The sequence below is a fragment of the Mauremys mutica genome, chromosome 2 (assembly GCF_020497125.1).
Source record: "Mauremys mutica isolate MM-2020 ecotype Southern chromosome 2, ASM2049712v1, whole genome shotgun sequence".
In the NCBI taxonomy this organism is placed as follows: Eukaryota; Metazoa; Chordata; order Testudines; family Geoemydidae; genus Mauremys; species Mauremys mutica.
The window spans coordinates 248,523,488-248,595,576 of NC_059073.1; the positions used below are offsets into that span (position 1 = coordinate 248,523,488).

The 72,089-nt window shown below is 41.3% G+C and overlaps 1 protein-coding gene across 1 annotated transcript; it reads right to left on the reverse strand.

Moving 5' to 3' along the window:
- Nucleotides 1–7,281: 7,281 nt before the first annotated feature.
- COL1A2 (collagen type I alpha 2 chain) lies at nucleotides 7,282–58,004 on the reverse strand. The gene is made up of 52 exons (XM_045004740.1): nucleotides 57,788–58,004; nucleotides 54,909–54,916; nucleotides 54,228–54,245; nucleotides 53,501–53,536; nucleotides 51,596–51,679; nucleotides 49,889–49,945; nucleotides 46,248–46,292; nucleotides 46,088–46,141; nucleotides 45,722–45,775; nucleotides 45,286–45,339; nucleotides 44,623–44,676; nucleotides 44,269–44,322; nucleotides 42,476–42,520; nucleotides 42,126–42,179; nucleotides 41,965–42,009; nucleotides 39,689–39,742; nucleotides 37,383–37,481; nucleotides 37,236–37,280; nucleotides 37,032–37,130; nucleotides 36,402–36,455; nucleotides 36,196–36,303; nucleotides 35,193–35,246; nucleotides 34,951–35,049; nucleotides 33,740–33,793; nucleotides 33,390–33,488; nucleotides 32,529–32,582; nucleotides 31,756–31,809; nucleotides 31,562–31,615; nucleotides 31,020–31,073; nucleotides 30,060–30,104; nucleotides 28,601–28,699; nucleotides 27,446–27,553; nucleotides 25,602–25,655; nucleotides 23,586–23,639; nucleotides 22,858–22,911; nucleotides 22,694–22,747; nucleotides 22,479–22,586; nucleotides 20,955–21,008; nucleotides 20,790–20,843; nucleotides 19,487–19,648; nucleotides 16,908–17,015; nucleotides 15,632–15,739; nucleotides 13,560–13,613; nucleotides 13,346–13,453; nucleotides 13,117–13,170; nucleotides 12,642–12,749; nucleotides 11,888–11,941; nucleotides 11,634–11,741; nucleotides 10,450–10,696; nucleotides 9,622–9,812; nucleotides 8,492–8,734; nucleotides 7,282–7,697 (listed from the first exon to the last, which is right to left on the reverse strand). The coding sequence occupies exons 1-52, from the start codon at nucleotides 57,855–57,857 to the stop codon at nucleotides 7,551–7,553; spliced, it is 4,089 nt and encodes a 1,362-aa protein (XP_044860675.1). The 5' UTR covers nucleotides 57,858–58,004; the 3' UTR covers nucleotides 7,282–7,550.
- Between the last annotated feature and the right edge of the window lie 14,085 nt (nucleotides 58,005–72,089).

Below are 72,089 nucleotides of genomic sequence, written 5' to 3' on the forward strand. Positions count from 1 at the left end.
CACCCATGAGAACCAGGGCCTGTGATCTAGCAACTTCTGTTAGTTGCTGGAAGAAAGCCTCGTCCACCTCATCCCCCTGGTCTGGTGATCTGTAGCAGACTCCCACCACGACATTACCCTTGTTGTTCATACTTCTAAATTTAATCCAGAGAGACTCAGGTTTTTCTGCAGTTTCATACCGGAGCTCTGAGCAGTCATACTGCTCTCTTACATACAACGCAACTCCCCCACCTTTTCTGCCCTGCCTGTCCTTCCTGAACAGTTTATATCCATCCATGACAGTACTCCAATCATGTGAGTTATCCCACCAAGTCTCTGTTATTCCAATTACATCATAATTCCCTGACTGTGCCAGGACTTCTAGTTCTCCTTGCTTGTTCCCCAGGCTTCTTGCATTTCTGTATAGGCACTTAAGATAACTCGCTGATTGTCCCGCTTTCTCGGTCTGAGACAGGAGTCCTCCCCTCTTGCAGTCTCCTGCTTGTGCTTCCTCCCGGTATCCCACTTCCCCACTTACCTCGGGGCTTTGATCTCCTTCCCCTGGTGAACCTAGTTTAAAGCCCTCCTCACTAGGTTAGCCAGCCTGCTTGCAAAGATGCTCTTCCCTCTCTTTGTGAGGTGGAGCCCGTCTCTGCCTAGCAATCCTTCTTCTTGGAAGACCATCCCATTGTCAAAGAATCCAAACCCTTCTCTCCGACACCATCTGCGTAGCCATTTGTTGATGGCTTCTGGGTAACATGTTGCGTAAGCTACCATCACTAAAAATATTGATGACCTGCTGAACTCTTTTCCACGGGGCCGACTAGACCAATCTTGTCCTCTCAAAAGGGGGTTCTACTAGGAATAGTGGAATGAGAAGTGTCTATGTAATTCCTGAGACCTGGAAATCTGGCCAAGAAACACAGTAATCTGTGACATCTTGGAACACCCCATGCCAGTAAAAGTGGGCTGCAAGAAGATCAAAGGTTTTCTCCCTCCCTAGATGCCCTGCACAGGGGATCTCATGGGCCAAGTGGAGTATCTCCTGCATATACATTTTGGGAACTAGCAGCTGGGCCCCAGTTTCCCCAGTCTGTCTTACTCGTTCTATGTGATAAAGTCGTTCTCCCTATAATTCAAAGTGGGGCTATTGTTTCTCTCTTTGGGGGTTTACAATTTCCCTGTCTACTACAGCTAATTGTTCATATTTGTGGGAGAGTGTGGGCTCTTCCAGTTGTTCCCTCACAAAATTGGTGTCTCGAGCGAGGATATCTGCATGGGCATTATAGGGCTCTACTTTGAGTTGAGAGTTTGGTAAGGTCTCTAGGGATGTGGGTTGAGCCTTATGGCTAGATGGTCCCTCACCAGGATCATCGACTTTGCTCACCCCAACCCATTCCATGGAGGAGGGACTTAGGTCCCAAGGTTGAGGTTTCACTTGCCCTGTCAGAACCTCACTGAGTCATTCCCAGTCCCTGCCCAGTATAACCAGGTAGGCCAACCCAGCTGCTAAATCCACCCACATACTTGCTGAATGCTCCCCCACCCTCAGCCATACTTGCATCTGTCCCCAGGGGTAAATTTGTGGGTTTTATATCTCCAGGGACACACTGGAGGAATATCATTCCCTCTGTGTCCTTCCTCAGATCTACAAGCTGCCGGTGGATCAGGGTCTGATTACATCTCAAGTCCACCAGCCCTATTATTTTCTTTCCCTTCACCCACACTGGGACTATTAGCTTGGCAGGGCTTTTCTTATGGGCCCAAGACTCTGCAAAGTCATATTCCTTATAGGGACAGTCCCTACAGAAGTGGCCCTCCTGTCCACAGGAGAAGCATTTCCTGCTGGATGGTACAGATGTCAGGGTGTGGCATGGCAAGCTGTTGCCCTATTGGTCTGACTTCTCTGAGGCTTCACCATAGGTTCTACCATGTGGGATTGCAGACCCTTTAAAAGCAGCAGAGGGCTCTGCCAAGCTGCTGTCCTTCCTCACTGCCCTGGAGTGGGGACCTGGCTTCTTCTCTGCCTTAAGGGTCCTTGTGGGACCAAGTCGGGCCTTGTATCCCATGACACTGCTCTTGGCCTGTCTCCCTGTCTCTCAGTGACTGCCCCCCATGCCAGGCATCTTGGGGTGTTGCAGGAGGCTAGGTAGGGCTCCATAAGACTCATGGCATTCTTCAGGGTCTCAGGCTGATGCCTTAACACCAGGCCTGTCCTCCCACCAGTAGAAGCTGGGTGACTTGTTTTGTAAGTTCGAGCTCTGCCACCTGTACATCCATCTGGGACTCTGGCTTCAACCACAGCCAGCAGTGATCTTTCAACTTCTGGGCTACCATCCATGGACATGCACCTGAAGGCACACCTCCTGGAACTGCCACCAGTGCGTCTCCTCAGTGATGTCTAAATAATTGAGGATTGACTCTTTTACCTTCACATAGCCAAGTCAAGTTCCCGGTAGGCCATTTGAGCTGGTCCCAACAAATGGAGTGCCACTTGCACAGCCCAGTTTTCCAGGGCTCATCCCGCGGCAGATGCCGCCTACTCAAAAGTAGTGAGGAACACCTCAGGGTCATCGTCTGGGCCCATCTTGGCCAGTTTCACTGAGATGGGCATCATGCTGGTGGGGTGGGGTTAGTGTTTGCCGCCACCCTGGTTGCTCCTTGAAGGTGGAGCGCAGCCAGCATCTGCTATATCAGGTTCTGTTGCTATTCCTGTTGGTGCTTGACTAATTCCCTTCAGCTGCTGCTGCTGTTGTTGCGGTAGGGTGGCTTACTGCTGCTGATTTTCAGTGACCCTTTTTAACAGCCATTCTAGAGCCATCTCTCTTGAGGTTTCTTATGTTTGTTTTAAATCTGCTGCCTATTTAATTTCACTTATCTTAAAAAGTGTAACTCAGAGGAAAGTTACTTTCTTCTGCAATGTATGTGGTGAATACCTGATGATGGAGAAAGGTTTTATCAGCACTCATTTGGGATGACCTGTATAATGCCCATGTGTGGCTGTCAATTGTGAATAGTGTGGCTATACCTCATAGAGTCTGTTTTGTAAATATTTTCCCTAATGCTATTTCCATGTGTAATGCACATGATCTCAAAATAAGTTTTTATTTTTTTAGAGGTTACCATTGGTGCATCACAGGATTGGTTAAATGAAAATGTTATGTGTTCTAGCATACAAGCAGCAGAGGGTGCAATGTGATAGGTTACTTGGAATAGGCGAGAAGCCAGAAGGCAGCTGAGTGGGAAGCAGCTGTCTTTTGTAGTTTCCCTCCTACTCTTAAGTGTCTACAAGTTATGTGAGCTATTTCAACCAGAAGTAAAGGGGAAAAGGGCCTTCTTTTTCTCTTCTTCTGTCAGCTGCATGAAATGTTTGGGTTCGCCAAGCCTGGAATGAAGAAGGGCTTTAAATTCTCTTTTGAGGAGGAGGGGAGGAAGTTGAGGTCTCCACCTAATCAACATAAAAGTACTGGGTTACCACAAGCCAGAAAAGCCAGATGAAGAAAACTAAACATATCTTCCCTTTCCAGCTTTATCCTACGGAGCACTGAGCTCCATGGGAGGAGAAGAGGAGTATCCAGTCGCTCTAACCATTAGCTCTCTCAGCCTCTGGTAGTATCTTCAGCTCCTTAACTTAAACAGGGCTAAGCACTGCCTTCTTATGACCCCATTGTCCTGCCTCTCCTTTACCCTGGATTGCACACCACCTAAGATTCCCTCCCATGATCTCTAATCATCTCTTACCAACCTCATGGCACCAACTCATGCAAACCTTCCCCAATCCGCCCAGGGCCTGAGACTTTCCTTTACCCTCCCTCTTTCCAGCCTACGCCTAGTCACAACACTTCCTCAACCCAGTATAACCCAGATTCCCTACCAACCCTCTTCAGCCCACCCTCATCCTGATTCTTGCCTCAACCCTGTCCAACCCCCCACTATAGGACTACTCCCTCACTCATGGCCCCAGTGTGGAGTCTAAAATATATAGGGGTCACCATTTCCTTCTTCTCTTAGTTTTCTAATTTTTTTTGTCTGAGGCAGAATCCCCTGCCAATGTCACATTTCATGTCTGCAAAAGTCTGTGATAGGGAGAAGTGCAAAGGTGCTAAAGGGTTGCATTATGGGTGCATTCAAGGTTTTAGTTTAAAAGACTATAGGAACATGGATGTGGGTGAGGAGCTCTCACTCACACTACAGGCACATAACTGTCTGAGTAGCTAAGAAATAACTAGATTAGGTTTTAGAAACACCACTTTAGGGAGTCTGCAAGGAAGCCTGGTGGGGTTAGGCACTAATGCGATCCAGCTCCTTAATATCTGGGGAATAGCAAGAAACTAATCCCATCCTGAACCAGCTCAACAATTATATGCCTAGAATATAATTTATGAATTGGGTCCCCAACTCTCTTATGCCACTTTCAAAATCCAAGCCTTAAATCACTTTATTTTAAACACATAAATGATTGCTGAGCTAGTGTTTGTCTCTTCCCCAAAACACTAATTCGATGAATAGGGCCAGTGCCTAATTCTACCAGACACCTAAGCCATCCTAAGGTCTGCAGATATGCTGGAGGTACTTAGGTGCACCTAAGGGCACTCAAACATGGGAAAAATTTTATACCCTATTGAGATCATTTCACTTCTATCTTTCTAGAAGCTAATTGGCCTCTCTCTGATCCAGGTGAGCACCAAAATATTTGCAGTTTTAAACACTGTATTTCATACATCAGTGGGGAAATATTTTTTAAAATAGGAAAATATGATTGTAGAACTAAAATAAGACAATGGTTGGTGGGTTGTGGGGCAGGATTAGTACGTGAAACTACTTCTCACCTATTTTTAAAACTGAGTAGAGTTTAAACTGGCAGTGACCCTTCAGTCAGTTTACTCAGATCCTTAGACTCAAAGGGCCATAATTTCAGCAGCCTGAACTTGGGCTCCATTTGTTGACATGTAAAAGGTCCATGTGGACAAATAAAGAACGCATTTTGAAATTGGGCCTTTAATCTTATTCAGCTGTCCAGAAACAAGGCTGGAAAGGGGTACCTTTTTTTGGTATCAGATTGTGGGGTTACACCCCTCCGCCCTTCCCCCTCATCACCCCTTTCTAGTTTGATCTCTCTCTTTGGATTCCACATTGTTCAGAGAGGCGTGTCACCTCTCCAATGGTACTTCCACTCTGGTTACAAAGAGCTTTGTTCTGTAAACTTTCTGCAAATCTACCTTCACACAATGTCTGTTAGCAAAGCCCATCTCACCACTTGCTTTGTCTCCTCTGGTTGTCCTTATGTGTTCTATGCTGCTGTCTGTCTCTGAAATGCTGTCCTAATCTCAGACACCCAGAATTCCTAATCCAGTCAGAATTTCAGTCCAGCTATGTAAAGACAAAGACAGTAAATTCCTTGGGGTAGGGACTAGGGTGACCCGATGTCCTGATTTTATAGGGACAGTCCAGCTGTTTGGGTCTTTTTCTTATATAGGCTCCTATTACCCCCCCCCCCCACCCTGTCCCGATTTTTCACATTTGCTGTTTGGTCATCCTAGTAGGGACTGTAGCATCTCCTGTGTCTTGTATGGTGCTGAAGGTACTGTTAGTGCTTACCAAAACATCCTCCTTAGCAAAACATCCTCTAATAATATAGAGAACAATTTTTAAATAGTTCCCTGGTTTGACTTCTGCATATGTATTCAAGAAAGTCAAAGCTCCTACCAATAGCAGATTCAACAGATTGTCACCAGCCAGGAAACAATGGCCATTTGGAACCAGGGAAACTGGGTCCTCTGTCTTTTTCCTTCATCAGTGCTAAGCAAGAATCCTATCTTGCTGCTGCTGTCGGATACAGAGAGTGGGTGGGATGCAGATCCCCGTGCTCCCTCCGTACTTTTTGCACCCACTCCACCCCAGGTGGCATTTGGCCATGAAACTCTTTAATATTTTAAGAAAGGCAACAATCCATTATTGCTTATTATCAAGTGTCACACCAGGATGCCTAGTGCTGCCAAATTGTCTGTAGACTTTACAAAACAGAGATGTTGAACTGAAGAGCTGAGTAGACAAACATATCAATAAGCTATTTCCATATGGTCTTGAAATACAGCAAATAAATATCTCATTGCAACAAACAGGCAAAGACAGACAAATAAAACTATGCAAATGTATTGCATGCTTAGTTCAGAAAGAGAAAAACAACTTCCTCACTGCTTAGACTAAATGCCAGAAAGAGCAGAAAAGACTGTGTGTGTGTGTGCATGCGTGCGTGCAGAGATAAAATAAGATAATTTAAAATGCCATTTCATTTCATAGTTGGGCGGGGTATGCATGATCAAACAATTACGTATTTTGCTATCTGGAGTAAAGAAAATATTTTTTCCCTAGCTCTAATGTTGGATCTGATTGCATATTCCCACTCTTGTCTAACTAATTTAATCAAAGAATTAGCAAAGAAGGACAGACCCTGGGTTATATCACATTTATAGTTTATAGAAAAAAGGTGAGCATTAATTGGCGCTTAATGCAATACATTGTGTTATCGCTACACTATTAACTGTACTCAAGCAGGCTTTCAATGAATGCTTTAGTGTATTTAGCAAACAAATAATTCAGAACAACCAAATATGGGCCTGGATGTAGCCAGATATTTTAGCAGAAGTGCTGTATCTTGCTTTTTTTTTTTAATTTTTATTTTTTTGCTTTAAGAAGCCAGGTAATTAACAATGCATATACTGGGTACAAATATCTATTGATGCACTTAAGCAAGGAACTTTACTCATTCAATGTTTTCTTTTGGAACACTGGACATGCTTTATTTCAATTTTTTCACAATTTATTTAAACATCTCACATATACAAAATAGGTACAATTTTTTTTTGAGAAATGATGCTTTCTTTTTACCCATCGTAGAGGATGAATATGAGATTTAAAAGCACGAGCACCTGAATTTGGAGGAGAGGATGAAGATGGGGCGGGGGGAGAGAAATGATCCACATGCTTAATCTGGGGGTGAGATGGGACATTCTGACTAAAATTTTGAGACAGATTTCAAAGAAACAATACAACTTAATACAGAAAAGTGGTATTTCAAATGCTGCTAGCACCATCAAAGTTCAAGTATTGGAAAGATCCTCTATCATACTGAAATTAGCACCTTTGTATTACGAATGGGACTAAAAGCACCTCAGATCATATGGAGAAGTACCTACTCTGAATGTGGATCACACTTGGCTTTAAGTGTATGAGGTAGTTTAAACCTTTGGAAGTTGTGGTTTTAAACTTCCTCTGTGGAAGATATTCAAAGGCCACAAGTGGTGCAAACTTTCATGATTTTTTATTTTGTTTTTTTACAAAGGCTGACATTTCCCAAAACAAGGTGTTAAAATCTTGAAAGACTTCTGAGTCCTTTTGGGGCTGTATTAAATTGCATTGCACAACGCTCCAATCAATCCTTCTCCTTCTCTTTTGCCCAGAGTTTAAGCAAGTAGATGAACAGAAGAAATGGAAGGAGTCAGCTTTCAGTATAAAAAAAGAAATGGCAAAGAGAGATTTTTTTTTTTGGTTTTAAGTTAGTTTGAGTTCATTCATTTGAAACAGACTGGGCCAATGTCCAAACCGAATTCTTGGTCAGCGCCACCAATGTCCAAAGGTGCAATGTCAAGGATGGGCAAGCGAGATGGCTTATTCGTTCTGTATTCAATGATTGTTTTGCCCCATTCATTGGTCTTTCTCTGTAAGATAATAATAGTGATAGTTAGAAGAATTATTGTGCTGTTTATGGTACCAACATTTCTTCCAGCGAATTTAATATCTTCTGAAATCTGTTACAACCAATTTTACTAGCACAGGTCATCAGTTAGATGCTGAACTACAGATCTTTCATAAAAAGAAACATTTATTTTAATCTTTTAACTTAATGTATCTGCTATCTGATCACCCAGAGTAGCAGATTCTGTGTTCTGTCTTTAATATAGTAATATATGCACTAGAGATCAAATCCTCAGAGAGAGGACACTGCCACAGTCATTGGTCATTAAGCTCCAAGAACTGAATGAAGGGTTGAAGAACAGGATTCTCAGCTTCTGCCTGAAGCAGATAGTATGGAGATGCTTTCCAGTGGCTAGGCAGGATATGGAGGAGTAGCAAGTGTAGGATTTTGGACTACTGGGTATGCTGCATGTGTGGACTTTTGCCACTTCTCCCATTTGCACATCATTCCCTCTGTGTTCTGGGTTAGACAGCTGCATGCAGCTTTCTCTTTGGCATGTAGAGTGGTGAAATGCCTATAATGTGCTCTCTACCTTGCGGCTCCCCTGTACAGTGAAAGTGGGATATTTTGGTGTTTTGGCCTGTGCACACCTATTGAGAGGGTGGTAGGATTCAACAGTAGAGACTAACTATCTTTGACACAATATGAACTTTAATGACTAATGTCCTGCAGAGGAGATTGGTAATCTAGCTCTATATCAATATCCAACTCTACCACTACAGTAAACAGGGAAACCATGCTTCCAGTAGTACTTACAGAGCAGCCATCCTTAAGAACACTGAAAGTGAACCTGCTGTTGCCTTCAGCTCGTAGTTCAACATCATTGGATCCCTGCAGTATAACAGCCTTCTTAAGGTTGCCAGTTTCCTCATCCATGTATGCAATGCTGTTCTTGCAGTGGTAGGTGATGTTCTGGGAGGCATGGTTGGCCAGCAGACGCATGAAGGCAAGTTGGGTGGCCATGTCCTTGGAGGTCACACCTTCCTCGTTGTATTCAAACTAAAAACAGGAGGGAAGAACTCTAAATGAAATATTTGTTGAACTGTAATGGGATATAATATGCTCACAGGATGTGTGTGTGTGTGTGTGTGTCTGAAGTGAACAGGGATGCTACAGGAATGTGAAAACCATGGAATTCAGGGGTTTGTGATCTTGAGCACTTTGAGATTTCACCACAAGACCAAAACTACTCAGTTAAAAAATAACCTAATTAGATCTATGTAACTGAACAAACGGAAGTATTTACAGTTGGGGGTTGTGTGTCTGTTTTTTTCATTATATTACTGGAAATTACAAATGTAAACATCCACACGCTGGTGGGCATCTCTCTTCTTTTAATTATGGCAGTGCGAAGAGTTACGATGTCATAACTTTAGGAAGAATCCACTGATGTGTTTATATTGTAAAGGTCTTCCCAAGCGTGTCCAATATAAGTCAGAGCAACATGTTAAAGATAAATTGACTGCAAATTATAAAGTTTGCAAAAATGTAAGAAAAGTCCCGCATGGATTTTTGATACATATTCCTATTCAGCGCCTATATCCCCATACTGACTTGGAACATGCCTGATATACCAATTCCAGGCTTCCATTGAGCACTGACTAGTAAACATGTTTAGTCTATTGTGATAAACTGTGTTGTGAGTCTATAATGTTCTCAAAGGGAAACTAAGATGATTCCAACAAACCCATTTTGCAATTGTGACCAAAACCAAACTTTGAATTCTGCTCTCCAAAGATGAAAGGCTAGTGCATTCCCTCCTGTCCCTCCACTAGGAGAGTGTTTTCATTAGTCTGTGCTTTTGCAAAGGGTTACTGTGCAGGCAACTCTTTAGACAGCACTGTAGGAAACAAATTCACTCGAGTTTGCACTGTTTGGGCACTCACCTGTGTACCACCATTGATAGTTTCGCCAAACCACACATGCTTCTTGTCCCTGGGGTTCTTGTTGACATACCAGTTCTTAGTGGGGATGGTTTCTGGATTAGCATTGATGCAAGTCTCACCAGTGGAGAAGTCACAGTACACCCTGATGGCATCCATGATGCACCCCTGGTTGGGATCAATCCAGTAGAAACCTGTCATAAAAAAACCCCAAACAACCTGGTCACTAATAATGCATTCAGCCTCATGCAGGCACTCAGCTACTATGGTAATAGACACGGCATAAATACCCAGAGGGATAACATAGATACTACAGTTGTGTACAATATTACAGTGGCAACCTGCAAATCGCAAGAAATCTGTATTTGAATATTGCTAATGTGTGACACTGCATTACTTTCGAATGCTGAGCATACATCATTATCATACTGATTTTGTGGTGGGGATTGCACCACAGTGAAAATGAAGGGAAACTCTTCAGGGTGAGCTTGTGTAATTGTGCTGTCAGTACAGGTAGGAGTTATTGTTTCATTGATGATTTATTAGTTTAATAATATCCACTGCCTGTCCAGAGTATTAAGAGTTAAATTTACCCTCTGGCCAATGGCCAGCCCAAGTACTATACACCACTTTAATACTACTAATTGGGCTTAAGAAGACTTAAAGTGTATATGCCTTGTGCTGGTTCTCAGCACAGGGGTACATTTCACCCATAAAGAATAAAACTGCTGACATCAGGCCATAGTCTATTAGGAAACCACACTGAAAGAATGCTACTAAGCTGAACACAACCAGCGAACCAGAAGAGGCATCCATCTAGCATTAACGTACCACTGGTCCATTCTGGGTGGCTGAGTCTTAAGTCACGACAGGTGCGGGCTGGGTTCTTCCTGGAGCCTTCTGGGGTCAGGAGGGTCTCAATTTGGTTGTTCAATGATTTCAGAGTGGCATCAACTTCATAGTCCTTAGGTCTGAGAGATGGCTGATCAGCTCGGTAGTATTCAGCTTCATAGCCAATTTCATATCCACCACCATTGGGGCCAGGGGGGCCAGGGTGACCAGGTGGACCGGGTGGACCCTAAAGAGGTTCAATGTCAGAAGACAAAGAGTATCTCATTATATAAGTCTGGGCACTGCACTGATATGCACACTACACCCAATACTTACTTGCATGAATAGCCCTACTCTAAGGCACAGGATCCTCAGCTCTAGTCTCAAATAGCTGGTAGGGAGCTGCTTTGTGATGGGTATTGCTGGGTAAAAGGGTAACAGATGCAAGATTTAGGGCCACTGCATCATCTTTGTGTATGTTCTCACAAGCAGTAAGCGGTCATCAACTTGGATAAGGACTCTGCAATTAGATCTAAGGTTGGTATTCTCGTATAAAGAGTGAGAACTTAAATGAACAGCTGGTTCAGTCTTCTCATCTTAGGCCCATATTTAATTTACGTGACTATTTACTTTAAATGTTTGAATGGCACACCAGAAATGTGAGGGCCAGGATCAGACATATAGTCAGTCTATGGAATAGGAATAATAATAATAATAATCATATCATCACTTTTCATGTATACAGTGCTCTTAATCTGAGGGTTTCAAAGGGCTTTCCAAATTAAGATCAATATAATTATCCCTATTTTACAGCTGGAGAAACCAAGGCACAAAAAGATTAAGTGACTTGCCCAACGTCACAAAACATGTCAATGGCAGAACCAAGACTAGGACTCAGCTCTCCAGAATCCTAGTTCTGTGCTTTCATCTGTAGGCCCCCATAAGTAGTTGTACTGTAGCTGTCTTTAATGCTATCCTGTAACAAATCTTAATTTTGTAGGGAAACATGTTAGAATGTGAAATAAAAAGTCTGCTCCTGTTTGAGAAAAAAGTAACATAGAAATCTCTTCCATTTTCTCTTCTTAACTCCTACTCCCCTGCCCCCGCCAACCACTGAGGCTATTAAGTGATGGTTTCAGCTTGTGCCCTTAATTTATCACCAAAAAAAAAGAAATCAAACTTACACTAGGACCTTGGCTACCCTGAGAACCACGCACTCCAGCAGGTCCAATAGGACCAGGATGTCCACTGCGACCATCTTTACCATGAGGACCAGTAGGACCAGCAGGACCCTACAACAGAACAACAACTTCTTAATGAACGTAAACAATACAAGAGAATTAGGAATATATTTTTAAAACGTCAGAGGCATTGGAGAGGGTTATTTGCTCTTTCCATATTCCAAATGAATAGAGAGTATTCACTTAAATTCCCATACCCTTGGACCAGCAGGGCCAGTGGAACCAGGAGCACCTTGATCTCCGTGGTGGCCCTATTGGAAAAAAGAAAAATCACACCAGGATTAAAAACACTGATACACAGTTATATTAATATGATACTGGTCAGCCATGCCCCAAGGCTTGGAGCTCTGAGAATGGGAAGCTGGTGTTGATCCTGCCTCCTTAGTGAAGTACAGTAAGAGTTAAAGTAGCTATTCTTGGGGGCATGGGGAGGGAAAGGCACCATACAATCAACTGGAATCTAAGGAAGATGTTTTAAGACAGTAACATTCCTCTATATAAATAAAATAGCTTTTTATTTAAAGGTCAAAATTCTTAAAAGGAATGTCACATTTTTAAAGAGAATACAATCTATACGAGGATCTTGCATTTTTCTGTGCTAAAGTATTACAACATTATAACAGAAACGGGTAAACATTGTATTATAATAAATGAATATGGTTTTAAATATAATGTTGGTCACATTTCAAAACCAATCTCTAAAATTGTGTCTCTATGTTTCAAGTGTGCCGTATGACATTCATAGGAAAAGTTTTAGAGGCCTTTTAAAAATTGATATTTTATGTGGACGGCAACAAACACTAAACTATCTAGGCATATTTCACAGCCTTTGAAAGATTTATGGGGTGGTGTCAGCCTACAGAGTTGCACATATGAATCTTTATACATTGTGGTAATTTTATTTATTTCCATTGTGCTCCCCATTCTAAATTATTACAAATGTTTACTCACAGCAAGACCGGGCAGACCCTGCAATCCATTGTGTCCCTTAAAACCAGGCATGCCTCTAGGTCCTTTATCACCTGGTACACCTTTTTCACCACGTGGGCCTTGTGGGCCCTGGAGAAGAAAAACACAACAAAAGAAAACAAACAAACATAAAATGGAATGTTTTGAAACGTTTTCTAGACATAGCCAACATGAAATGAATTATGAGTAGTCTACAGTATGTCATATTCTTGTTGTGAAACTTGAACATAGATTCTATTAACACATGTGGAATCTGCTCAAGGGAGTGTGGATCAGTCCCAGGGGCGGGAGATACAGATCTAGATTTGAACAATTCTAGGTATATAAATATTTTCAAATCCATAATGCTCCTCTCAGGACTCTATCGCTAAAGATTGGGTCCTTAATGAGCAATGAAGCATACATTTTCACTTCCTACTTAAACTTTTTTGCTGAGAGATTAAAAAAAATTACATACAGCAAGACCTCTTGCACCGGCAAGACCAACAGGACCAGTAACACCAACGGGACCCTGAAACGCACAAAAAATACATGTAAGCTATAACATCATATTAATGGAAAAGCTCAGTGCCCCGTGTATCTACTTGTTGCCAGGACAAGTGAGCAGTAAGCGTTCCATGGTTAAGATCTGTTTTATGGACTAGCAAGTGTTTTAAGTAATATGAGAAATTAAAGTCTTATCTTACAGGTTCACCACGATTTCCAGCCTTTCCAGAAGGACCAACTGAACCATGAGGACCAGGAGCACCAGCGGCACCAGCGGGACCATTGCTGCCAGGATAACCACGCTCACCCTAAAGACAAGGGAAGGTGAGAGGAAGCAGACAGTGTATCAATACTGGCTTCTTATAAGGATCGACACATATCTGCCACAAGTATGAAACAAAGGAGAAAGCTTACCTTGAAACCAGGAGCGCCATCACGGCCTGGAGGACCATCATTACCGGGATTGCCCTGTTAAAACAGCATAAGAAACCAGTCACCCTATCATCAACAGAGAGCTGTGCATCCCATTGCAGTTTCTTGTGAATATGAAACTCATCAGACATAAAAAAAAAAGAGCACAAATCTTGACAAACAAAAACAACCAATCAACCAACCAAAGCCAAACTTCACATATTATATTTGCTACCTACTTTCTGGATGGATACTGACAGGTTGTACAATTTTACGTGCCGTATAAAAGCCATTCTCAGACATTTCAAATCTGTTCAAGTCGTATAAATGACCGGATGGAATTCAAATATTTTAGAAGGCAGGGGCCAGATTCAGTAGAAGAAGAAAATTGTTTTTCACCTCCAGCCTTTCAAATGATCTTCATATCAATACAGCAGTAGCCTTCACTTAACAGGCACCCTAGCAAAGGGCACTCTGCTTACTTGAAAAAAGTGCCAGTGGTGGGGGCTGGCAAGGGAGTGGTGAAATCAATGTAATGCATTACAGAGACTTCAAACAGTAGAATCATGGCCCAATTACTCTATTTGTGGTACTTCATTAGTGCCAACTCGTGTTAGCAAGCATACATTTCTTCCTCTGTGACCTTTTGGTTGATTTCAGCTGCTTCCCTGATGTTATGGACGTTTAACTTTTGATGTGAACATCACAGAGTTATTTATGTTTTAAGAAATTCATGAAATAAAGTGAATGTTCTCTAATCACACTGTGATCCTGTGAGCATCTAATAACCTGAGTCATCGCTTAAATTTATCAATTAAGTTAAGCAATATGTACCAATCGAGGGGATTATTCTACAATTATAGGAGGCAGAATAACTTATTTAATACTTTTTTTTTTACGCCCCAGAGGATTAGATTATGCATGGCTGCTGTATGGCCGGGCAAGATGCCTTCCTCACAGCATGGCTGGGCAAAGGGTTTCCTCTCTCAAGGATTTGTTTCCCCCCCAGGGAAGGGGAAGAGGGCAGAGAGGAGGTGGAACAATAGCCCTCCCTTCCAGCTTGCAGAGCAAGGCCAGTACATCAGTGGGAGCAGATGGCTCCCCCCACACTCTCTCTAGTCCACAAGAAGCAGCTTCAGCACTGATTGTGCCTCTCTGGTGCTCCTCCTGGACAGATGGCTTCATGTTATCCACTGCATAGAAGTGAGGCTTAAAAGCCATAGTCTGCTCCTTAACGTTTTTAGACGGCATATGTGATTTTGAAACCCTTACCTTTTCTGGGCTCTTTCCCGTCAATTCAAGCACACAGGGAGATATTATGCAGTTAACTCTCACTGTTTCTCTGGTAGTGCTTAAAACATGCAAGGTGTTGTGCAATCATTAACAGCTTACATTCTGAAGGCTCGAGGTATGAGCTTAATTTCTGTCCCTTAACATTGGCTTTGAATTCAAAGGTAAAACTTTGTTTTTAGGATTATGTGTATTGCATTCCTCATTCAATGTTATTTTTACATTTCACTAACTCACTACAAGAGATACAAATGCTGCAGGGGTGAATTATGTCTAAATGATGTTTGGTTTTGAGTATTTTAAAAATTATAGGATAACCAGCCTCCCAGATAAATTCTTCCTTCTAGCCCAGTCATCTACCCCAGGATAGATTATCTTTCTCAGCTTCTCTATCTGATAGCTATCTCTATCTATAAGAGGAAGACTCTTATCTTCCTCCCACTCCTGAGTCCTTGATTTGGCTCATATTGCCATAGTGCCCAGGAGCCCCAATCATGTTCGAGGCCCTATTCTGACATGATCCCTGCCCGAAAGAGCTTGCCGCATAGGAGGTGAGGGAAGCTGACTGCCTTCCCACTATGATTTGGACTCACTGCTCCATCTAGGACCCCGCTGATGTGGGGCCTGGATTTCCAAGGATCCTGCTTTAATCTGCTCCTAAAACTGTGTAGGATGTAATTTTGCTAGCAGAACTTTCTCCAGCAATGTCCTGTTTTTGCACATATGTTTCCCATTATTTTGAACTACCACCCCTCTTCCCTAAAATGATATAAAATGTAGCTTACATCACGGCCAGCTTCACCAGGGGGACCGTTCAGACCAGAAGCACCCGAGGGGCCAGAGGGACCACGTGAACCAGAAGGACCGGAGATACCAGAAGGTCCTGGCTCACCCTACGAAGGGAAAAAGAGTAGGACACTGTATTGCATTTCACATACTGGCTTTATCGAGCAACACTTTTCTGAATATTTATTTCTGCCCATGAACTGCACCCATAGAAGAAATATCTCTTTGAGGAGTTCCAGAAGTAAAGCAGAATTTGGAGAAACTAATATATGCATCTGATTACAAAAAAGCAATCTTCTTTCCTTCGTGCTTTGTGCCTTCTCCCTCCCCCAGGCAATGCGGGAAAGAAAAGCTTTATAGTGAAAGATTAATATTACACATCCTGGAACAGGTTTTCAAAAGGGGAAATGCCGAGGGTTAGCTATAAATGCATGCCTAATCGATGTCCTCACTTCCAGACACAAATAAGGTGGTTACAGTTGAAAATGACTGTTGAAATGTACAATATCCGTGTGTGTGTGTGTGTGTGTGTGTGTGTGTGTGTGTGTGTGTGTGAGAGAGAGAGAGAGAGATTGTGGTAATCTGACATGCGAGTTAGACACAAAGTTGGAACTGGATTTTTGCATGCGGTCCTAGACTGCTGCCATTTGGAAAATCTTGGCATATGCTTGAAAACCTGTCTCTCCCCCAAACAGAAGCTGGTCCAATAAACGATATTACCTCACCCACCTTGTCTCTCTAAGATCTTGATGAAGGTGGATTTGTGACATGAGCATCTGTGTGTCATCTAAAGAACATTTTAATTCATAAGTGTATAACTGACTTGATTTAGCCCATGGGATACAAAGTAAAAGAGAACCTCATTAATTGACATTAATGATGGAGAGATCCATTACCAATTACTGTGCCTTGCAATTAGTGGGAAAGTAAACACACAAAATTAAAAAGAACAGGGGATAAGGCATTCCAAAATGTAAGAAGGGATTTTTTTTGGGTGCAAATTAAGTGATGGGATGTACAGATTAGCATATTAGTCAGAATTAGTGAGGTTCTACTATACTTTAAATCCCAAATCTCAAAATCAGTCTTACTGTGTCTTTGAAGCAAGCATTAAATATAATGAGCCACTCTTTGATCTCACACCAATTTTACATTGTTCTGGCTCCATTGATCAGAATCTGGTTCTATATGTCCTAGATTAAATGTTAAAGAAAATGTCAATTTTATCTCTGGAGCTGTCTGATAAAAGCAATATAATGGATGTCCTGGACTCACATTTCCTCCAGAAATGCCAGGAAGACCACGTTCTCCCCGAGAGCCAGGCAGACCAAGGATACCAGGAGCACCAAGAATACCCTGAGGTCCTGAGGTACCAGGAGGACCCTGAGGAAGGAAGAAGAGAACATTGAATGTTATGGTCCTTGTCTATTGAAAAGGGAGCTTTGCAGTGGCATTGCAAATCTGAATGGATTTTTTACCAACACTAAATTTTTGCAATTTGATTTGATCCCATAACTGAACCAAGTACTTTCAGAGGAATCTCACTACATAGTTCTCAGCAATAATTCCCATACAAGAGACGTTAGACATTCTGTATTTTGCATTACATTTCAAAGTTAAAGTCTCTAATATATATAGTTGCTCAAAACTCTTCCAACAAAAATATTTTCCAATGAAAAGTTTTGTTGGTGAAAAATTTATTTTTCTCCATGTTCTGCTGAGCCCTTGTAATATCCCATGCCTTTGGCATGCCATAGAGGGAGGGCTGTGCATAAAGAATGTGGTATTTTTCAGTACAGTGATAGGATAAATCTATTCAATGAGATGCTATAGTACAAAAACTGATCCTCTAGTCTTTGGAAGGATTTAAAGATACCAATGTGAACATACACTCTGCTGTTGAGGGTCCTTTGCTGTACTCGTCTATTTTGCTGAAATTGTGAAGAGGTGAGCTAGTTTGGTCCAAGAATAGCCAGCTAGGGTCCATATTCATTAAGTCAGGTGCAAATGACTATGCTAGGTGTAAAGTAGTGGGGAATCAGGCCTATAGCTCCATTATCCAATATTTCCAATACAGAATTAGATTTTCTTGTTCAGAAATGTTCTACAAAGATTTACACTGGATATAAGGGGGAATTTTTTAAGTGTGATGCATAAAGATTTAACTACACAGCTTTCATTAGCATTATTGTCAGTTGCATGCACAAATCATATGTGTGGCACAACAGAATTAACTGTTTGCTGAAAATAAAATAGATCATGGAAAGAATAACTGATAGAGAAGTAGACAGTGATAACCCAAGGTAGCCTATACTCTAAGACCTCAAAATATCATTTTGGCCTTAGCAGGGCTAGTAATTCTGTGAGTGCAAGTTGAAGAGCGCTGATCAATTTTGTTGTTGTACAATTTTAAACCTACAGTTTAGATCACTTAGACCTCCATCCACTTATTAGGGATTCTGATGCATAAGTGACCTGAAATTGTCTAAAACATGCAATTACAAATGCCTTCCTTAGCATCATATTTGGTCTTTTATTGTGTGGAAAAGCAGCATGCTTGCCCCATAGTTTAATGGCAGAAGCCAAATTCTGTCACCCTTACTCAGACCGAATAGTATGTTCCTCTGCAAATAGCCCCATTGGTCTCAGAAGGGTGTTCTCAGACTAAGGGTATGGCTACACTTACAAATCTGCAGCGCTGGTAGTTGCAGCGCTGGTCGTCCAGCTGTGCAGGGCCAACGCTGGTGTGTGGCCACACTCACAGCTACCAGCGCTGCAGTGTGGCCATATTTGCAGCATTTGCAGTGCTGTTGGGAGTGATGAATTATGGGCAGCTATCCCAGCATTCAAGTGGCAGCAACGTGGTTTTCAAAAGAGGGGGGGGGGTGTGGGGCAGTGTGATAGGGACCGGGGGGGGAAAGAGAGAGTGGATTTTTGGAACTGACACTGTGCAAAATCAGAAAATTTTCCCACCCCCTTACTGTTAACTGCAAACAGCCTGCATCCAACATACTCTCTTTCCCCCCTCTGCCCCCTCCCCCTGTTTCTCTCAAGCAAAGCAAACACTCAACCCCTGTGAATGACTCCTTTTCTTGCTGCTGGTCAAGCAAAACGCAAACACTCAACCCCTGTGTGAATCACGCAGGGAGGAGGAGGATCTCATTTGATTGTTCACAGATTGATCACAGCAAACAGGAGCTGATAAGCAGCTCAGGTAGAGCAGCTCCGGTAGCAACAGAGCTCCAGAGGTTCACAACAAAACAAAGAGAGGCTGCATAACAAAACAAAGGGAGTAATTTAGTTAAAAGCATTCTGGGATACACCCTTATACCCTGGAGGCCAATAACAGCGCTGGTGTGTGGCCACACTTGATGACCAGCGCTGCAGCACCAGCGCTGCAATCCTTATTCCCCATGCTGAGTGAGGTGTATGGCCAGCACTGCAGCCAGGGAGTTGCAGCGCTGGAAGTACCCTGCAGGTGTGGCCACTTACTAATTGCAGCGCTGGAAAGCCTCCACCAGCGCTGCAACTCGCAAGTGTAGCCATACCCTAATATGCTCCTCAGCAGGAGTAAAGGCAGCAGAAGCTGACTCAGAGAACTTACAACACATTTTGCCTTTCACAGCCCCGATTCAACTGAGCACTTAAGCATATACTTCACTTCAAGCATGTGCTTAAGTCTCATCGACTTCAGCGGGATTTAGGGACATACTCAGAGGGAAGCATGAGTTTACACACTTCGCCAGATAGGAGCTAAAAGAGAAAACTGCCGAAGCACAAGACCTGTACTGGGATTTGTAATATTTACATTAAAAGCAACATTTAGGAATGAGAAGAGATGTTGTGTGACTTACAACTGCACCAGGCTCTCCAGATGGACCTTTCTCACCAGCGAAACCAACTGGGCCACCGGGACCTTGTTCACCAGGACGACCAACTGGACCAGTATCACCACGTGGGCCTCTAGGACCGTCTTTGCCAGATTGGCCAGGAGGACCAGGGGGACCAGTGATACCCTAGGATTAAATATAAACATTAGTTCACTATCCTGAAGAGACAGAGATTATTCATCATTTCTCAATGAAACAAAAAAGGCACTCAGCAATAGTTTATTAGGGATTTAGGCCCAGATCCTCAAAGGTATTTAGGGGGGTTTAACTTTCATTAGAAAGTTAGAAGTTCCAACCTCTCCCTCCCTTACTCACCATGTATGTCTGAAATCAATGGAACTGCCCAAGGAGCAGTGTGAAATAAGAGTGGTACAATTTGCCCCAGAATAAACTATAGTCTTGGTTCTGTGCCTACTGGCTGTGATTATTCACATTATTGTAATCAATTTTATAACAGGGTATTTTCTTCTTCCAGTCTGGCTGGACCCTTTATAGCAGCTTTTAGCTCTGTCAGACATGCAGTGATATCCAACATAATTAAATACAGGAATGTCAGACAAGGGAAAAAAAGAGGTCTTTTTCAAATGAATGGAAGCACCTTCATGATGAATGTGCCAGCCTTTGCATGTGTTATTAGATTACATACTAGATCTTAAAGAAAAAAAATTCCCACCCAAAGTTTAAGGGTCCAAATTTTCAAAAGGAACTAGTGATTTTGGGTCCCTTCATTTTTGGGTGCTCAACTTAGGGCACTTTAAAGAGGGCAGAATTTCAGTTTTGAAAATGTGGGCAAAAAGTGATTTTCTGCCACACTCTTTCCCAAGCTGAGGACTGCCTTACCCTAGGAACACTCCCACTGAAGTTAATGGAACTGCTCCCAGAGTAAGTTGCTACTCAGTGTGAATACAGGTAGCAGAAACTAGCACAAAAGACACAATTTACAAAGGTATTTAGGCACCTAGAAATGCAGACAGATGCCTAGTGGGATTTTCAAAAGTGCCTAGGCACCTACTCCCAATTGGGGAGGGGGGGAAGAGGTTTGAAATTCCCTCTAAGTACCCATCTGCAACTCTATGAACCTAAGCATGTTTAAACACCTGGTGCTAAGTAATTAAGGGCCTGTCTCTGATCTCAGTTACACCTGTGTAATTCAGGATTAACTCCTCTCATGTCAATGATTTATATAGATGGAACTGAGATTGGGATTTGTCCATAATGGGGTTCAGCCTGTCTGTCATCTGATAAACTACTTTCACCAATTACTTACAGCAGGGCCGGGAGGACCAGTTCTGCCAGCTGCTCCAGGGAAACCGGTGATACCCTACAAATAAAAATCAAGGGGAAGGTGAGGACTGAATCATTGGAAGGTGAATCATTGAACGATGATTCAAAGTCAAGAGAAAATGGAGGTGTAAGAAGCTTAAAGACTTACAGGAGGACCACCATCACCGCGACCACCAGCGGGACCTGCAGCACCAACGGGACCCTGTATGCGAGGAGGAGAAAGGGAAAACGATGAACCAAACAAAAAAACCTCCAAAGTTCCAGATACAGAAAAAGGTCCCAATCCTACTCTGCCTAAAGTTAATGGGATTTTTGCCATCAACTTTAATGGAAGCAGGATTGCTCTACCTGCTCCAATATCAGAGTACATATTTGAATACTGGGGACAAATCCTGAGTTCCTTTGCTTAGCTTTCACTCAAACCTTATGCAGGTGAACTCATGGAAGTCAGCATACCAAGGACTTGGTACAAACTGAGCAAGGGCTTCAGGCTTTAAGTGAAAGATTTTTCAATTTAAATTGGCTTCCAAATCTTAGATGCACACCCACAAACTCAGAAACAAAACAAAATAGCAATGGCTTAGTTGGCAAAGGGCATGAAGAAACCACTTATATATGTGTTGTATGGATATTACAACAACTCTATATAGATTGAATAAAGCCAAGACAGGATACTGCTCTAGCTGGAAGCATATGGAGAAGGGTAAAGCCCTAAACAATCCCGTAAAGAAATTTCCTCTTGTAAAGTCTCAAAATGGGAATAGTTAAGGATCTAGGTCCTGACTTTCAGCATCTTTTCAACATAGTTCCCACGTCTTACATTACATCACTTGGATGTGACAACGGTTCCATCAAAACTACATGTGCAGGGGCACATGTACAAGAGGAGTATGGGTCTGAAAGTCCAGCCCCTAAGGAACATATTTATCTTTGATAGGATGCCTTTAGTGAGGGATCCTCAACTTTGGAATTTACCTACAGACATCTCTTTGTTTGGCCTAACACAGCCTCAATATATTGACCTTCATAGCATGTTGCAAAACTTATTTTCCTAACCTCTGTCTGAAGGAGTCAGTTGAGTGGACATGAACAAAGTGAAGGGGATTTTTGGTACTTGTGTTAGGAGGAATTTAATATTGATCCTGGCTGAACCTGAATTTGTTCTATGTACTTCTAAAAAATTAAATTGTACACTTGAGCCTACAGTCTTGGCTAGGTGCATTTTTATAAACGGGAAATAGACTGTGTAAATTATAACAGCTTTTGTTAAGAGAAATGAGTAAAAACCTTTATGACAACTATTAAAATTTGTTAACAAGGAACTTGACTGCAGGTGTATTGATGATCTCAGGTCTTCTTAGTAACCTGGACACATTTATGGTTTTGCTTTTAACTCAAAGTTTCAGTGTTTTGAATCAAGATCAGAGTCATTGGAGGTAAGGGAATTCATTTGAGTTTCCCAAATAAACTGATGACAAAGTTCTCACAAACTCTTGCAAACCAAAATCACCACCTTTCTCGCAGCTTAAAACTTTAGTTTTGAAAGTGTGAAACTTGGAGAGAAACAAACAAAACAAAACTGTTTAAAGTTCAACGCCCACTTGCCAGCTGTCCTGGTTGCATAGTTTCATCAAGGATCAGTGTATTTTAATAGTAAATTCAGTTTACTTACTGCTGGTCCACTATTGCCAGCTGGGCCAATAGCACCCTGTGGACCAAGTTCACCCTTAGGTCCTTTCTGACCCCGCTCGCCTTTAGCACCAGTTTGGCCAGCGGCACCCTAAAAACACAGAGAGGAATAAAAAAAAATGTTTAAAATATATTTTGAAGGAACACAACAACAGAAGGTTGCAGCGTTTGACAGTGAATTGTACACTTGGTACTTACAGGAGGTCCAGCAAATCCGTTAGGGCCAGCAGGACCACTTTCACCACGTTCACCCTAGAGTGAGAGAAGAAATACCCAGGAATAAAGCTGTCAGCACTCAAGAGTAGTTGTTTTCTGAATGTAGCATTTTTGCATCTGGAAATGTTCTCTAAGTCGCTACTTACGGGAGTACCACGAGCACCAGCAGGGCCAGCAGGGCCAGCAGGACCAGATTCACCCTAAAATATACCAAAGAACATTTTCATTATGATGTGCCATTGGCAATCACCCTGACTGTAAGCAGAATGGGGACGTCCTCTAGATAATATGGCCTTATCTTTGATTCATGGGGGAATTATGTACTCATCTCCCCTATGCTTGCAAATGAGAAGAGATCACCGCTACATATTACTCTTCATCAGAAATACGCCAGTTTTCACCTATTTAATGCTACCGAGTTGCATTTTTTGCATGGTTTTTGGACATTTCCTGAAATTGTCACCAAGGATTAAATGCCGGTGTATTTCAAAACAATGATGAGCTGATATGTGTTCCTCCATCACCCCTGCCTGCTCCCCTCCCCACCAGAATGCTAAGTGTGTAATCAGAAAGGCAGGACCCAATCCAGAACCTTCTCTATGTTTCACTCCTACAACTCTTCCCACCCCGACCCATTTGCCTAGGACAGAGCAGCGCGGTGGCAATCCTTCTTCACTTGCCAAGAAGGTTTTATAGCCTCAGGTAGCCCTCCCAATATGGGCAGTATATGAAAGATTTTGAACGTCTATTTACAATGCTAGCTAGAATGGAATTTCTTTTTATTCTAAACAGAGACTGGTTATGTTTTCCCCTGCATCCTTTAAATGTTCATGCAAAAGTTACATTGGTAACAAAAAAGCAAACAGAGACATACCCGATCACCAGGGCCACCAGCAGGGCCAGGGGATCCAACAGCACCAGGAATACCCTAAAGAGCAAGACAGAAACGTGGCATGATTTCTGGTTACATACATTCCCGCAAGCAAGAGTGACCATTCTTTCTGCTCCACTGCCTTTCCTTTCTGTTCTTCCTTCTGGAGACAGCAGTGTGACAATGTTGTTTTATTAGCTATGAAGTTATATGATGCAAAATTTGGGAGGAAAAAATGTTTCATTACTCTCTTGCTCCCAGAGTACAAGTTCCCATGTGGACTGTGAGTATCCCAAGGCCTCTTTGAACCTTCGCATTAAAATGAGCACCTTCTTGAAAAAACTAATGTGCCTTTGCGGTACAAGAGATCTTCAATTAGAACAAATGAAAAACGAGCTCATTGTTACCTCACTGTTTCTGCCATTGATCTACACTCATAACTCTCATTGACTTTTGTTGGAGTCCACACACTGAACAATTGCAGGGCTGGGCCCTTAATTTGTATATGTCTATTGTTTACCCCTTTTCCACTTCATCTAATGTATAAAGGATATATAGGGTCTGATCCTGGAACCTTACTTGACTAGACCCATTGACTTCAATGAACAATTTATTGGCTTATATGAGTTTTACTCCTGTGATTCATGGGTTTGCAGTTTTGGGCCCATATAGTGTGAAAATTTGTAACTAAAGGGGTAACATCACATTGCATAACTGTCTGAGTAAAGCAAGGCCCTATACTCAGCTCGATGGCATTTATCTGTATGAAACGGGAAAACGCAAAAACACAGCATCTAATCAATTTTGAAAGTTTAGGGAGTGTTCTAGACATCAGTGGGCAGAACGCTATTGATTTTTGTGAAAATCAGAAAAGCGGATGCGCGGCACACAAAGCCCCTGGTATTTGGTTAACAGAACCATCCGCTTCAGTCAAGTCTGTAATTGTCTATAGATCAAAAAAACCAACAACAAAAAACCAATTGATGGCAGCCATCAACACCTTCCAACACTGTCTCAACCCTGTCCATCTTCCAATACAGTTTAAACACCCTGAATGACTTATCACCAGGCAGAAAGAAAAGAAATGGTGCTGGTGATGGGGGAAGGTAGGAATGGGAGGGGGGGCACACAGAGCCCAGGCATGGGGAGAGAATGGGGAACCCTGGTATGGGGGGGGAAGGGAAGAATGGGAGGGCGCACAGAGCCCAGGCATGGGGGAAAGGAGTGGTAGAATTGCAGGGACTCTTGAAATAGAGGAGGATGGGAGGGTGGCATACAGGGAGCTTGTGGGAGGTTGGAATGGAGGGATGCAAGGAGTCCCTGGGGTGTTCAAGGAACTCAGCCTATGGAAGCAATGAAGTGTGAGATCTTCAAGTTCATTAATGCAAAACATTTAGTGTCTTGAGACATCTCTGGTTCCCTTCCACTGGAGAAAGCTGGGACTTCAGATTTATCCTTCTCAGTATTACTCAATAAAGTTATTATTTTACTTTGCTGGTGTATTTTAAAGCTTTTCTTTAAAATATGGAGAGCTGAAGTCTAAACACCATTTTGTTGCTGACCAGGGCTGGCTCCAGGTTCTCTGCCACCCCAAAAAGCGGGGAAAAAAAAAAGCCAATCGGCGGCACTTCGGTGGCAGATTGATCGTGCCGCTCCATTCTTCAGCGGCAGTTCGGTGGTGGGTCCTTCACTCCCTCTCTTCCTCTTTGGCAGAAGCTCAAAGAGAAAGAGAGGGACTGAGGGACCCCCCGCCGAATTCCCGCCGAAGACCTGGATGGGCCGCCCCACAGCAGATGGAGGGCCGCCCCTTTGTATTGGCCGCCCCAAGCACCTGCTTCCTTAGCTGGTGCCTGAAGCTGGCCCTGTAATGTTGACTTTGCAAAAGACCTGAGCAGATCTTAGACTCCAGGAAAGGCTTGAATATGCTCTTGTAAATCTTGTTCATTCCCCTTCAACAAAAGCATTTCTGAAGTGTCCGGAGCTAAATTCAGTGATAATAGAATGACTTGATATACTCACCCGAGAGCCATCTCTTCCTGTTGCCCCAGCTTCGCCTCTGGCACCTGGTAAACCCTGGAAACAGGGATAAACAAACAAACCCCATGATGTTATATTGTTAATGAAGGCCAGAGACAAAAAGAGATCTAAACTCTCTATTCTAACTGCATCATCATGGTGCCCATTCAATTCTTATTCATACATGGCGACATAATTCCTTCCTTCCTTTATGTGCAGTTATTGTATGTGTATCTTGAGTGCAGAAGGAAATCTTTATTTTGGGGCACATTCTCTTTTTAACATGCAGACTGAAATCTGACTATCCTTAATGATAGTTTAATAGCAAATGCATTGCTCAGTGTGCCATTGCTTGTGCTAAGCAGTGAGTTGTGGAGTGAAGTTGCAGAGGAAGAGGAATGACATAGGGCCACCCCAAAAAGCACAAAAGGAAGGTTATAAGAGTTGCAAGCTCAGTTCCCCTTCTCCTAACATGGAAATCCTGCTCCATAGCCATAAACCTTCCTCCCAGGTCATAGCGTGTTTGAATGGGATTAAAGATTCAATTACAAATTATAATCTGTGAAAAAATTGAGGGACTTGCTACTGATCTCAATCTGGCTTGCACCAATGTGAGATATGAATCAGGCTGCTCCCTCCCCCTTTTCCTTTGGCCCATAAAAGCAGTATGTACAAATTCTCCTGGGAATCCGCATTATACTTTATGCTTTGAGCAGGAAAAATAATTGTTGAACACAATGGGAGCATATAAAATGGTTACATAGTGAACAAGGGTCACAAGAAGGATAGTCATTGGCCATCACTGTAGCCTCAAGGAATCAGAATACGATTCAGTCCTAATTGTTCTTCTCAAATATGTACTATGCTTTGCATTGATCCACATGGCAGCTACCTGGATACCGTATCTTATAGTGTCAGGCAATTCCAGGCCTCATCCCTTTTTGACTGCATCTTTAGCTGAATGCAGTTTGATTCCTTTAGTCAAAACAAATGAAGCAATATTGCCAACCTCAGGCTTAGAGGTCATTCATTGGTTTCATACTCTCACAGACCAAGAAAGGCTTTGGTTGCTGAGATATTTCTCTGATTCCCCTTGGATACCTAGATTACTCATACACTTAGGCACTTCACATTTGGAGTATCTGACAAAATGATAGTAGATTTTGCAGTTCATCATTGAGTTTTATACAAAGTAGTAATATGAATGGGGGTGAGTTGCTCAGGCAAACTGAAGGCCATTCCTAATTCCAAAATTAAAATAAGAGTTTCTTAATCCATTTCCCAAGAATAAAATTGTGAATGGATGAGCCAGATGAAGGAAAATACCATGCCGTAAGTATGAAACTGCCTACGTGTAGTCGTTCTACATTTGCTAACTACATATCATAAATATTACAGGTCCTGTAACTAGTGCTCAGCCCTCAACGAGTTGTAGCAAAGTAGGTGGAGCCCTTTTTACATAGCTCCATTCTGCCTGTAATTAGTACTCACTGAAGACAAGTTTAATATATCTCTCAGTAAACTCATGGGGCCCAGTCCTGAACAGTGATAAGTGACCACTACTCCTAGTGATTCCCAAGGGTAGTCAAGGGTGCCGGCATCAGAGAGGAGGCTTTCAGCACCTCACAAGATCATGACTTTGTTGAGAAAATAGCCCATTTACTCATGTGCTAGTGGTGGGTTTCTGTGAAATACAGTTTCACATAACTTTTCAGCTTTGGTGAAAGTTATATTCAGGTGACCTCTATGTTCAATTGTTTAAAAACTCAAACAGTCCTCCCCTGTCCCCCGCAACCTGTGCACATGTGTTTCAGTGGCAATGAAACTGGTTGAAACTGGAGACTTACCTTTTCACCTTTGCCTCCTGGGCCACCAGCAATACCTCTCTCGCCTGGGATTCCACCAGAGCCGGCTGGGCCTGGACCACCAGCGGCACCAGCAATGCCAGGTTCACCCTAGCAGTAACAAGGGAACATGTAAGAAAGGTATGATTTGTTCTATAAGGGTCTCAGCAAAATTATCTTAGCATTGAATTCCCCATCTTTCTTCTAATTTTTCAAAGGACTGACTCAATAAATCATTCTTATCTTCAAATAGTCCACCTCAAATTTTAGAAGATTTTTTTAAATTTATCCCTGTGGTAAATGGGTGCAAATTCACTGCTTTCAATAGAGTTCCCTGAAGGCAGTGGAGTAGTGCTTGTTCACTCCACGGCTAAATTTTGCTTCAGGTGAACAGCCTGATCTTCCAAAACAACAGTGATCTTCCATTTTGCCCAGGAACCTGCCCCCCCTCTCCCACGTCACCCCAATTTTCTACTAGAGAAAAGGCCCAAATCAAAACTATTTCCCTGACTCTTTAGAATCTGGAGGTCTTGACAATGGAGCCTGGATTCCAAACTCAACTTTACTGATGAGATTTTGCAAAGATAAGACAATGCCTGGCTTTCCTTGTTTCTCTGTGACTTTAGCTGTGATCCTCAGTCACTAAATGATGCTCTTGCTTCCAGCTTTTGCAATTTGATCTGTGAGTCAAGTGAAACTTAAGCATCAGATTCACCTGGGCTTCAACCAGGCTTTTGTTTTTGTGGGGGCAGTTTTGTGTCAGCTCATCATTGGGCTCACACGTTTCCACGGATATCAGTAATTAAGATATAGAAATGTAGGTGCTAATGTTTGCATTGATGAAAGTTTGGCACAAAGAGTCAGGCACAGTACAAATCCAGTTCAAAAGAGGCGAATGGAACACTTAGCTAACATAAATTGTATCAATGATTCCTAGCTGGAATCCCACTCCCATCCTCTGTGAAGGGAAAATGTTCAGTGCATAACAAACTAGTACACAGTAGGTCTCAATGGAGCTTTGCCATTTGACACCACCTGAGGATCTGGCCCACTGTCTCAAGGATATATGTAGGTGATTGTCATCAGCATCAAGTGGAGTTATGCACTTGGTCAGCAAGGTTTCAGTAGTCATAGCAGTAGCAGTTTGCAAAGTCATACCTTGTTACCATCAGGGCCTGGTGGGCCAGTTGCACCACGGCTTCCCGTGGAACCTACAGGACCAGCAGCACCGCTTTCACCTGGAGCGCCACGTTCGCCCTGAAAGAGACAGGTTGGTTTGAGTTGTCCTTTATAAATCAGAGTCATTAAACGATTGGTTGATTGCACCAAACTCTTTATTTGATGTGAGTTGTGCAAACTAAAAAAAATTACATTGGCATTCATATTGTGTAAAATATATTCCATGTACCCTTTCGAAGGGCCTGGTTTGCCAAGACCTTGCACCTTGTGTAGTCACTTATACCTGTGCAAACTGGGTGCAAAATGCAAACAAATCAGAACGGCAGTTTTACACCCACTTTGCACAGGTATAAATGACTTCACTAGGCACTAGAGAATCTGGTCCATAGTTTTTGACACATTCCTATTAATATAAAACCCCAAAAGCTTTTAAATTGAGAGAGATTGCCAGTTAAAATACAAATATTTTCTAAGCACCAAATTCTGCCTCTGGACAGGGTGCACACAACTTCTCTTAACAATATCCATGCGCACAATTGTGAACTGATGCCCCACAGGCCAATTTGGGGGCAGGATTAGGATTCTAATGTGGGTCCACCCATATGGAGCAGCTCACAGGATTAGGGCCATCGTAACTATCAAACAAGCATCTTTATTGTCTGTTTTAACTCAGTAATGCTCATTATCACCCCTAAGAACATTAAGTGTTTATGTATACAGTTTTTAAAAGGAAAAAAAGGCATCTCCCAGCTTCTAAATGTTTTGCAGCAAACCAGATAGTTTTCTGATAAGCAGTTTAGAGACAACATAAATAAAATGTAAATTATGTCTCCCAATCAAAGCTTTTCCTGCATGGCAGGAGAACAATACTGCCATGAATTCTCTGCTTCAGCTAGTAGCCATATGGTCATAGTTTGAAAAGCAACTAGTTAAACATGTGTTTTAAAGAAACAATGTCCAAAGCTGGAGCAGCCTTCTATGCCCACCACAGCAGAAGTATAGTGTTTTGTCTACTTCTGAGCACGAGCAGGGGGATTCTGGATTACTTTGTGCAATGCAGAGAAGCTTCTGCAGCATCTCTTTACACTATCATGCTAGGGTTGGAGGTAAGGTAGGTTGGAAGTGACTAGGTGTGTTGGGGTCATGGCTAGTAGTTTAGTGCACAACATACCTGATCCATAACACAAAGAAACTGATTGTTTTCACTGTGCTTTGGACCAGGCCTTATATGCATATGCTGAGGTCAAACATGACATGGGAGGGAGCAGCAGGCCATCCCCATTATTTTCCCACTACATGGGAGGATTAGCAGGCTCGGCGCATGCACTGGGGCTGAGAATTCTCATTCCTCCTGAGTTTATCAAGTCTTATTAGAAATGTACATAAATAAAGCTTTTTCAAGACAGAGTTTGAAAATGTACTATGAGGAGTAACTTACTCTTGGGCCAGCAGGACCAGGGAGGCCAAATTCACCTGGAATACCCTAGACAAAAGAGAAACATGGGTTAAGCTGATTTCTAAAGCAGGCTTGCCATGATTGTTGTGGTCTTACATTTGTTTTTTAAATACTAGTTAGAAATACTTTTGAGTGCAATAACATATGACAAATATGGCACATCACAACCTGGTCTTCGGTGCACAAAGGTGGGGGAGGATGAAAGGGCACAGAGACCCTTTCCTCCCCAAACATGCAGCCAGACAGTATCCCATGGCACTGGCAGGTCTAGCTTTCAATCTTATGCACACTCTGGAGGCCTGCTTCACCACTGAGTTACCCCAATTTTATGCCCATGTAATTCAGTAGATTTTAATGAAATTACACTGGCATAAACTAGAATAATGCTGGAGGAATAGCAGATACTGAAGTTTTGGAATGGAAATTTTATGTCAAATAATTTCCATTTATTGTCAGTCTATTTTTAAAGATATTCAACCTGGAATACTAGTGTAAGTCAGATCAGGCTTGAAAAGTCATATCAGGGTTTGGCTTTGTTCAAACTAGAACTCTGAAATATGAAATACTCTCAACTGCTAAGTGAACATCTTGATTTTTTGCTGCCTTTAATAATAAATTAGATAGAAACTTTGCATACAATATGGAATACTTTTCATTTTGATAAATGGAGGATCTAAACTAGACTTAGTTTTTCTTCACCTTATGTATGAGTTTAATCACAGCATATCAAGTTGGGAGAAGGATAGCTTAGTGGTTTGAGCATTGGCCTGCTAAATCCAGGGTTGTGAGTTCAATCCTTGAGGGGGCTATTTAGGGATTTGGGTCAAAAATCTGTCTGGGGATTGGTCCTGCTTTGAGCAGGGGGTTGGACTAGCTGACCTTCTGAGGTCCCTTCCAACCTGATATTTTATGATTCTAACTATTACTGCTTGTGTTACTCACTCTGTCACCTGGTTTACCAGCTTCACCAGCAGAACCTGAGGGGCCTGGGAGACCCTAAAAGAAATACACATATGAATAAAGTTATTACCTGAAATACTGAATGCATTTCAGACTGTGACAGAAGAGCCTACACATATTACAGCAAAGCAGCAGTAAGAGGCCAAGTATAGAACATGAAAGAACACGGGACATGTTTTGCTTTCAGGGCCTGACTCAAAGACTCCAGATGATTTCAATGGGCCTTTGATCTGGTCCTAAGTTATAAGAACAATTGTGTAGTCCCACTGCATGGGAGTAAAAAAGGACATCTAGGCCCAAATATTTTTGACGTTTATTCATACATTGAGTGCTTTGACACAATTACACTGAAGAAGTCTAAATATTTGAGATTTCAGCTGGCTATATAGAGATCTACCCAGAAAGTTCTGAATGGGCGAAGTTGAGCTTACAAAGAACAGGAGAATTAAATATTAACTCTAGTGTTTGCTACTATGAATGATAAAATATATGGGATAACGTCTGGCAAGTGAATATTTACTTACTTGGAAGCCCGGGGGGCCAGCTGGACCTTGTTCACCTTTTGCACCAGGATTGCCCTAGAAGGAATTAAAAAGAAAAATGCTTAACTAGGACCTGGAACTACAAGAGAAGGTTTTTCATATTGGAAGTCCTGTAGTTTAACATTAAACCAAGAACATTATGCAACTAGGTTTATGATGTAGAAGCTGTTACTTACAACAACGCCAGGGGGACCTTGAGCACCATTGTTGCCATCAGGACCAGGAGCACCCTAAACACAGTATTGGAGAAAGATTTGATGACTCATTTATAAATCCAAGCTTTCCTGTCTTTCTGAATTACACACTTGTTCTGAAAGTATAGGGCCACAACAGCTTATTTTGTACCTGCAACTGGTCTAGTTAAGAAGAGTCTTTATCCTGCTCAGATTTCTATCCATTTGTGTTTAATAGCTGCATTGTAAGAAGCTAGAAGAAGTGCTCACAATTGTATTGTGGGATGGCTCTGGTTCTAGAATTAACTAGAAGTCATGGGGTCAAATTCATCCCTGGTTGAAACTTCCTTTAGTGAAGTTATATGAATGAATTTGATCCATCAGCCATAGAAAAAGAAAAGAGTTCTTGACGGCAGGATGTGGATGATAAACAATCCCTTCCATTGGAGATTTAGTAAATCTCATAAATACTATGAAGAAAACAGGATTTGAGGGATAAATTGGAAATGAATAAGCTTTCCTTTTCAGAATTGATTTACATAGGAAGAGATCTAATGTATGGGGTGAACCAAGCAGAGTAATTCACATTTAACATTAGTCCAATGTATACTGATAGATGGTTAGACACATGTTTACAGAGTGTTCTCCTATTTCATCAATTCTTCTTTGGTTCACTTGCACAAACTAATGCTATCTTCTCTTTGTGGGGGCCTTGAATATATGTTATTGCTCTCCTACCTCCTATCTATATGTTACTAGATAAAATATACAGATACCCGTGGGCCAGCAACACCAACATTGCCTCTGTCACCAGGTTTGCCAGGTTCACCCTACAGTAAATGAGGGAGTGGGGGGGAAGAGGGAGGGAGAAACACAAACAAATTAAACAAGTCATCATTTTGGAAACAGTTAAAGTGCCAATCAAAGATGGTTATTTTCCATGCCACAATATCTATTATCATGTTCCTTTATCCTTATATTTTCAAACCTTTTCACTGGATAGTTGAAGAGGTAGGAGAAAACATCTATACAATAGAAATAATTACCTTGTCCTTTTTTTCAAATCCCCATTCATCTATATTGGCAGGACTCAGTTCTGCTCTCTGAGATGCTGTACATGGTGGCTTTCACTAGGCAACACCATAAATCCAGGGGCTTGAGTGTAAAATTTACCTATCACACCTACAGGATTGATCCAAACTCACTAAAGTCAATGGGAGTATTTCTGCTGGCTTCAATGGGCTTTAGATCAGACCGTATATGTTCAGGCATATCCAGAAAGCTTTTGAAGGGCCAGACCTGCAGTTCCTCTATAGCTGAAATGCATGCAGGGGACCAACGTTTGTAGAACAAATAAATATAGAGAGCAGCACTAAAATGAACATATATTGTAATATGCACTTATTCTGATAACAGCCTTAAACATTTTCTACTGGTTTGTTGAAAAAATATTGTTTCTGTTTTGGGTTACTGCACAAACTACTAGAGAGACAAAAATGTCCTGATAGCATTAAGTATACTATACTCAATAAATAACAATGCAAATGGCATGCAAGCAGATTCAAGTGCTTATCTATAATTATTATGAAGATAACTCTCTACCAAGAAGTAGGCTCACTCTGCTCTATTGTACTTACATTGGGACCTTTTGGTCCAGGGAATCCAATGTTGCCAGGCTCGCCTCTTGCACCAGCTGGACCAGTTGGGCCAACTCTACCATCAGCACCAGGGAAACCCTAAAAACATCAATCATACTTTTGAATACCTATTTTTTAATCATGGGCCCATGGTTCAGTTTCTTTCCGTGATGTAAGAAAAAGAGTTACCCTTATGGGGAAACAGCAAACATCGAGTGTATATGGTTTACTTTTAAAAATTGGAGAGCATATCTGAATATACAGTCACTCTCAGTACACGTTTTCTCCTTTTGGTGACAATAGTTTTAATATATATTTGGAAAATTTAATGTAAAGAAAAGAATACTTACAACGGGACCTTCCTTGCCAGCAGGGCCTGGGTTACCAGGTTGACCTGGAAGACCCTAAAACAGAAAGGTTTTATTGTCATGAAATTCATTCAGATCATTAAAAACAAACAACCCCTCCCCTCCAGCTTTTTCTATATACTATCTAAATAAGTTGCAGTAAATATGGTAAGTCTTTATTTCCTATTGTTTGCACCAAAAAACACATTAAAGCAGAACTCAGTAATATATTCCCACACAGATTGAAAACAGTCATTTTAATTCCGTATACTGTATTTTATAATACGTGTGCCACTTGGTTAAACTCATTTAGGCCCTAATCCTGCAAACATTCACAAAATTAAAGGTAAGTATGTGCATAAGTGTTTGCAGAATTGGGGGCTAATGGTTTATACATTCATTAGAAAGCTGACAGAGACAAATTTTACAGAGGGTGAATTAGAGAGAATAAAACCAATGCCATGAAGGCCGTGACAGACTAGGGCCAGATCCTGCATCACTGAACTCAATGGGAGTTTTCCTACTGACTTTAATGGGAGCAGTATAGATAACCTAGATAATCTATCAACTCATGTGAATTTATGGACAAGATTTATTGTTCTTTCAGTTAACATGACTAACAACATGGGCCAATGTGGCTTAGAGAAAACTTTAACAGACACACAAATTTGAACTATGATCATAATTACCACATTGTATAAGTAATAACTAAGGCTAAGATTTTGTCATGGTTATTTTTAGTATAAGTCACATATAGTGCAAGTCATGGGCAATAAACAAAAATTCACGGAAGCCGTGACCTGTCTGTGACTTTTGCTGCTGCAGCTCCATAGTGTCTCCTGCCACCATGGTGGCTGAGAACTGCAGGGTTCCCTCTCTTCCCTCCCTCCCACGTGTATGAGGCTGTTGTCTGTCACTGGAACCCTGAGGAAGGCCCCCTGAGGAGGTTGTCGGGGACTCTGAGGAGGCTGTCACCCATCGCTGGAACCCTGCCGCGGCCACGCTGGCTGCCAGCTCCAGTCCCATGGCCCCAGGGGCTGAAGCAGAAAATGTCACTGAGGTCTCTGTATAATGACAGGCTGATGGAAATTTGCCAGTTATCCTCTGTGATAATGGACAAAAATCTTCTCTAATTTTTGAATAGTTTATCCCACAAAATGGAAGTCATTTCTCTTTTTGCAATTCTCTAGCAAAGCTACCGAGTTCAGACTTACTCTTGGACCGAGGAGGCCAGGCTCACCAGGGCGACCAGAATCACCGCCAGGACCCCTAGCACCAGCGGGACCAGGAGCACCGCGGCTTCCAGCAGGTCCCTACCAAAAAAAAAAAAAAGAAAAATTAAAAAAAAAATTTAAACAAAGGCAGAGATGATTAGCCATAATTATCATCCATATATATAACTAAAGAAATCCTGCATTACACTACTCGACTAGAAGTAAATTGTATAAAAACTCACCATAACACCAGCTCTGCCATCAGATCCAGGGAGACCACGAGACCCAGGAACGCCCTATGAAAAACAAACACAAAACAGATTAAGAATGGAAATTGATTAAGTCACTTGCTAAGGCAGTTTGCTAAAGCTCAGAATACAAACCAGAACTGCTGATATCTCAGATGAGTCTGGATCTGAGCACCCTCAATTGTGGGGAAATCTGGATCCTGAGAGAGATCCAAACTTTGTGTTTTCCCAGAGCTCTAATGGATTAAACCAGGACTTTTGGTCTGAGCACCCTCAGTGTTTGGTAAAATTCAACTCTGGATATGGGGCCAGACTTTGGCCATGATCCTCTAATCTGATCCATGCAGGTGGGCCCTTGCACCCATGCAGAGCCTTACTGACTCCTGGGACGTTCCACATGAGTACAAGGAACTGCCCATGCAGCTCAGATTGCAATATCGGGGCCTTTCTGTCTATAGCCAATCACTGATCGTCATCTGAAACACATATGGGATTAGCATTCCCTTTTCTTTCCTCTCCGGGTGAGCACCTGATCCTAGGAGGGGCTGAGTGCCTCCTGCAGGAAGCTGGTCTTTCTCCCCTCCAGCTGGAGGTGCCACCAACAGCTTGTCAGAGATACTCCCAGCTTGGCAGGATCGAGTCCCTTGCTTTCGATTACATTTATGTGTGTCAATGTGTTTTTAAAGGGCTAAGTGCATTTGTGGGGCTCTAAAAACAATAAATATTTAACAAACAACAATAATTGAAACCAACCATAAACATATACTTTGAGGACAAGCATAATCTGCAGCATTAATATGTACTATGCGGAAATGGCTCAGATGACTGGATACAATATCTGTTCAATGGGCACATTCCAAGGGGGCTAGACTTAGCCGGAATAGTACGGATAGCAGCATTAATGACTTCATTTCTTTATTTGTATTTGTCATTCTAGCTTTGCGGTGTCATTTCCCTTCTTTTTTGCTTATGGCTGAAATGTGCAAGGAGAACCTACCCTTAGACCTGCTGGACCAGACGGGCCGGTAGCACCAGCTTCACCAGTAGAGCCTCTCTTGCCTTCCTCACCACTTGGACCAGCGGGACCCGATGGACCAGCAGCACCCTGTTTTAATGTGAACAGAGAAAAAGATCAGAATCTTATGCGACAGGCTACAGTAAAATTCATTCACTGAAACATGTTTCATGTGCTACCATACTCACAGGTTCACCCTTGTTACCAGTTTCTCCCTTGGATCCAGCAGAGCCAGGCTCACCCTAGAGTCAAGCAAAGAGGTCACAGAATTAAACACCCTAAAAAAATACTTTCTTCCACCTGTGCAAGCTTTCTATGCAGCAAAGAACTATTCAATAATCTAATGGGGGTATCCTGCATCATTCTATTTTGATAGACAATCAGGGGCCATCCTGGTATGTGTTTGATGGATTTTTTTGGTTTAACACACATGGAACAATTCGTAGAAAACAATATGTTAAAAGATCATTTAAAATAACATCAATTGACCTAAAGCATTCAGGTCCTGCTGCTCAGTTGGCACTAAGACTGTTGTTGCATCTTACTGCCTTACACAAGTTTGGATAGCTTTAGTGTGCAAGAACTACTGAGCTTTATGGTCAGCACACCGTAAGGATGTGCAACATATGAATTCTTAAGTCACAACAAGCCAAGAGGTGGCAAAACATGGAAGTGAGCTGCTATGTGTAACTTGAAATGCCTTGGAAAGAAAAACTAATATGTTTGTCATTAAAAATAAAATATATCCAGCGGGTTTTATAAGTGTGGAGACTTTGGCCATTATAAAATAGAGATATACTATAGACTATGCCACTCACAGCAAGTCCTCTAGGGCCAGCTGCACCAGCTGGGCCAGCAGGTCCAGGAATACCACGAGGACCAGGCAAACCAGGAGCACCAGCAACGCCAGGAAGACCCTTTTAAGCAAAAAAGAAAGAACATAACAATCTCATTATCTTCTTTGTCACTTTAATTGAAACATGCTTTCTGAAGCAACTCAGCTTGAATTTAGAGATACTTACAGCTGTGCCTTTAGCACCAGCAAGGCCATTAGCACCAGGGTTGCCCTAATAAGAAAGACAAAAGGTATTGGTTAATATAATCTTCTGCTTACTCCCCCGAGCTCCAAGAATTCACATTTGCGGATAGCAAGATTGAAACTAACTTACTGCAGGGCCAACGGGGCCAGAAGCACCAGGAAGTCCGGGCTCACCTCTTGGACCAGCAGGACCACTGGGACCGACAGCACCAGCAGCTCCAATATCACCCTATTTGAGAAAATGGTATCAGACCTTTCATTTACAAGAACAGTACAGTAGATATACCACAGCATGGTGTCTTTCAGCATACACTAGTAATACCACTGCAACCTGAGATTAATAATAAATGTCAGCATTTGTTATTGCTGTGTGAGATATGAAGAAACTGAGGCTATGTCTACACTATGAGCTGAGGTGTGATTCCCCAAGTCGTGTACATGTACTCGATGAAAGCTAGCGTGAGTATAACTAGCACTGTAGCCATGGTAGCACGAGTAGTGGCAGTAGAAGCATGGCTGAACCATGCCAAAAACATACCCACTGGTGTTAGGTGGGTGGGTGTGCACTCGGCACTGCTCAGCTGTGCCTCCATTGCCTCTACCCATGCTACCGCAGCTACACTGCTATTTATACTTGTGCTAGCTCAACAAGAACTAACGTGAGTATACGTACACGATCCGGGGAATCACATCCCTAGGTCACGGTGTAGACATAGCCTTTTCACCTGTTTTCAGAGGCACTGAGCCTTGGAAGCCTATGTAGTTCCCATGGAAGTCAGTGGCTTTCATGGGAGCTGTGGGTCCCCAGCACCCCTGAAAAATCAGACCATATGTTATTATCCAAGATCACACAGCAAGTCAATTATGGAACCAGTCTGCACTGTTGCAAATAATGACAGAAGGTACAGGGCAACCGTGAATCGGTCTCAAAGTTCCTCCAGGCAAGGGATGTCCAATTTAATTTTTTGCATCTGAACTTATAATAAGCTACTGGCAGGGTATCAATTACACCTTTTTATGGGATCTTAACTTTTTCTCTTTTTTCAACAATACATCAGAATTAGAGGCTATCTTAGCTGAGATAGACTCTTTAAAACTCAGCCCTCGGACCCATAATTGTTCTGATTACTTATGTATTCATAAACTGACTGCACAGACTCTCTGCTGTTACTGGATACACTCTGGGTAAGGTTTTATTTGGTTTCTAAAGCTATTGCCTTCTATCAAGAATGCATGCATCATCTTCAATACAGAGTTTTAGTTTGTAAAGACTAAGGATCCCAGCAAACAATTCTCCATCATTCTGATCTAAATATGAATCAAGATAGACTTGTCTGCTGGGACATGTAATCTTCATGGGAAGCATATCTATATTAAGGAGGAGGGTAGCACCAGAAAACTACTCTAGCTTATTCAAAATCAGTGTAGCCCTTGGCCTCTTGGCAAGTTGTCAATACAACTCGCAAATGGGACATAACTTGACTTGCTGGCCTAAATCCTGCCTTCTTTCTCCATCAAAAAAATCCCATTTTATTTAATGGGAGTTTTAACTCAATAAGAACTCCAAGATCTGACCTACAGCAAATGGATTATCTAATCTATAATCTGCAATGGGGACAAGTTATTTACTTGAGGGTTAAAGTGAAGCTATAATTATTTTTAATTGTAGATTCTTCATAGTAATTTTTGGAACTCAGGAAATAAGGAGCCTGATTCTCCACCAACCTGCACCTTGTGTAGTTTTTGATACCTGTGACAAGTGGGTGTAAAATGCTCCCATGCTGATTTGGCATGTTTCACCTCCACTTGTCACAGGTATACATAACTGCACAAGGTGTGAAGTAGTGATGAACCAGGCTCTATATCTCCATAAGTGCCTTTATCTGTTCACTTCTTAAATTCAGATTTCATCTAATCTATCATTAACTATAGAGGAAATCCTGCTCTGAGGTCCAGAGTATGAGTCTCTTACTGGCATTTCTTCTATTGATTATTCTGCATTCATTCTGCTCCGAGAAGTTCAGTTTACATCACTGCCAATGCGGTAATCAGTTTGAGTGCTGAATATGGAACAGATTTGTACCAAAGAGTCCACGGCTGGACTTTACAACCCTGTATGCAATCAATATGTTTTATGTAATCCTTTTGGGCACATGTTCCCTATGATCATTTGGGGCAAACATTCCCTGTGATTATTTAGGAAAAAATAAATTAAAATAGTCTAGCTGTGTGGAAAAGCTGCCATATTTCAAAATATTGTTACTTATGTATATATGTAATAATATTTCCAAAAGACTGTAAGGGTTTTTCCTCATTTGATCTGTAACAATAATGTTTGGTTTGAAAGCGCTGCAGTGTCAGATGTGAGTGCACATTTTGCTGTGCATGAGAATTAGACGGTACATTTCACCTTCCTCTAAAAGAAGATATTCATACCTTGGCACCAGGAGCACCTGGGAAACCTGGAGGACCAGCAGCACCAATGGGGCCCTACAAAATGAAAGAGACAAAGTGTTTAGAGAGATTACTGAAAACACAGACACCTTAGTTGCTGAAATAAATATGTGCCAAAATACAAATGTATCTGATCAATTACTTATCCATGCATCTTGTAAATCTCAGAAGTGACAAGTTCAGCTTTCTATAAACAATTAGAACTAGGATTGATGCTGAGTAATATTTGCATTGTGGGTTAAGACTTTGTAAATGAGGGAAGACTTCTGTCCTAGAACCAAAACACACGGCCAGGGCAGGAAAGTACAAGATGGGCAGAGGCAGCCATCTGCTAGTGCCAGGCAAGATTCCTCACAGCAAACTACCACAACAAACAAAGGGGGAGCATGTTATTCTGGCCAGGAGCAGTGCACCAGCTACTTCTTGCTGCTGATGCTTATCAACTGTACACCCCACTGCACTAGGCATGTGTGTTGTGTAGGGCAACTGGCCAGCTGCTTGCATGGGAGAGGGAAAGGTTCCCTCAACTCTTTGCATTACCTTGCACTCTAGTGCCTGAAGCAACTCCCACTGAAGTCAATGTGAGTCCTTCCATTGACTTCAATAGGTGATAGATCTGGCCATAGGGAAGCAGAGGGCAGGATTTAACCCTAAGATGAGAATGGGTTGTACAATAGTTACCATGATTACCTCCAAAAGGAAACCAGGATTTGTGGGTGGATCAGACAAAAGGCAACTTCACTTCCACTGTGATGAATAGGAGACAACTTATGCTCTGTAACTGTGTCAATCCACAGTAAGCACTAGTCACTGTGGGTTGCCATACTTAAATAGTTATGCAGCACTTTAGCCATTCAATTGTTTCAATCATTACTCCACTAAGTACAATACAGAACTGGGGTGTGGCCGAGGGGTGGCAAATTGTATTATATTTATGACTTAGACTCTCAGGATGATATTAACATAAACATCTTTATTCAACTAAAGTGGTTCTGTTTTTAAAAATAGAAAAAGCACAGATTTCAGCATTAACCTGCCGTTCCACTGGCCCTGTCATATCTAGGTGCTGCTATGAGACTTGATGCTTGGAATTATTATGGGACAAATATTCTGGCATACAGAACCTAGACACAACAAGATGAGTTAGGGATAGCACTAAATCTCTTTGTTTTGGTGGATTTATAGCCTTCATTTTATTTTGCTCTTCTTAACGACACAAAAAAGTATTATTTTTTCTTAAATTATTAAGGGAAAGCATAACTATGATTCACCGATTATTGGTACTGTCATCATCTCATTCTGTTTCTATTGGGCTAAGACCTTCTCTCAATTACACTGGGGTAATTCATCAACATAACTACCCCCATAGATCCAAATGAAGTCAATGGGGTTTCCCAGTGTAACTGAGGGGAGAATTTGGTAGATTATTTCTATCCAATGTACTATATAACTGAAGGAACCACCGTGATCCCTCTTTTCTATGATTTTTAACCCAGAGGTAATAACCACAATGGTTGTATCTGCTAACATTAAAAAAACCCTGTATGATACATATGCAATAAATGTATGCTAAAAATCCATATCAGAAGTAATATGCATGAAAAGTAGCCATTTGCTGAACTTCCATCATCTTGACGTTTGGAATGTTTTTAATTCTGAGAGGCATGGAGAATGGAAGTGGAAAAGCACTTGAGTTTTTTTTAAAGTAAGTCTCAAGGAGGATCAGACATTAGATCACCTACACATTGAAATTTGGTATGCCAAAGTTAGTAATTCTGCACACACAGAGGTCTGATTTGGATCGCACATCAGTGTAAATCCAGAGTGATTTCACTTAAGTCAGCCGCTACTTAGGATTTTACATCAGTAGTAACTCATCTGAATTTGTTTCAGTGTGAGAAAATTGCCTTTGAAACAATTAAAATGGTCTTATTTTGCCCTTGAAAAGTAAAATAAAATCCCAGCTGCCTGGTCCATTTGGTATATAAATGAGTAAATGAGAGTACAATTTGATCCTTTCAGATGTCAGGTATGTTCTGCCAATGTTAATGTCTGAGAATCTCAGCAAGTGGTGACTGAAAATGACATTATACTTCATATTTTACTGACTCCCTGCTGGTTAACAGACAATCATAAACAGAAAAGGCCACACACATAATCTCATTGAACAATGGAAAATTCTGCATAATTCAGGAGATGGCTACAAGACCTAAAATAATACCACTCCTCTGCCCCAAATGACGAAAGTTATAACTTACAGCAGGACCGGCGGGGCCAGCGCTGCCATCACTTCCACGAGCACCCTACAGGAGAAAAATATGAGAATTAACTTCTGACACAGGATTAAAGAATACCTACTGAAAAGGCACAGTAAATATGACTTATGGTAAGTAAAATATACAGATATGAAGTCACTTACAGTGGTTCCAGAAGGACCTACTCTTCCTCTTTCACCGGGGAGGCCACGAGCACCCTGGAAGAATACATTTAATTAGTTATTTTGTACATGTGTGGCACAACATTCACTGAGCAAGACATGACTTCAGTTTTGCCTCCATCACTGTATTAACATCCTTCAGAGGAATAGGTTTCAGATTTTAATTCTGATCAGGCAAAAAATGTCATTCCAGTTAAACATGCACTGTTATATTAGGATGACTGACTTTAACAAAATTGACCACAGTGATTGGCAAGCATTAAAAGAGTTAGCTGAGAAATATCTTACAGATTTAGTAATTTTCTACATTGTGAACAATAGCAAATACTCACAGCTTGTCCTGGGCTACCATTTTCACCATGGGCGCCAGGTTCACCCTATTAACAATAAAAATTGTTCATCAGTTAGGCCTAAATTACATTTCTAATGGACTGTTCAATGGCCCTACAGAGATTGTAAGGGCCTGATCTTACTCTTACTGATCTCAGTGGGAATCACCCCCCTTCTCCCTTTTTTTTGCCTTAGATCAAGATTACAAATGTTGGGTCAGCCCACTCCATCTAATGGCCAGAAGTAAGCCATTCCCCCGCTGCCTTGTATCTTGAGGCAAGTGATCAGAGATATGTATGGGAGTCAGCCAACTAAACACACCTTTCTCTGTCCTTTGACCACTAGATGTTGCCCTGGATGCTGTCCCATAGGTGAATACATCACTGTGCTAGAGCACTAATATTTTGTTCTGTAGAAGGATTATGAAGCTACAATATAGTTTTGCAAGAACTGTTGCAATGTAATTTGAGAACAAATAAATTTTGCTGGTTGACAGTGTAACATATATTTGTATGCAGTGATACCATATGATGTATTTGGTTTGTGACAATAAAAAGGTATAAATAGGTATAATGTGTAGCAGAGCTAAAATTCCCTAAATAGTGGCTCATTTAGCCTTATGAATCAGTGGTATAATTTGCACTCTATATGTCATGGATTCATGTAAATTAGTCCCTGGGAATATATCTGTTCTCCCTGAATCATGGGTCCTGCAAAGAAGTGAAAAGGCCAGATTTAACCCTCATATAACTTCCCTGTAATCAGCACAGATACACCATTAGTGAATTTGGCTTAATCTGTTTCCAGACATTATGTGTTAATAATTGCTCTCTCATTCATTTCACTTTTTGTCTGATTTTCCCCTACAAGTCTTTAACAGAAATTTTGATAGCCTAATAGCTTGCCATTAAAGAAGTCAGCAATCAGATCGCATGCTGCACAGAGAGATGAGAATTCTGTACTATAATCAACAGCATTTATTACCAAGCCCCCAGAAAAAAGTGACAAAAGGAATTTTGTGTGAAATTTGTGGGTTGCTGATTTAATAACTGTCAAAATCCAACCTCTAGTGTGAAATAAGCAGAAGCATGCCACCTCCCAATTGGTTGTTTCTATGAACATTGCTATGAAGGACTGAAATGAAAAGGAAGGAAAAGTATGAAGGAAAGAAAGAATGACTAGATGGGGAACCTAATAAGTTGTTAAAAATATCTATGTGATTCTGCATTTCTCTGCCATGTTTAAATTCAGTTTTGCAAGGCTGCTCTTTAAATCTGTTGCTAAAGTGTGGCACTGTGAAGAAAAAAGCTCAGAAAGACCAACTCAATCTAAATTAGAGCAACATCACTAACCGTCAATGTTCTAACAGAAGGCAGCACCACAATACCTGGCTAAGCAACAACATTTTTCAGGAAGGGGAGAGATTTTCATTGTAATGGACTTACAGCAACCAATTGCCAAGTTCTTGTGTGGGGCTTAGGGTGTAGGGGCAGGAGAATCATGATTTTTTTTAATCATGCTGGAAAGCTAATCATTAGGGGTCCAGTCCTGCAGCTCTTACTCAGTAGAACTACTCTCATGAGTAACAGATCAAGGCCCCAGGCATGATCTCTCTTGTTAAGAAATGGTATGTGTTTCTGTTACATGGGTCAACTGATGTTGGAATTATTTCATCCTGAGAAATGTTTAGGTGACAATATAGGAGAGGAATTGGAGATAATAGCATGTGTATTTTGCTGGAAGAAGTTGTAAGTGCCCTATGTTTTAAAAGCCATTATTCTGATTTAGTTTTTACCTTGACACCTGGAGCACCGGCTTGTCCCCTTTGACCATCCAGACCGTTGTGTCCCTATATTGGATAAAAATCGTTGTTAAAATGTATCTTGTTGCAAATCTTTATTCATGCCTACAAACTGTCATTCACATGTGGAAGGTTCATCTTTCCACTATCCCTCAATGCTAATCATATGGTTGTTTTCTCTTCCATTTTGTTATATCATGGACACACTCAAGGGTTTAATAAGACTCATTTTGCTAGTCCATATATTTACAATATCTCTCACATACATTAATCTGTGAAAGATTTATGGGGTCTTGAATATCCTGAGATATTTTCAGACTTGACCACATAGGTAAGAAATATGCTCACCCTAATTCCTTTAAAGCCGGGCAGACCAGGAGTTCCAGGGAAACCACGAGCACCCTTAAAGGAAACAGAAGGAGAGTGAAGGACTGTCTCTCACATTAGCAATTATAGCTAAAGAGAAAAATGATAACTTTCACAAAATATACTCATGTATTGACCAGATTACTAAATTAGGAAAAAGCTTTTAGCTATAGGCTGGGAGCCTGAACCTGTGAAATACTCAGCATTGTCAATTTCCATCCTTCACAGGGTCAGGCCCTTAACTACTAAGCAAAATTAACAATAAGCAGCCAATTGCCAAGTTCATCTGTGGGATGCATAGGGTGTAGATCATAGCTGTTGTTAGGACATCAAATATGCTCTATACTAGTGTTGTCTTCTACACTAAAGGATCTATTCTCCTCTTTCTGTGCAATTCCCTCCCCCCATCAAAAAAAAATTAATACGAGCCCCTAAACGTTTCTGATACACAGACTCTCTAGCTCCATACATAAGAATATACATACAGAAGAATCCCTTAGGGTATGGAATGGCAGCAGAATAGCAGAGTAGTCCATTCAGGCCAGTATTACTAGTCTGCTAATATATTCCTTTTCCTAAATGTCCCCAGGTTTTATCAACTACGAGACAATTATTCTGTTTAATATATGATAGGTGATTTCTCACCTGAGAACCAGGAACGCCCCTCTCACCAGGTCTTCCAGCTTTTCCAGGGTGACCCTAAAAAGTGACAGAAAAGAAAACTAGTTGTGTAACTAAGGAAATGGAACCACTTTTTAAAAATCAGTGGAGGTTATCTTAAATACATGGATGCTACATTTGCTTTAATTTCACTTTTCCTGTATTTTTGAGGCTTGAAGTCACATATGGAAAGATTTAACATTTGTCTTTTTTACATTATGTTTGCAAAATGCAACATGATTTCTATAAAATCAATGGTTTGGGGAGTTGTGGTTTATTTTTTGGTGTGTGTTTTACACTTTCGAGTAATTGGCACCAGAACACCTAGGGGTGCCATTTAAATAAGATTAGTTTAATTTAGAGATTTTAATCAGGAACATCTGACTCTAATGAAGATGAATGGTGTTTAATAACTACTTACATCTTCACCAGACTTTCCAGGAAGACCAGCTGGACCACGGGCACCAACGGGACCCTATAAAAAAAGTACAAGGATTATGTGAAGTTGGACAATTGAAGTGAGACTGCTCAGTTGCTTTGATGTTCAATTTGAATTAGAGATGGGCCTGACATGGGACCCTGGTTCTGAGTCCTTCCATCCCAAGTTTTGTGGAAGCCAGTTGACTTTAGACTTGTGGAAGTCTGAGCCTCACTGCTCAGGCCTATCTCTGTGACAGGAACAAAAAGAAACAACAAATTCAAATACCCCTGGACATGCACATAAACAAAAAATTCAGAGTTCAGATCCACTTCAAATTAACAGTAAGGGGGAGAAAAATCTACTTACTGTTTGACCAGGTTCACCAGGCTCACCAGCAGGTCCTTGGAAACCTTGAGAACCCTAGAAGAAATAAGTTTTCTTAATATCGTCTTATAGAATAAACTATTCATATTCTATATGCATATACTCCTCCCCACCCCAATGACTGCAATCTGAATACACTTACAGGGGGTCCACTTGTTCCAGGTGGGCCTCTGGGTCCCATTATACCCTAGAAAAAACATATAAAAAACCCGTTAGCATAATAATAATAATACTTGGCTATTATGTAGCATCTTTCATTTGAGGAGAACAAAATATGTTACAAACATTAATTCATTAAGTCTGACAACATTCCCAAAGGGTAGGAAGGGATTATAGCTGCCATTGTGCAATAGTTGAAGCACTGGAGGTTAAAGTGATCTGTCTCAAGCATACAGCTAGTCAAAGGCAGAGCTGGGAACACAACCTAGGAGTTCCTTGACTCTGCTTCGCCTACTAGCTTACCACCAACGCATCCCAGTATATATGGGATATAATGAAACTATTAAAGGCACACTGCCAATGCTGACAAGTCATTAGACTTCCTACTTTCTTTTTGGCTTGTTGGTGAGGATACGATACAAGTGCCCTTGTACACAGTCATTCCTCCTCTTGGCTTGCCTGCACTATTCTTCTGAGCAAACAGACAGTGTGAAAGGATGATGTCACAACTTGCACATCCCCACAGGCATAAACAAACAACAAAAAAGCCATTGTTAGAGAATGTTACATTTTAGGGTCTCTCGACCTTGTCAGTGGCTCTTCAAAGGAAAGGAAGAGATACTGAAAAATGAAAACTGGTATCATGGCAGGACAATAAGAGAAAAAAAAATCTAGATAATAAATGATTATATATGCTACTATTACTATATGCTGCAAAATCCCTGTCAGTGTACTACTTTGGAAAGTGATTCTGTGTATACATTGCATATGTAAGATTTTGCCAGATATAGAGAAATTATTTTTATTTAAATTCTCCACTTTGCATTTTTTTGAACTTCATAAGGCAATCCATAAAGTGTTACTAGTTTATTCTGCTAAACGGATATTATGAACCCAAATTATGTCCTTAAAGAGGATTGTTAATAGACTAGCACACAATCTGTTAACAATTGTTTCATATAGTACAGAGCAAACACAGAAACAAACAAATAAGCCACCCCAACTCATCTATCTAAACTTCTATCATACAAATTCATATTTTATGGGATCGAGAGTGCTTTATGTCATAACTGATATAATTAAGAATTAACAGATTATAATAATCTAAAATACATATTTGGGAACATTTTTAGATATTCTGAGAGCAAGGTGAAAGAATATATAACAGTTTTTCAATACATTAGATTATGTAACATTAGGGTCTCTTAAAAATGTGAACAGTCCTCATTAAAACTAATGAAGGGAACACATGCCTATTGAAAGAAGGGCATTTCCCTATAGGGTCGAGAGAAATCTTAGTAGGTGGTGAGACTGCACAAACTGTATTTTACAATACATGATATGGTTACCAAAATATGTAATAGTTTGGAGTAAAATTCCTGCTATGTGGACTCCCTGCACAAGGCCTGTGGACTACTTGTCTCACTTAAACCCTCAAATAGGGTCTAAGTAGGACTGGAGTGATACATAGGCCTTGCACTGGCTCTCTGCATGAAGGTGAATTCCACCCCCATTTTTTTCCCTATGATTTTTTTCTGTGGCATTTAGAAATAAAGAATAAAATATTTCCTACAAGCAGAATTTGCTAAAATTCAAGATCTAAGAGATTTCTCACTATGAAATCACACAAGTTTTGGATATGATTAAGGAGTCCATTCTTCTTGCCATATGGGTGCATTACTCCTATTCATGCTAACAGAATTTACTCATTCAGTACCTGTAGAATAGTAGTTTCCATTAAAAATGAATCATTTACCCATCGCTACCTCACAATAATATCCTAATCTTAACTTTTTCATGGAGACCACAGTTATTTACTCTCACATGATTGGTTATACACATTATTGGTATGTGGGGGAGGTAGGAGTACAGTAAACATGGGCATGGCTCAGATTCATTTTGAATATGTATAAATTCCATTCTGTCCAATCTTTCAGTGCTTCTGCACTCAAAACTCCCACTGAAGATAAGGAAAGCTTTGAATGCAGATTGATTTTCACTGCAATACGTTTTTATTTAGGGCTGGAACAGAAGAAAAAAGTATTAAATAACAAGCGGGCGTAGGCTCATCTTTCTGCATGTAGCACCATTGGTGTTGCTGGTAGGGGGGTGATTTACTCTATTTGTTCACTCTTGGTGGAAAATTCTTTAGTTAGCACTTTGCAGCAGTGACAGTCACAGGTGAATGAATCCTCATCTACATTTTCTCACTTCCTCTCAGGGACAAAGACAGCCTCCATCTAGCTGTTCAGTTGTAAATTGTTTTATCCCTCTCCAGAGTTGTCACTGAAGCATTACGAGACACCCTGCTATTTGTTTCTCTATACACTGCCAAAGTACAGATACATTTTTATGATCTATTAACAGAGTTCATATATATATGAACAAGTGATACATATTGGTTATGGAGGGAATGAGTGTGACTAATGCTATGACACGCAGGTGTGCCAACATCTTTTTATGAAAGTTTCATATCTAAGCTGTTTTCAGGAATGGAAACACTAATTGATCAGCCTCAGTACTAAACAGTTTAGCTGAACATGCTGGGGACAAATTCTACACTGAATTACAACCATACATCCACTAGTAACTTGAATAGGGGGTTGCACAGCTGTAAAATAGGGCAGAATTTAACTCACTGATTACATTTTAGGTACATTGGCAACACTGCTATGGTGTGTAGTCACTGTTCCTGGAGACAAGCGACAAATTCTACCTTAATTTACACCTCTGACTACAATAGGGTTGCACAGATGTAACTGAAGGCAGAATTTAGCCCATATTCTTCTATCCTCATACACACACAACATGATCCAAATGGAGAAGCAAATATACTTCTAAAATGTCCCTTTCTACAGATTTAGCAGCAGTAGGTAGAAAAGGCTCTCCCTCAGAATGGGCTTTGCCTATATGTTTTTTATCAAAAACAATTTGATCTTTACTCAAATCACTCTGTACTGGGAGATGTATTTTATATGTCTGTTTTGCCTAATTAGTCTTAGATGTGATAAGCATTGAGAGTAAATGACTCACAGAATACAGGGACCAAATTATGCCCTTATTAAACCCGTGCAACCCCAATGAAATCAATGGAGTCATACAGTCATGGGGGCAGAACTTGCTTCCACAAGTTCATTATATCAATGTTGCTGAGATGAATTAGCTGAGGTAGCTCTTACCAGGTCCAGCTTGGCATGACTGAGATTCATTTCACTGTCAACATTCTTCATTCCCAAAACACAATTTTCTTATGTCTCATTATGAGGAAAGGGATAGTGAATAAAACGAAATTACCTAAGATCAGAACATGAGCTTCCCTGACAAAATAAGGGTGGATCCTCAGCTGGTCTATATCAGCATAGCTCCGCTGATGTCAAAGGAACTACAGTGAGATACACCAGCAGAGGGTCTAGATCTAAGAATGTACTGCAAACATTTTCAATTGCCCTACATCAAAAGAGCAGCAAAATCTTTACATTGACTCAGACTCTGATATGATCATCACATACATTTTGAACTATGTTGTCAGTTATGATACATGTAAGATATGTAGTAAGGATGCAAATGAAATATTTAATAAACATATCTATGTAAGTTGTCAAATGAAGGAGAATGTTCGCCTACCATGGGTCCTTGGCCGAAATCAGCTGCTTTAGATGGATCATACTGAGCAGCGAAGTTCTGTAGGAGAGAAAATGTTTGAAATTCATATTACACATAAGAACTTCATTAATACTATCAGGCTTTCAGATCTATTTTATATGCTCAGATTATCTGATTTTTGTTATATTTGCTGGATAATGGTTTATTTTAATTTCCTTAAAATCTATAATAATGGCAACATTTATTGAGTGCATTTGTGTTTATTCAAAAAATTAAATTTTCCTTAGTAATAATTATGCCATTTCACACAACTCTCTCAGCAACATTTATTCAACAGTAGCTGAGAGAGACTGATAACGTGAGTTGAAAGTTCAGAACATAAAACTTACGCCCATTTGAAAGAGGTAAATATTCTTAAATCACCTAAATCATTTTGGACAAGTCTCAATTTGAGACATTATGTACATTTATCATTGCACCAATCAGCTGCACTTAATGTTCCACCCCTTTGAGCCTTCAAGTGAGCTAGGGCTCTGCAGCTTTTCAGAATATCTGAAGTGCCTACATTCTCAAGAAAACTATAGTGGACTTTATTCACTTCCATCAACATGAGCCTTGCAGATTTTTATAGAAGGAGAGGTTTTCCTTACTGAAATCTTTAGAGAGAAAATGCTCTGTCCAACTCTTTAAACCAAGATGAAATAGAAAATATTCCTTTCATGCTTTGGGTTCCTTTTAAATTCCTATTATTTTAACTTAATCTTTTTATTTCAGTTTTATGTCTGCTAAAAGGGAAAAAACAACAAACAACAGACCCCATTTCTTTTTCCAGTGAAGATGAAAGTGGGTTAATCTCCCTGGTGCCCCAGGGATTTACAGTGCCTGCCCATTAACACATCATCTCTAAGACCTTATGCCTCTCATGACGCTAATGTAGGGCACTCAAAGGGTTAAACAGACGAATCACGGCCTTCTGAGAACACGTGAAGCACACATTGTTTCTGCAAGAAGGCTAGAGGTGACACGATCCATTTAAGCTCTGAGACACTAATATTGTTCATACTGAAAAATTCAGAGGGAAGAAAGATGTAGTTTATTTACTAGTAAGTAAGAAAGAAGCTAGGACATACTCTCCAACATTCCCATATATGCAACTTCAACACTGACTGTTAACTTCTAAAAAGCTAGCACAGTCTGAACTTCCATAGCCATGTTGTTTCACCATAACAGTACTTTTACTAGATTTTTATTTTATTTATATTTTATATATTTTATATTATTTCTACACTTGGTTTCAATACTAACGTCCCCTCACCTGAAGCCAACAGCAAAAAGTGCTGTCTTGTTTGCCCATGTGCTTAATCAGTATGGATTTCATTTAGTTAATTCCTGAATAACAAAAATATGTTACGGGTGCACAGATCTGAGATGTTCAGACAAGAAAAAAAAATAGCATTAGGGAATCAAGGCGTTAATTCTCCCCTTCATGCGTGTGCTAAGCACCCTACTGACATTTATATGGGTCCCAAATTCATCATGGGAAATATACCCCTTGAAGAACATTTCAGTGAAATGGAATGAAGAATCCCATCCCATTCCAAGCCCAACAGAATGTTTTATCCTATTCTAAAGAGAAATGCCTTTATTTTCTGATATAGGTATATTTAATCATCAGATGCTACAATGCGTGGATGATCAGTTTCAGTAATGAAAATCTGGATGTCTTACTCCGCCAAGACCTGGAGGACCAGGGGGTCCTGGTGGCCCTGGTGGACCATCTTCACCATCTATGCCGGGTACACCTGGTAGACCCTAGAGTCAAAAAGATGAAAATGAAGTGAATGTTAGGAGTAGTTGAAGAAGACTCTGAACTTGTGAAATCATAAGTAAGAAAGAAGCTAGGACATACTCTCCAACATTCCCATATGTGCAACTTCAGCTGACTGTCAACTTCTGAAAAGTCTGAACTTCCATTGCCATGTTGTTTTACCCTAACAGTACGTTTCCTATGTTTTAGAGCATTGAGGCTCTTTGGAGATTTTATTAGATCCATGCTCTCAAAAGTGGCTGCTAAATTGGGGTGTTCAATTTTGAAGTACTGTCAAATTTTGTACCCACCATTTGCACACACAAGGCCAGATTCTGTCATCCTTATTCACACTAAGTAGCACTAAGGGGATATTCAAAGTGAGTATGGGCAGCAGACACTGGTATAATCACTTGTGCCCAAATGTCACAAATTAAGTCTTCTGCAGGTACAAATAACTGGTCATGCAACAACTGTGGACACAAATGACTGGGTGTACAAAATTGCCCCTGAGAACTGGGGGGAAGTCAGCGGCGGCTCGCTGGGCAGAATCTCAACTGGTGTAAATCAGCATAGCTTCATTACACTCAATGCAACAAGGCCAATTTACTTTGAGCTGTGGATCTGGCCCAATATAGTTACAAATCTGATAACAGAAGCAAAACAGAGTGCTATAAAGATTTTCTGTTCTGTCCCTCTACCGCAATGGATGATACTCTTCATTTGCTATAATTGCTTGAAACTGCATATACACAACCAAACTGTGAGCAAATCCATGCAACCTCGCTACACTGTGCCTTCAGTCACAGGTGTGATTGAGGACAGCATTTAGCTTACTCTGTATTTTGGGCCCAAACCATTCTCCAAATGAAATCAGCGGTAAAACTCCCATCGACTTCAGCTGGAGCAAGATTGGGACCACTGTACACATGCACACACACACAATCTATACATTGTTACAATAGGGAAAATAATTCTTAAATGGATTTAGGTAGAAATAAGTAGTGTAAGGCAAATATACAGCCCCAACTATATGTATTCTTCTTGATGGTTTACAGTGTGGGCTTTAAAGCTTGTAGGTGATCGTTACACAAAATATGCACCATATCATGGCATTTCCATGATATAAAATGATACAAAATCACAGCCATCACTACTGCACCTTGTGAAGATAAAAAATATGCCTCCCAAAGAAACTGCTGTGTGACACCAGAGCAAACCAGAAAAAGAAAATGAATGTAAATAATAGGAGTATGTGAAAGTTGTAATTAGATATGTAACTATCTTCATTTACAGTTACATAAACAAAATCTACCAATGAACACCTCCTTCTCAGTAGACCAGTAGAATATATATTTGCCTACGAAAGTTTTTTCAAGTCATGTATATTTGATTTACAATAAGTGAAAGCTTCTCAGGGCAGACTTTGTCTATTCTGCTTAGTGTTTTACATAGTTTTATCTTTATCCAATGCTTTGAACCAGCTCTGAGTCTGCACCTTTCCATGTCAGCTTTTCTTCTCCACTTTCACGTTACCTACCTCCACTGTGTACAGTTGGAAATTATTCTAAAGACTATTGACCAAAGGTACTAGGCCAAGTTCTGAACTCACACCTGGGCAGAACTTAACTAAGCTGCACAAGTGTCACTCAGGGCAGAATTTGGTCTGCCATGTAGTATACCTTTTTATAAAAGTGTGTACACAAAACTCTCAGAAGTGAATTTATTTCATTACTTGTGCTTTAATGTGGTTGGTTCTTTTCTATTGTTCCTCCAAAGACAATCGTTATAACAAAAATAGTTGAACAACAACTGTGGTTCCCTACCCTTTCTCCTGGTGGCCCTTTGTCTCCTCTGGGACCCTGTAGGAAGAGAAAGAAAACAATGTAATTTGCTGTGCAGTCCTCCATCAAGATATATGAATGCATATAAACAAATTGTATTGCTTAGAATAATCAGTTTGTGAAAGTGTGACAAAACTACTAATATATATGTCACTTGTAGGGAAAAGATCAGTTATATCTATCAAAGTAACTATAACTTATTGAGAAGGAGGAGTAGACTATAACAATATTTTAGTCAGATAAGCACAGAATAGTCTGTGGAAACACATCCATGTAAAGCAGATTTTTGTTTTACTCCACACTGAATAATTAGCACTAACATGTTATTTATTTCTAAAAACAACATGTATTTTCTCTGTCCTTATAGGCATCACTGTTGTGTAAAATGTGTATTTGTCATCAATTGCTTTTTGAAATGTTCTCAAGAATGCTTTCCTAAATATAACTTAGTTCTCTGTGTGCACAATTCTGCTGTCAGGTAAAACAGTGTAAATCCAGAATCTATGTTTACACTGGTGTAAATATAGCCCAACAGCTGTTTTCTTCTTTTTACTGTCTAATAATTTAAGTGCTAAATTGGTCAAGTGTCTGAAAAACAGCTTAAATATGTTTCCTTTCAACCTATATCCAACAAAATGTTAGTTTGCCTGTGAATATTTAATGTTACCAAAATACTTAATCATTAATAAATAATAACAACAATGCTTACCCTCCGCCCTGCAGTTGCCTAAAAGAATGAATTATAACAAAACTGAAATTAATAACAGTTCCATCCCAAATCCTATTAAATTACTATAATGTACAAACACAGAGATTCGGCCTCTTAAATCAAGTTCTATATTTTATAAAAAAAATCTATATCTATATATCTATATAAATGACTATATTTGTGAAATTGCTCTAAAATCTAGGAGGAATTATGTATATAGTACACATTATGTTAGATTATTACTACATACAGCTATCTGTTAAAAACCTACGTATAAAATTGGCTAGTTTATATTTACCACAGCATGCAAACAAGGTATAAATAAAAGCACACCTGAATTCATTCATAATCCTTTTGATGAAATGACATTTATAGAGTTACTTAAGCTTTAAAGTATAATAATCTCCAACCCAAGGGCCATGTATAATATCCAAATGTCACTGCTATGTTATTTCCTCTTTATATTATTTTCACCTACGAAGGCAGTCTCTTAAAAAAGCCCTGCCCATTTGGAAATTGGGGTGGGCACATTTCTAGATAGTCCCTATAGCACTTAATGATCGCTAGCTTTTCCATGATCATCTTGGGAATTAAGGTAAGTGAATGCCAATTCTGAAGAAAAATGGTGCCTAGCTAATTAGTTAAGGGTGAATATTGTATATTGAATGAAATTATACTGACCTCATTTGCTGGAAAAGGAAGGAAAAAGAAGAAAAAATAGATTGTAGGTTACAATATCTTTAAAAAGCTTACATTTCAATGCTTGTAAAATACCCCAACAGTTAATTAATATTATTAAAATATTTACAGTAGCAATTGAGATTTTATGTGGAGAAACAGATTGACTAAGGAAATTAAATACAGACCTACATTTTATATTGTAAGACTTGGATGTACTATGTGGACCTGATCCTGCAGCCCTTTCTCAGGAAAATCTCCCATCAAAATAACGATTGGGCCTAGGGATGGGGGGCGGGGGGAAAGAGGAGGAGAAGGAGAGGAGAGCAAGTCTGTGTGTGTGAGAGAGAGACATAGAGAGGGACAAATCCAGCAACACTGATGCTTGACTGAAAGGAATAATTTTCCATTTTCTTGTAAATGGCTCCAAGCTCATTTTTATGAAGTTGTGGGAGGGGCCTACTTCAACTCACCAATATTTCTGATATGAGAATTCTAAGCACAATGACTACAGATACACTGTATAAGAAAGTAACTAGATTAGCCATTAAATGATAAATAATGTTCGTTATGGACACTTTTGATATTTAGTACTACATAACAAATTGTTCAAAGGGTTCTCACTGCTTTTTAGTGCTTTAAATCCCCAAAATGAAAAATCTATAAAATTGGCATCCGAAGAAGTGGGTATTCACCCACGAAAGCTCATGCTGCAAAACGTCTGTTAGTCTATAAGGTGCCACAGGATTCTTTGCTGCTTCTACAGAACCAGACTAACACGGCTACCCCTCTGATACTATAAAATTATGTTTTTCTCATTTTATTTAATTTTTACAAACTGCAAGCAATTTAGTCAAAAAGTGTCTATTCTGGCTCAAAATTGAGCATGTTAATCTGTACGTTACACTATATTTTGACCACACAGAATTGATATGTTTAAAAATTGGGTTTGCATCTCTTAAATTTTCAGTTTGGCAATTTATTAGGATCAAGACCAATGCCAGTGGTTGGTACAGTTTAACAGAAAGATGACTGGTATAATCCAATATACAGAAAATTGATATGTAAAACATATTACTAAAACATCAACTTGGTGTGCTCCCAAATATGAAACTGAACTCTAAAAATGTAAAATTCTGGGTGTTAAATAATTATTTCAGGATAAATTCTCACCTTATTATGCTTTTGGAAAAGGTCAGATGTTCTTAAATTTAGGGTTGACTGACATAATGGGATTACCCCATGAATCCCCTTTGTTTTTGGAAGGTCTCTTTCTCTCTTAAAACGTTACTGGATTTGCAAAATGTGTTACTATTTCTTCTTACCACCAGAGGGAGAAAAATGTCTCTGTTTAGCCTCAACCAGGGAGTTGCGAGGGTCAAACTGATAATAAGTAGATAAAATTTTAAAAAATAGTGGAAGAGAGGAAGCCAGTATGGTCGTAAAGATACTACAATGATAACTTTTTACATCTTTAGATCCCTTTCTGTGCTCTGGACAATCAGTTATTCGACACTGGTCATCATTGCAAAGTCATTGCTGACTTAATGCTCTTGACAGATCAACCATCTGTCAGAAAGGATGTCATTGAGTAAAAGCATCATCTGTAGAACAAACAGAGTTTGCTTGTGTGTAACATATTGGATATTTTAGGGGAAATTTATGGGAATATTGTGTTCAAAAGCTTACTTATGGCACCCATGTGGCATTTGAAGGAATACAGCTGGCACAGATGTATTTAGCCAGTTAGATCACTTGTCTAGAGATGCTTCCACATGAGCTCTATGCACAGCTCATTTTTATAGAAAGTCATTTAAAGAAACAAGTGTTAGGTGTGCAAATGAATTTCAAACATTGCATTAAAGCAAAGGGACTCTTGAATTTCTCATTCAGTTAAGAGATAAGACTTGTTAAGACCTCTAACGTCTGGTTTGAAAGTTTACCAGAAGGGGTCACTATTCCTGAGCTAAGTGAGCGTGCAAGAGAAGAGCTCAGTGTCTCCATAAGGCAATACTAGGAATATTAGTTCACTTTTACACAAGAGCTCAAGAAAATTTTTTTTTCATATTGTCAGATTTTTTTCCTAACAAAGTGTTTTCTTTCTCTCTCCAAATGTAGGATTTTAACTTTTCTAGAAAACAACCAGCCAACTCCGGAGAGATCTGAACTTTAAAAACTCCTCCTTTTGGGGCTGGAGCTAACCAACCGAGACAGTCTCCATTCTTTCCCAGAGTAAATCCATTCCCACTCCACAGACTTTGAGACGGGGTCCCCTGCACTACTCGTTTCCTCCCTCCAGAGGGCGCCACTTGGGCAGAAGCCAGCAGCAGCAGCCCAAACAAAGATGTACAACGCCCTAACGTTACTGTTCTTGCAAGGAGAGGGTAAGCTGTTGCTTTCCAATCCTCCCCCCCCCATGGACCTTTTAAAAAGTTAGTCCGAAGTGCTACACAAGTATAATTATAGTGCAGCTAGGAGGATTGCTCTGCCTCCTATAAATATTCCCCTGCTAGGAGCTGAAGCATCTGCTCACAAATGAAGACTTTCCATTCTCCTTTGGAAAACAGCCCATCTTCTTTAAGGAGAAAGGGGGGGCTCCTTGGCCTCCTGCCATTCTCAGACAGAAAAAGAGCGGGGTTTTTTGGGGGTGTGTGTGTGTGGCTTTTAAAAAAGTGACAATCCGAACTGGGAGGTCAATCTGCACTGGCTCAATGGCAATGGCATTAGATGCTGGCTGTGTGGCTCCACACTGACAGACCCCCGACCCCCTCCTCACCCTCAAAGGACAAGAAGTCTAGGGAGAGTGGGGAGTCTAGGACACCCCCCCCCCCTCCCAAAAAAGAGAGACCTCCCCACACCGCAAACAAGCTGAAAGCACTTACATTGACATGTTGCTAGGTATGAAGTTACTGCGAGCAGCAACAAAATCCGTGTATCCACAAAGCTGAGCATGTCTAGTTGCTAGACATGCAGACTCCTTGTGTTGCAGAGCCCCTGGTCGGTGGTTAGATATTACCTATGGGACGCAGGCATACAGTCGTGGCGAGTAACTCCAAACTTAGCAGAAACCTGCTGCCCGGGATGCTAAAATAATAAAGCCCCGCTCGGCCGTATTTATACGGCAGGAGGTTCCCTGGGCTGGCGGGTCCCCGAACGCCTCGCAGCCAATGGCGGAGCAGCAGCCCTGGGGGCCCCGCGAGGCTCCCAGGCCGTCACGTGCTCCTTATCTCCGACCTGCCCCGGCAGCTTTGGCAGCAGCTGGGGGGGCTGGAGCGGGGGCGGGGCAGAGGGCTGGGGGGCGGGGGGGGCAAATTGGTTCCATTCTTCGTGAGGACGTGGCCACTTTGAGGCTTTAAAAAGGAAAATCTGACTCGCTGTCTGGTTTGGCGTCCACGCTGGGGCGGGGGGTGCGGGGGGGGGGGGGGGGGGGCTGGGAGCGGCCAACCTGCTCGGGAGCTTTCGAGCTGCCGCCGGGAAGCTGCTTTCAAAGCAGGAGCTGTCCAGGTCCTGCGATACCTCGCGCCCTGCCCGGCTCACGGTGGGTGGGGCAGGGGGAAGCAGCGAGGGCGACAGGGAAGAGCTGGATCGGCCTGGAGCCTGCTGTGGCTTTGCTCCCCGGGATCCCACACTGGAGCAGCACAAGCCGGACGCTCCTACCGACCCCATCAGATCCGGATCCCCATGCGTCCCCGCACTACTGCACCTCAGACCCCTGATCCGCCAGCCCAGCCCCCCTTCAATAAACCACTGGGGTCGGTGCCCTGCTTCCCGCCGCCTGGCACAGGCTGGCAACCAGCCCCAGCAGCACCTCGCCTGCATCTGTTCAAAGCAGAATTCGTTTCCAGATGAGCCAGCTTCTGTCCCAGGCGGTAACGCCAGCCAGGACTCGGGCTTCCAGTGTCTTTTCCTCCCTCGGTTTGTGCAATGGGTTTTGCAGCGGGACAGGCAGGGGCGCTGGGGTTCAGTAACGGGTCCTGCCAAATTCCCACCCCACTGACACTCTCCGTGCCACCCTCGGCCCCACGGAGAGCACGGAGAGGAGTGGGAGTTTGCGTGGGTGCACAGTCTGAGCGGTTACCAAAGAAACAACACAGTCTGAGCAATGGTCCCAGCTGTTCGTTAGCAGCGCCTAGCCAGCAAAATGCAGCTCTTTTAACGTCTTCTGCACTGAGCTGCATAGACGCTAACGCTATTAACAGATTATATACATACATATACATAGTGCTCCATCATTCCTGTCTGTGCCACCTGGTCTCCCCCTCCCTCCCCCCCCACCCCATGTGCCCCCTTTCATCTGGAACAGAAATTTAACTGATCAAAGATGCCACATATTTACGACCCGTTACAATTAAGTGCCCTGAGTCTGGGTCCCGGACACCCCTGCTCCCTCACCTCCTAGTCCCCCCCGTTCCTTTCCACCTCTGCCAGCTTTAGGGCTCTGGCTGGCTCCCAGTGCAACACAGAAGCAGGGCGCGGAACGCTAGGAGATGAGCTTTCCCCAGTCTCTTACAGTGCCAGATTTCCTATGCCATGGCCTCAGCTAGAGGCACTTGGGGTTAAATCTGTCTCCAGCATCAGCATCTCTCGGCTCGCTTGCCTCTTCCCCTGCAGCAGGCGGCCTCGCTCGCTGTGATCTGCGGTGGCTGAAAGGGAAGCTGACGTGGTCGTTCCCAAGTGCCAAGATTGGGTTTCCAACAGCTCAGGTCTGCCTGCCTCCGCTGCCCTGGCCCGAGACAGCTGTAGGTAGCTCAGGTGCAGCCCGATCTGCCTCCCGCGGAGCAGTTCCCAACCCCCCTCCAGTAAGTTGCTTCCCTTCCTCAAAACCCGGAGCTTCATTAAAAGGAGCCAAGAGCCGAACAGACGCGGTTAATTGCAAAGGCAACTAGCCTCGGGGGGCTGGGATCCAAGCCTGCCCCAGCTCCCAGCAGCGGAAGGGGCGAGAAAGGGGCCTACGGGCTGCAGTTGTTCACAACTTCTCTCCCCCCCCTTTTTGTTGTTGTTGTTCCAAGGCAGAGACATTCCTGCCCAGACACACGAACTAGCAGCAACAGATCCCCGCTTTTCCAAAAGGCTGCTGTGTACATGGGGCAGGGCGGCTCAGAGGAGCCCATGGCAGAGGAAAGCAGCTGTTCTTCGGAGATGCTAACTCTGCGCACTGGAGATGCATCTCTGCTGTTTGAGCTCTTGTTTTCCTTCCCTTGCTGAAACGTTTCCAGTCAGAGTTTAGGTGTATACTGAAGTGCCACTGTGTTCGGCCAGGTGCTGCTGGGTAGTGGGAAAATGGGAGCTGCTGCAGCCACTGGACATTGCAGAAAGTACCTCACTTTGTACTAGATACAGCAGCAGCGGAAGTTTAACGGGCACGCCACATTGACTCAGCAGCTAATGCCACGTTGTTTTATTTGACATGCTCTATGCCAGTAGCGTTACCAGAACCGGTCAAAGGAGAAATTAGTGACCCCTCGCTCATCGCTATGGAAGTGTGTTTATATCCAGACCAATACTCAGTCATGGTATGGGACTTGCTCTAACAAGCAAGAGCACTGACGCTAAAAACGTGCATCACAAACAAACCTTCATACTCTTACCTAAAACATCTAATTATACCTATTCTGGCTACAGGATAGCTTTAAATCATGTATTCATTTGACAAAATACACCCTACCACACAACAGCAGGGGTGCTGGAAAAATTAGTACAGAGGAGGTGCTGAGTGCTATTTACCCTAAGTGTAAATCCTAAATGATGGAATAGACTTCAGGCCTCCAACACTCCTAGTTCCAGCACTTACACCAGACAAACAGACTATAATACAGTAATAAAACAATGATACTTAGCATAAAACCTTAAATACTATCTGCAGTCTGTGTATTTCATGTGTGATAGTGACTGAAATACAATATGACAAAAAAGAGAACCCAGCTAACTTATTTAATTCCATTATATTCCATTTTAACTCTTAAACTGTATCAAACTCACTCAGTGAGGCTCATGTCAAGAAAGAAAATAATAAGGATGTTCCTGACACTATTATTCACAATAAATAGTACTTTATGCTTGGGATAGTCCCACTGAAATCAATCATCTGACTCTGTGCCCTGGTAGTGTCTCTTTGCTGCATTAAAAATATAATTTTGACTCTAAATGACTTCAGTGGGAGCATAAATCACTATACACCGAACAGGTGGGTTGAATCTGTTCAAATAAAATAATTTCTAATCCATCTGAATTATTTCAGATAAAGGCGGCCTGTCTAGTTTAGTGTATTAAAGGCCTAGGAGGACACATCCAACATGGGTTTCTGTGCTGGTGCAGAAATCCAGTCACATGGAACAGCTTGCAGGACTGGGATTAAAATGCCAAATTCCATATCAGCCAGCATCTTGTGGGGTAAAAAAAAAAAGCAGAATCTATAGTTACATAAATTATTGTCTGATTTGCAGGGCTCCTCCAGGATGTGGGAGAAGGTTCGCCTGCCCATTTCCACCATCATTCAAAAAACGTCTACATCAGCCTGCCCTTGCTTTGGTGACAGGGATTTTTCACTTCCCACCCTTTCAGATCTGGGTGGGATGCAGGGGGCAGGAAGGGGAATGACACCATCGCCAGCGCTGCATCACCACACGTGAGCTGTAAAGCCAGCTGGCTCTGAGACAGGAGTGCTCCAGTCCTTTGCATACAGAGGAGAGGGAGATGGAGAAACCTCTTACATGAACTGAAGAAGGAAGTGGTCCTTCAGCAATCAGCATAGCTTTTCCCTATTGACTGGTCGGTTTCTCCATTAGACCCATAGCAGGTTTGGAAAAACTACAGTCAAGGAGGAAGCTCTTTATTGCACCAGTGTAATCTGAAGTAGTTCCATTGGAGCTCAGTGTAGGGTAAAAAAAATCTGCCTTGTACATGTGTAGGAGAAAAACATTTTTCTCCTCTCTCTGCAGCCATGCTGGGGCCACTCACAGTCGGGCCCTTTGTGTCTGGCCTGTTCTGCTGGCCAGTTTGTGGGTCCCAGACAAAGAACTCACCTCTTCTCTAGCCCCATTAGGATGACTTGGAGCCCTTCTGGGTGATTAGGTGAAAGTAGGTCTTGTGCTTCTTTCTGGGCAGAGATTGACTGTACTTGGCAGCTGCACAGAGAGAGTAGGGAACAGAGTTCAGATATCTGTTCCTCCTTGTGCATCCACACATCAGCCAGACACAATTTGGGATATAGCGCGTAATAGCACATTCTGAATGGTATTCTCAGATTCAGAGCTGGCCTTTGGCGTCTATGAAGCCCTGGGCCATCCTGATTTGGGGGAGGTAGATGTGTAAGAGAGAAGCTCAGCTTTCTGTTCTTTACTAAAGTGAATCTCCAGCGCTTTTCTTTCTTGGGCTGGTGAAAGGGGAGAAGGGTTAGCGAGATCTCTTCTCTTCCACCACACACACATTCTAAGTTAAGCAAAATTCATTCATTTTGGGGTGTGTCCAAAAGAATCATCATTCTTATTCTTCTTGAAAGAGAATCTGATCCTCCTCCCCCAAAATCTTCAGGCTGGTCTCATTCATAGTGGTGTGATCATGGCATACAGCAGTTAGGTATGCTCAGGAGAAGGTGTCAAATGTTGCTTAGCAAGTCTACTCAAGAATGCTAAGACCATCTCTGATGCTTGGAAAGATTAAAGTGTTTCCGAAGAACACTGGGTCTTCAGTGAATTCTCCCTCCTTTTGGAACCACACTGTGAACTGGAAAATTATATGCATTTCTGGCAGAAAATAATGGCTATAGCAAAGTTCTTATTTTGTAAATACTTTTGCTAGCACAGGCACATTGAAATTCATTGGAAAGAGTAACATGACATCCCTTGCAGCCTTTAGTATAACAGAAATGTCTTGACCAACCAGCCCTAACCAAAATTAAAATAAAAAAAATGGAGAAAAATATAGTATCAGCCACCCCACTCTTGGGATTCATTTTTGCATTACATCTTACTCAGCATTTGAAGAAGTTATCTTGTCTAAATACACTATAGCCAGCAATGCCCTAGGCAAAATTCAAACTGAAATTGCTAATACAAAATATCCCCTGACAACTCTGCTACAAAAGCAAATTTAGAAAGATAGGAGCTTCCAGAGAAAGCCAAATGAGATTTATTTCTTATAATTTTCTATCCTGTAGCATATCTATTAAAAAAAGCTCATGTAAATGGTCAGAAAGATAGAGTTCTTTGCAATAAGTTCCAGTGGGAGGATTCACTCATGGAAAGAGTAATTTTTCCCTACTTATTTCTTCAAAGAACTATAAACTAATCCTCAATCTGAAATAGTTGTCCAGTCCAGTAGTTTAATCCAGTATGGCAAATCCTTTGTTCCTAGAAAATATACCATTACAGAGCTATAGTATGCTGAGAAGAAAGAGTCTACATCTCTGAAACCACCACTCCTATATACAGAGATGGACTTTACGACTGGTTGGAATGATCTTGGAGTCCAGTTCACCTGTCACTGAAGTCAATAGGAGGTCCTTGCTGTCTGTCCCCAGGATTGAGCTATTTGGGGGCAATTCAACTCTAGTACTCATTCACAATGGAAAAGTCAAAATTGGTCCTTTAGGATTCAATATAAAAACACATTTATTTTCTGAGCTAGCTGCGGACTGATTGCTATTGGTTGCTAGCTTAATTAATCAGCAGTGAATTTAATATCAGAGTGTCAGAAGTAGTAGGGACGTGATCTCCAGCACTTGAGTTGGGGGGGAAGAAACAGTTGGCAGGCTCAGTATTGCACCCTTTTGGTGGGGTGCAACTGACTTCCTGTGCTTCACTGGTCTCATTCTGTAAATAATTGTGCTGCAAGAGCCAAGGTATTGTCTTTTCTCAATCCCTCCCTCCCTGCCCCGGGGAGAGTAGTGAGGACTGCAATTGCCTAGATCTTGTATGGGGCATGCAAAACAGAGGGCTTTTCTCCTCACTGTGCATCCATGCAAGGGCATCCATGGACAACTTTATCCTTTATAAACATTGCATATTTCTCAAGGGAGATCAGGTCAAATTCACTCTTGGTATAACTTCAATGAAGTTACATCAGAGATCAATGTGGTCCACTACATGATGAAATTGTCACTGACAAGTCATCTAGGTGCTATATTTCAGCTTCCCTATATCATTTTATGTATTTTACTTTGTAATTTAATTTCCTCAATTCTTTCTATTCCTCCTGCTTTGAAACAGTGAAGATATTAATAACCGAGACATCTCCCTCCATTAGTTTCACGGTGAAGAGAGGAGCAAAAAAAGGCCTTATTCATTCAGTAGTCATGGAATTTTTATTAAAGCAGCCCCAGAAGGAAAGAACTTTCTCATTGGGTAAAATTTTCAAAAGTGTCAAAGTAAGTCTCACTGGTGAGATTTGAGAGCCTACGTCTCTTTTAAACATGAGACTTAGGGCTTGGCTACACTTGCAAGTTGCAGCGCTGGTAGAGGCTTTCCAGCGCTGCAATTAGTAACCGTCCACACCTGCAAGGCACATCCAGCGCTGCAACTCCCTGGCTGCAGCGCTGGCAGTACACCTGGCCAGGTTGGGGTGTAGCGATTGCAGCGCTGGTGATCCAGCGCTGCTCATCAAGTGTGGACACACACCAGCACTTTTATTGGCCTCCAGGGAATAAGAAGATATCCCAGAATGCTTTTAACTAAATTACTCTCTTTGTTTTGTTATGCAGCCTCTCTTTGTTTTGTTGTGAACTCCGATCGGAGCTCCGTTGAACTGCTTATCTAAAAAACAAACACTGATCACAGCAAACAGGAGCTATCTGTACCTGGCTGTGAACGATCAAATGAGAGGCAAGCAGTTTGCTTGACAGAGAAACAGCATTGGATGCAGGCTGTTTGCAATTAAGACTAAGGGTTCGCGAACATTTTGTGATTTTTCAATCCAGGGAAGCTAACACACAGTGTTGGCTCCAAAAATCCATTCTCTCTATCTTCTCCGCTCCCTGTCACAGTACACCACAGGGAGTGAGTGAAACAGCGGGGAGTCCGTGTTGGAGGCAGGCTGTTTGCAATTAAGAGTTAAGACTAAGGGCTCGCGAACATTTTGTGATTTTTAAATCCAGGAAGCTAACACACAGTGTTGGCTCCAAAAATCCACTCTCTCTATCTTCCCCGCTCCCTGTCACAGTCCACCCCCCTCCACCCCCCTCTTTTGAAAAGCACGTTGTTGCCACTTGAATGCTGGGATAGCTGCCCATAATGCAGCACTCCCAACAGCGCTGTAAATGCTGCAAATGTGGCCACACACCAGCGCTGGTAGCTGTGAGTGTGGCCACACACCAGCGCTGGCCCTGCACAGCTGCACGACCAGCGCTGTAACTCCCAGCGCTGCAACTTTCAAGTGTAGCCAAGCCCTTAAGCACTTTTGAAAATTTTACCCATTGCCTGCAGGAAGTCACTTCAGAAGCGCAATTCACTTTAATTTGCTTTCTATAAAAAAAACTTCTGTCTTGTTTTAGATGACATGTGCAGTATGCAACATGTCTTTACCTGTACAGCTGGCTATGTTAGACTGTAGATGTGCATACCAAACAGGATCCAAATATGAAGGATGCATATCCAAGGGAAGGTGCTCCCTAGATGACATAGGGAAGATTTTTTTCTAAATAGCCAGTTATGTTCTCTTTATTATGACTAGAAATTGTTTTGTGTTTGCATAGAGGATTTTGTACAGAGACACGGAAAACTGCAATCGTTATTATTTTAATAATTTAGGATTTAGATGGCAGTATCCATTTTACTTTAGAAATTACTGGTTGGTTCTTTATCAGTAATGAGCAGTTATTTTTCACTGTGCAGCCAAATTTTTCGATAGTTAATTCTAAGGCAAAGTACAGTTTGGTAAACCCTCAGAATTTAGCCAGTATAAATGTGGATTGCTATATTTATTGTATCCTGCCACAATAGGGAAGGCAATGCCTAAATTATACTATGTTTTATGCCTTTCTCAACTAAAGCACATATGCTAGAAAAACTAGTGCAGGAGGGTGAGAATTTTTTTTTAATTGAAAGAATTCAGTGCTCTCTATTTCCTTTTCCTACCTCAACTGTGTGCACTGTTTCTTGCACCTCTTATTGCTGGATCCTATTTCACTTCCTGGAAGATAATCTGGAGAACTGTAACAAAACTGGTAGTGGTAAAAGAGGACACAAGGCCAATCAGTCTGATGTTCACTCTTGATAAGAAACAACAATGGATATTTATGTTCCTTTATTAGGAAGTTGTTGCTTTGAGCTTAGTCTCTCTCTTCACAAATTCTTTGGAGAAGTTTCCCAATGAGGTCCTTCTTAACATTATGAGAACAAGCCCAACAGGTTCTCCACTAGTACAAAGAACAGAGCTACAGTCACTGCTGTCTTAAGGCTTCCATCCCTCCAATATCATCATGGGCTGTTGGCACTTAAAAATAAATAAATAATAATTGTGCTGAATTCATTTGTTCTCAGGAGGAGCAACTATCACTGCTGGTTCCATTGAGAACAGATGACGAAGTGGGGAGGGGAGGTTGGTGACAGCTGTAACCTGACAGCCCAGGGAGAAGGACTATTGTATGGACAAGAGGAGCAGACAAAAAGGAGAACTTTCCATTATTATACTGAAGCGAGGACAAAATCTTAGTTTCAATGGACTAGTTCAGGACTGCCCCATTAAAACTGGCTATCCTACTCAAATGTGACACAAATTCTAGCAATGACAGTCAATCAACAGGTTTCTGGATGGTAGTAGCTGTTAGTTAGTGTATGTACAGTATTTCCCATCTTCTCTTAATCCTTCAAATGCTATATATTGTGTAGGGGCCACGAGGCTTCCTGGAATGCCAATATAATCAAGGTTTGGTTCAAATCCCGACTGAAGGCTCTGATTGGTTCTTATTTTAACCAAATCATTTTGTCATTCCTTTGCTAGATGCATCAGTCCCAGCATGTGCTGTCTACTTTTAAGATCCCTATCAACCAATGTTTCTAGTTTAGGTCAACAGTCATACTTTAATACAGAGACAGACAATTTTTATGTGGCAATTTTTGAAGGTTCACTTTTCCAACAGCAAATTAGGAAGCAAGCAGTTTTTTGGAACCCTATGCACCTCACCTCTAGACCATTTTCCAGTTATAAACCATCAACTGGAATTTAAAAAGAGCTCTCCCCATTGGTCTGACTTTGTTCCCAATGAAGTAATTGAATGGGAAATCTCATTTACTTCATTGGTAGTGGAGACAGGCTGATGTAGTGTTCTTTTGAAAAAGCCACATGATAGAATTTTAGAGTTACTTCTCTGTCTACTTTAAGCACCGCATAAAGTTAGTTTTGTTCTCCCTTTCTATTTACCAGGCTGACAAATTTAGTATTGACAGGATTATGATCTATAGTAGAAGCAAAAAGGACATAAAAACTCAGAAAGTTCTTTTAAAATGATCTTCAACCTCAAAAAACAAAACAAAACAACCACAATAAAAATAATTGGTCGAAAAACCAGGTTAAATGATAGCAAGCCAGACACCAATGGAGTTACACCAGGGAAGAATATGCTTCTTCAGATTTCATTTAGTAGGTTGGCAATGGCTCTTTTAAAATGCTTTACACCTTTACTTCTGAAGTTTTATATATGTGCTTTTATGAAGGAAAGAAAGTAGCGTGCTACATCTCACAAACAATCCTGATGAGCACACTCGCTTTTATACTTATGAAGATAGTGAGAAGACACACAGTAATGACAAGTGCTGAATGCTAAATGCACTGACAAGTCTCTAATATTACAGCCCGTTTTGGTGCTGTCTGGTTGGAGAACACTTTCAATAAGCAGATGACTGAAATGGAGATCACCCCCATTTAAGGCACAGATGTGCCTTTGTGATGTAGTTGGTGCAGAGCTACCCTACCCCAGAGGAGCACCAGGAATTAAGCCAGCTCAACAGCAGGATGTAGACTCCAGCATTCACTGGGAGTGTCCCTTTGCAGCATACAGCAGACTCTCCCTATGCACTGGTCCTGCTCTGTGCACTGGTGTGGGCCCTGAACACATCTCCTCTCCACCCCTTTGGGCCCTTGGGGCCTGTAGGAGTACGGTAAGACTAGTGCTTATGTGCCGTTGGACACAGGAACTGTAATTGTTCCTGCTAGCCTGGCCCTTTCACTCCCAAAGTGAAGGCTCTTTCCACCCTCTCCTGCACTGAATATCCATATAAGATTCTGGCCCAAACTGTCCTTTAGAAGGCAGGCAAGTGTGTGAAATAATAAGCAGTTTCTATTAGAACTTTTCCAATTGTGCTCCCCCTTACCATTCACAGGATTTGCTGTGCCCCTCCCTCCCTTACTTGTAATGTGAAACTGGGGTTTTGTGCATTACTTGTAATCTGAAACTGTTTTTCAGGCTGGAAGGTGGAGGGGAAACACTGAGCTGAGACCATTCATTCGGTTTAGTGTCAGAGCATCTGACTCACTCAAGAGGTCCCAGGCTCTCAACTAGTATTATATATGTTGCCAGTTTATGTCTTAATATCACCTATTAATCATTAAATTTGTTTTAAAATTAATGAGAATCAAAATTAATTTTAAAGGCACAGTAAGCCTTCTGTAATGATGAAACTTATCAGATTGTTGAAAATAAGCCAGTCTGTGCTTTTCTTTCTCTGTTTGTTTTTTAAAAGGGTGAAAGGCTGGAGTTTCTTAGCCCCCTCCACTTCTGAGAACCTTTTGTACCCACCCCCCCGGTTTGTGCACCCCGGAAATAGACCGTAGTGTTTTCATAACAGGTTTTTCATTGGCAATGTAATTATTCAAGTTTTGTGCAGGGCAAGCTACTGGCTATTCAACGCCAAGAAATGTTGTGGCCATTGATGCACTGTGACAGTGCTGAGAGGTTTTTTTCAATAACAAGTTTAGAGATATTTAAGTAGCTGACCCTCTCTGCCCGGCTAAAGGCTATGAAAAATAAAAATTTAAAAATGAGTGACTAGCATAAGAGTGATCTCGAATAGCACACTAGAGTGGCTGAGCAGTTTATTATTAGGTACATGTATTAGATAGAATCTCATAAAAAAGATCACCCCCATCCAAAGAATTTGACAGTTCTGTAGGGTGTATACCTGGCTACTAATGTCCACTATTTGTTTTCTCTAACATTTTGAATTGTATGTGATAGAATCCAGGAGTTGCACACAGAATATATATACCTTGCCCATCTTTATGTTAGCTCAGTGAGAAAAGTACAGTTTTTTTCTTCACTTCCCTAACTTAAATGTAGTTGAAGTTGTCAGAAAAATCCACCAATGACCTGAGGCTAAAAATAGAAAATTCCAGCTGAATAGGCAATATTTTTTTCCAAGAAGTTATAAACATCTGAACATTCAGGATACAAATGCAAATATATTGCAATGTTTACTCTAATTGTGTCTATCTGCCCGTCCTATAATGATCTGTTTCACTTTTTGGTTCTCATATATTATTATAATATTTGGGTTTGTGTTCCCAACACTTCTGGGGAATATTGAAACACCAAAGAATTCCATGAAAATATTTCTAATCATATTAGGTTTTGAACTGAATCTTGTTTATTTACAAAATATATATGACTAGGTCTAAACTACTTTTCAGTAGTGTTCTAGTGTGCCAGCCATAAAAGCTAAAATTAAATTTTCTGAGAAAAAGTAAAATATACAATGTAATTAGTAGAGATGTGCTGAGGAGGCAGTATTGTTGCTTTGCAACATCTAATTCAGTGGCGGACAACCTGTGGCTCGTGGGCTGCAAGCGGCCTGTCAGGGTATCAGACCATTTGTTTACATTTGCATGGCCGTCCGCAGCTCCCAGTGGCCGCGGTTCGCCGTTCCCGGCCAAGGAAAGTTGCGGGAAGCGGGCCAGAGATTGCCCACCACTGATCTGATTGATTAGGTTTTAGTTTTCCAAAAGCAAACTCAAAATCAAGGGTGATTCAGTCCAGGTACCATTTTATCTAAACTATCCATTTTTGGAAGGAGACAGAGGTAGTTTAGGATACGATTCTTGTTTTAGAACATCTCTAACAAGAAGTGAAGCTTATCCCGCTCCCTAAGGTGTAACTAACAACCATGGGCTGAATCCTCATTAATCGAGCTAGCAGAAAAGGGAAAATTATTCATATTTCGCCTGGTTTTTTTTTAATTTGATTTTTCAGAATTCAAAACATCTCAGTCAACTCTATGCATGAGTCCCAAGCCGGTGCTTGGAACATCTGAGCGGGACCAAGGCATCAAAGACAGCTTTCCACACCCAGATCCTGGGGCCATAACTAGTGGCTTATTCTAAATTGAGCCAACTTGTTAAGGCCTCCTAGGGGCCAATATACAAGCAGGAATTGCTGGTCATCCACCCTCCCAAGCCAAGGGAATCTTAGGGTGCGTATGTAGGGCACATTTAGGTCTTATTTGTATTGCTATGATGGCATAACAGGGACTAGACTGGACCAGGATCTGGCCCACTGTTGGTAGCTATCACTTTAGGTGTTGTGAAATCATGGAATCATAGAACTGGAATGGATCTTGAGAGGTCACCTAGTTCAGTCCCCTGCACTTAAGGCAGGACTAAGTATTATCTCGACCATCCCTGACAGGTGTTTGTCCAACCTGCTCTTAAAAATCCCCAATGATGGAGATTCCACAACCTCCCTATGCAATTTATTCCAGTGCTTAACCACTCTGACAGGTAGGAAGATTTTCTTAATGTCCAACCTAAACTGCCCTTGCTGCAATTTAAGCCCATTGCTTCTTGTCCTGTCCTCAGAGGCTAAGGAGAACAATTTTTCTCCCTCCTCCTTGTAACAACCTTTTATGTACTTGAAAACTGTTATCATGTCCCCTCTCAGCCTTCTCTTCTCCAGACTAAACAACTCAATTTTTTCAATCTTCCCTCATAGGTCATGTTTTCTAGACCTTTAATCATGCCAGTTCTAGAGCTTTAAAAATGCCAGTTATTGGACTCCCTACAAAAATCAAGTTTTTATTTATTTTATTTGTGCTTCTTTTAGTCATAACTGAAAGTAAAGTGAACTTCAGTGAAGTATTAAGCTAGGCTGAACTACATGATCTGATTCTGCAATTCATATTTATGAGGACCAAGGTTGCAGGACTAGGTGTGAAATGGATTAATAATCTAATGGCTAGCATCATGACCATTGGTTAAAGCAACATCATTGCAGTGACTTTTGGGGATTTAGGTTTTTTATTTTTTTTTCCAATTTCTCTCAATCACTCTCCTGTGAAAAGCTCACCATTCACGAAGGCGAGTGTGACTGCCGGTGTTTTCTGCCCTCTAAGTTAATGGGAAATGGACATTGGGTGATGCAGCCAACTGGAGTTGAACTCCCTCACTGAATTCATCATGATGATGCACTGCTTACATCTAAAAAAAATACACTGGCTGCAAATGAAAGTTGGCTCCCTCCTTTTACCCTTTCCATGAAACAGGAGAGAAGCCAAATATAAAAGGCTTTTAGCTCTGCTATGCATTGCTCTATCGTTTAGGGGGTACCTGGTCATATTCTAATTTTTGTGAGTGCTCTTTTAAACACCAGTTTATAAAATTCAACTCAGAATTTAAGCTCTCTTGTGAAATATTGCTTGAAGCTATTATTTTGCACTTGGTGGAAAATATGAGACAGTCATATCCTTAGTTAATATTTTAGTAGTAAATAGCCAGGTCTAATTTTTTTAAAAGTGACTACACAGAAGTATGTCCATATTTTTTTGCACACACCCTAGCTGTGCACCTGAAATACCTGATGTGCTTGTGTAACTCAAGGATTTGTGCAAGAAAACATGCAGTCTCAATTTGCATGTGTGCATTTTGCATACTCACTTTAGACAAACTCATATCTAAAAATTTGGGCTTTACTGTTTGTTTAAACTTGAAAAATTTAGGGCAAGATTAATCACACAGCATTTCTGAACTCTAGCTATACTACACAAATACTTGATATGCAGGATGTCAGAAGAGTCTGGGATGTAGTGAAGAGAAAAGTGAACTAGAGGAGGGCATGCATGTCTTAGCTTGTAAGGAAGTTCACTTTTTTCTTTGCTCTGAGTAAGGGTAAATTACATTTTCCGCAGCTGCTTCCAAATCCATAACTTACTTTGAAAAGCACTTGAGGGTGTCACATTCCAGATGATTTTTAGACTGCATTGG

Bases quoted from the DNA above. Each gene is read 5' to 3' on its own strand.
- COL1A2 (XM_045004740.1), bottom strand. From the start codon at position 57,857: ATGCTCAGCTTTGTGGATACACGGATTTTGTTGCTGCTCGCAGTAACT. The intron at 49,946-51,595 runs GTAAGACATCCA...TCTCTCCTACAG, and splicing joins GTCCTCCAGGTCTTGGCGGA to AACTTCGCTGCTCAGTATGA. The intron at 17,016-19,486 runs GTAAGTCACACA...TTCCTTCCTCAG, and splicing joins CTGGAGAGCCTGGTGCAGTT to GGTCCTCCTGGTACCTCAGG.